Below are 72,089 nucleotides of genomic sequence, written 5' to 3'. Positions count from 1 at the left end.
ATGTATTCACTGCGCATGACCCACTGCGGCACTACTTTGTATATATATCCCGTTCATTCTTGCAATAAAGTTGTTCATTGCCTGACCCCGACTCGCCTACATGGTGGCAGCGGTTCACTATCGCTATGTCGGCCCCGTCAACGCTGCTTCCCCCGCCGAAACCATTGGACCCGTCAGCAGACGCATAGCTTGGATGGAAAACTTGGAAATGTGAGATCACATTGTTCTCCACGGCTACCCAGTTAAGCGAGCAGCCCAAAGAAGTCCAAGCAGCAACGTTACTTGTTACAGTTGGAGATGAGGGCAGAAAAGCTTACAATTCCTTCAAATTCGAAAATGAAGCGGATAGGAACAACGTCGACATTTTGCTTCAGAAATTTGAAGAATTCTACAAACCAGTGACAAATTTGACGTTTAATGAAATTCGTTTCGGATCAAGAGACCAAAAGCAAGGGGAGTGTTTCAATGACTGGCTAACCGACCTCAGACTTTTAGCAAAAAACTGTGAGTTCGGGGACCTAGAAGACCGTTTGCTCCGTAGCCGAATCATTCTGGGACTGCGAAACAAAAGCTTGCAGGAAAGGCTTATTTCCGAGAACCCGTCATACAGTAAGACCGTTGAAATTTGCCGGGCCCAGGAACTGGGAAAAGAGCAATTTAAAGAGATCAGTGAAGGTGCAGAAGCAGCACGTGCCACAGTAATTCAAGCAGTCACCAAAGAAAGGCAACCGTGTGGTCATTGTGGCTATACCACTCACCGTGGCGAAATATGCCCGGCGGAAGGGAAAACATGCAAGAAATGTGGTGGGCGTAATCACTTTGCTCAAGCATGTAGATCCTCAGTGCGACGACAAACCAGAGGCGCTAAAAACGTGCTGCGCGAGGTACAAGCGGAAGAAGTCTATTTCTTTTTACAAGCCCTGACTGTCAGTGCAGTCGAAGCGGCAGATCATTGGAGTGCAGCAGTTGACATTGAAGGCCGTAAGTTTACGCGCAAGCTAGACACAGGTGCTAACTGCTGCGTCATTTCAAACAAGGATGCTAAACTGCTGCCGAACAAGCCACAGCAAACTTGCCACGCCACATTGACCGCTTTTTTCGGTCATAAGACTACAGCGAGAGGAAGAATTCGGCTGCGACTGTCAGCTAACAGCATAGTGCACGAAGAGTCGTTTTTCGTGGTCGAACAAAATGTGCCCGTGACTCTGAGCGGATCGGTGGCGGAACGCCTCGGGTTTCTTTGTCGCGTGCAAAACGTTCACGTTGAAGAGTTATACCCGGCAGCACAACCTTTCGCAGACGTTTTCAGTGGACTGGGACAGCTTAAAGGCGTGGAGTATACAATGCAGCTAAAGCCTGGAGCCGTAGGAGTCGTCGTGCCAGCCAGGAGAGTTCCAGTGGCCCTTAAGTCAAGGAAGAGCTTCTGCGCATGGAAGAACAAGGCGTGATAGCAAAGGTAAAGGGCCCGACGGAATGGTCGAGTTACATGGTCACAGTCATTAAGAAAGATAAAGTGCGGATCTGCCTAGACCCCATAGCGCTGAACAAGGCGTTGTTACGGGAAAGCTATCCTATGCCTACTCTCGAAGACGTTCTGCCAAAGCTTGCGGGTGCCAACGTTTTTTCAACCTTAGATGCAGCATCGGGGTATTGGCAGATAAAGCTAGACGACTCAAGTTCTTAACTTTGTACAATGAGTACACCGTACGGACGCTACAGGTTCTTGCGCATGCCTTTTGGCATTGCCTCTGCTCCGGAGATATTTCAGGCAGTGATGCACCGCGTCCTAGAAGGTCTGCCAAATGTCGCAGTAGTGATGGATGACATTCTTCTCTGGGGCAAGACTAAGAAAGAGCACGACGACAATCTACAGCTTCTTCTAACGCGCTGCCGAGAACAGAATCTTCGACTAAACTTGAAGAAATGCTTCTTTCTGCAGCGAGAGGTGCGCTACCTGGGACACGCGCTCAGCGCCGAAGGCCTGCGTGTGGACGCCCAACGTGTTCAAGACATTCTGGAAATGCCGACACCAAGAAACTGTAAGGAACTTCAAGTGTTTTTGGGCACTATGAATTTTGTGCAGCGCTTTATCCCAAACATGTCTGTAGTAACAGCACCACTAAGAACTTTGTTGCGAAAAGACATTGCATGGGTTTGGACGGAAAAACAGCAAGAAAGCTTTCTGAGATTGCGTGAGGCTCTTATTCAAGCACCTGTGCTCAGATATTTTGATCCAAGCAAACCCGTGACGCTATCAGTAGATGCAAGCCAGCTGGGGGTAGGCGCTGTGCTTATACAGGATGCGCAGCCTGTTGCTTTTTCCTCACGGACACTCACAGAGGCACATACCAGATACGCTCAAATCGAAAAAGAAACTTTAGCTATTGTTCATGGATGCGCCAAATTTCATGACTACATATTTGGACAGCATGCTGTAACAGTTGAAACTGACCACCGCCCCTTAGTGGCGATATTCAGTAAGCCGCTATACCAGTGCCCGCTACGTCTGCAACGCATGCGCCTAACTCTTCAGCGTTATCCTATCATTGTGACTTACAAGCCTGGCAAAGAGCTGTTCCTCGCTGACGCCTTATCAAGGTTTCCTAGTAGAAGATTCTTGGACGAAAACGAGCAGTTTCAAGTAAATGTTGTTGAATGTGTTTCAGCCTCTCAACGCTCCCTGCAAGATTTACTAGCAGCAACCAATGATGACGACACCCTCGTAAAGCTACGGGAGCACGCGAATACAACGTGGCCGCTTCACAAGCAAGAAGTCCCGGAGCCACTTAGGTCGTATTCGGCGTACCGGGATGAGATACATGCACAGGACGGCCTCGTGTTTCGAAGCAACAAGGTAATTGTACCACAATCAAAGATATGGGAAATGATGAGTCTTCTTCACGCGGCGCACGTGGGAGCGGATAAGATGAAGGCGAGAGCAAGGACCGTGATGTTTTGGCCCAATATTTCCAGCAACATTGAGCAGTTCTGTAAAGCCTGTAAAGTGTGCCAAAAGCATCAGCCTCGACACCCTAAAATGCCACTCCTGAGTCATGATGTGCCCTCACTACCATGGGAACTTGTCGGCATGGACTTGTTCTCCTTTGAAGGCCGCGAGTTCGCCCTTATTGTCGACTTCTACTCCTTCTTCTTCGAAATTCGAGAGTTTCGTACAACAACGGCAAGCTCTCTTAACACGTGGTGTTCTCAAATTTTCTCGGTCCATGGCTTGCCCAGGAAGTTGTGCACTGACAATGGTCCGCCTTTTAACAGCAGTGAGTTTAAGGACTTTCTCAACACCTTGGCTGTTGATCACATCACCTCAAGTCCCTATCATCCGCGTTCCAATGGCATGACGGAGAGAGCGGTTCAGGAAGCAAAATAGCTGTTAAAGAAGTGTTCCTTTAAAATGCCTTTGTTTTAAATGGCATTGCTTGAATGGCGCAATACCCCACGTGATGATGTGCTCCAGTCCCCCGTGCAGAGGCTGATGGGACGCCAGACTAGGACGCTTCTACCAGTACCTACCAGCCACTTGGAACCACGGACAATTCCCCCCGACGTGGTCAAGGGCCGCCTTCAAGAAATACGCCAACGACAGAGGACCTACTACAATCGTGGCAGCAGGAACTTGCCGCCTGTGATGCCAGGTCAGCAGGTCACAGTGTACGATACAAACCAGCGGACCTGGTCTCCCGCCGCTTTACCCGCCGTGGTTGCTCAGTGGCTATGGTGTTGGGCAGCTGAGCACGAGGTCGCGGGATCGAATCCCGGCCACGGCGGCCGCATTTCGATGGGGGCGGAATGCGAAAACACCCGTGTGCTTAGATTTAGGTGCACGTTAAAGAACCCCAGGTGGTCAAAATTTCCGGAGTCCTCCACTACGGCGTGCCTCATAATCAGAAAGTGGTTTTGGCACGTAAAACCCCAAATATTATTATTATTATTATGGTCTCCCGCCGTCTTTCTCCGACCAGCCGATGAACACCGCTCAACGATCGTCATGACTGAAGACGGCCGGGAACTTCGGCGCACACGAGAGCACCTCCGCCTGGTAGACCCACAGCCGGAAGCGAGCCTCCTGCCCGAAGATGTATCTTCCACAGAGCCCCCTCAAGAACTTCGGCGAAGCACAAGACTTCGACGCGAGCCCTATCGGTACCCTCAACAAGAGACACGGTAACCACGTCATAAGTTCCCCTGTAAAAGGGAAGATGTAGCAAGGCTGAATATGTGCTACGTCACGCTTATATGTATGCACTGCGCATGACCCACTGCGGCACTACTTTGTATATATATCCCGTTCATTCTTGCAATAAAGTTGTTCATTGCCTGACCCCGACTCGCCTACAATCACTATCCAATTTTAGTGTTTACTGCCGAATTCCATATGCTCGGCGCTAAAATGAGCCATGTTGTTAACTGGGACAAATACAGGGAGCAACTTGCAAGTGTTTCTGGAGATGTGATAGACAGAATGATTTATGGTAAGATGGCTGCTACCACGGCGGTCAAGTTGCCTAATCATTTTTCGACTCCGTATTTAAAACTCAGGAACCTTTGTGCAGCGCGCAGAAGGGCGGAGCGACAACTGATGCGGAAAAAGGACGACAGATCCTTGAATCCGACCTTCAACATGCTTAACACTGCCATTCGACGCCATACGAACGAGCTCTGTAGGTGGCAGTGGGCATCCTTCTGCGCTAGCTTGTCTGTTTTTTCACCGATGACGAAAATTTGACGAGTCATTGGTAGCCTTGCTGGTGATTCTCGTCCTAGTAAGCCTTTCGAAGCGCTTGTACTGCTCAAGCAGAAACCTCTCGCGTGCTTGGCAGGGGAATTTGCAGTTGCATTTGTACGTGCAAGCTCAGGAATTCATCACTGCGCTCTGCCTGCAACATCTACGTCTTTTATGGTTATGCTGCTATTATGGTGTTATGGAGGTGTTCACACCTCGAGAGCAACAGACAGCACTCAGCAGCCTGCGGCGTCGATGTGCACCAGGTCCTGACGGCATTATCAACCAGATGATGCAGAACCTACCTGCGGAACACCGGAAGATGCTCCTAAGCTATCTCAATCGAGTGTGGGAGAGTGGCGACGTTCCTGCTTCATGGAAGGTGGCTTTTGTTGTCCCAGTGCTGAAGCCCGGCAAAGAAATGGCAGACTTGGCCTCGTATCGTCCTGTATCACTGACGTCGTGTGTGACTAAGCTCATGGAGAAGCTGGCAAGTAAGCGTTTATCATGGTGGCTCGAAGAACAATAATCGTCATCTGTCTTGCCCGCATTTCCTTTCTTGAAAACGCTGTGCTCGTTACTTTCCTGTTGGGAATGCTATGCCATGCTGATAACGCGCATGCCGTTCGTTACTGGAATGTACCGGGCTTGCCGCGTTAAAAAAAGGAAATGCGGACAAGACACATGACGAGTATCGTTGTGTGGCAAATATACACCCCAAAGGGCGCAACTGTTTTTAGAGTGTACGGCCTCCCTTCTTGGCTGAAAACGCCAACCAACATGGACGAAATTTGACAAACTGTAGAAGAGCAACTGAAGATGTCTCCTGCGAGAGCAGTCCTGATTCATTTTTTTTAGTAGGGGAAGCGGTTATGGTTACAAATGTGTTGAACTATTTGTTTCCTTTTCGACCTTCTTCAGTGGTACAAGCGGTGGATGATAACAGAGGAATAGAATAGAGTGAAAGGCATCGGTAGATTATAAAAGCTATGCTGATTTTTAGTGACGTCTCCAGAAGTATATCTTTACACGAAAAATAATATAGCCTGTCCAGAAAAGGTAAAATGGAAAAAATAACTCTTCCGCGAGCAAATCGTACACAACTCTAGAAGCACGTGAGGGACTTAAGCAGCGTCACTGCCTTGCCTCCTATGTACACTCCCGCGTTGGCAATCGCCTAGGCACGTTTTCATTTTTTTTCTCTTTTGATTGCGGACCAGCTCGCGCCAACCATGCTTCCTCACTTCCCTGATTCCACCGCATGAAACGTACCGCTGGGCGTGGCCAGTGCAGCTAGAACCATGTGTGGTCGCCCTCGTCAAGTCGTGCTTGCGACAGTGCGCCATTTGCATGCGCCGACAGCGTGCCACTTTCGCGACGTGAAATGTTGTGCGCTGCAACAACAAACAGTCCGCGCGTGCGCTGTCCACAACCGGCTGTCACTCGCTTCCTGCCGCATGAATTTCATGAGCCCTCATGCTGTCGCGCAGAGTAGGAAGACAAAAGTTCCGCCATCGCAGCACTTTCCTGCGGTCTGTTTATATTTTTCCAAGTTTGAGCTCATATTTCCGTCGGAGCGTTAATTCTCTCGTGCTTCCTTCCCGTTTCGTGTTGGGAGGTCTACGTGCGACCTCCGCAGCACAGTACACGTGACCATCAACCATGGAGAATGTCCGCATTCATCGACCAGCAGTGCGCATAGGACGCTTCCTGGGGGCGCTTCCAAGTGCTTTCCCAAACTGCCGAGGCATTGCCTTGTCGGAATGCTCAATGTGAAGTAGTTATCGTTCGCAAGTAGAGTCATTGCGCGTCAAGGGACAGGTTGTGTACCTTTTATATTTTCGTAAAAAAAGAACAACGCCGCATCGCATGACTGCAATGAAAAAAATTCGACAGTCCGGCCTGTTTGGTGCGTACGACCGTTCTTCCAAGGTCAGAATTCAGTTACATCTTTGCTTCATATAACTGTCCGCCAAATATAGGCTCTGCAACGGGGGTGTTCACCTAGCAGAAGGGTCACTAGTTATAGGTTGGAGCGCTATAGGCTTAAACAGGTCGGCGCTAGATCGTAACGGGCAAGCAACCACTTGTCGTCGTCTTCTTCTCTTGCACCAGCACACCAGCACGATATTGCGAGACCAAACATAATTGTTAGAGCTGTATTCAATATTCGTAGATGATACTTCGACACTGTACGTCACAACACAGTGCTCAATCGAAATCTTCGAGCCACCTTCGAAAAGGCGCGATTTATAGCTTAGTGAAATAAAACGTACACTCTGCTGTCTCCGGCAAAAGCTGCCCTCAACAAATATGGGGAGTCGGCTAGGCTGCAACCACCTGGGTTTTATGCCCTACGTCCGGCTTGTTCCCGGCGTCCGCCCGTGCTCAGGACACTGTGGATCTGCCGTTACATTGTCGATGCCTGGGACCTGGCTATCCGGACACTAGGAAACAGCGCAACGTCTGCTCCGAGGAAAATGGTCTCTCTGCCACCGAACATCGACTATGGCAAGGCTATGCCGCACTAGCCGACCCTTTAATGCGTTAGCTTTCTTGGGGCTTCACCGGATGTTAACGTATTGCAGTGACAATACGCTGTATAGCTATGTTGATTCAATGATGAACGCGTTACCGTAGACAGTCATCGCGAGATGCGTTCTGTCGAGTGTCGTATTTATTAAGGCTAAAGCCTTCGACGGTTCACGGGACGAAAAATCCAACTTCGGGCTTTATGCCACCAAAATTTATAGGGATTCGAACCCTTACACTATAGTGCGAGTCGAACCCAACCAGTGGTGTTATTTAAGGCAAATTAGGGCCCACGAGCTTTGGAGGTGGTTGAACCGCCGGCCTTTGGTGGGAGTCTAACACATGACCTTTGGTGTTAATTAGGGCGAACTAGCCAGGTCATCAATTTCTTTATATGAAAGCGTGAAGCCAAGGCGAAGAAGCGTCAGCATTACCTGTGGTGTTAATAGATGCAAAGATAATTAAGGCACATCTAATTAACATATAATTAGTTAGGGCACTCGAGCACACGACTTTTGATGGGAGTCGAACCCACTTATAGATGTGGCCGAACCGGCCATGTCCCCAGGTTGGGTTCCAGTGGACATTGTGAAGGTCGAGAGCCGAATTCACGACCTCTGATGGGAGTCGAACCCACGACCTTTGGTGTTAATTATGGCGAAGTTACTTAGGGCACGGTTAATTAAGATAGAGTTAATTAAGGCAGCCGAACCCACGACCTTTGGTAGGAGAAAACAAGTAACAGGGAGTAATAACGGATTATAACGTAAATGTCAAGTCATATCTAATTAATATCTCGTGAACTTTTGACTTCATCCTCTTCGGCGTATGCTAATGTGACTGTCCATTTTCTAAAATTTATATTGAAGTTAACAATACAGTTTAATGTCGGGTGCCGGGAATAAATTTGCTCGCAGTAAACTTGAGTCACCCAAAACCTTAGAAGCAGCGGCAATCACGGGCAACAAGAGATAAGAATGAACAAAGTTTGAATGCCATACATAGTTACAAACACAAAAATTTACTTGTAAAAAGGACGTCAAGGCAATATATAATAATTATGCGCAAGGCAAGGTGTCTTGTTTTCTTTTCAATTTCTTTCATGATGCTAGATTCTGAGGACGAAGAAATTAGTTACACTGTTCGGCTACTAAATTTAGAATGCAAGCTGCACATGTACAGCTACAACCAGCGGTGCAGTGACTCAAATACTCGGTTAATTGAACACGTAAAAAAAGGAGCACTGAACGGAATGCTCGTACATAGACGCGCTACTTGGACGTGCCGTGTCATATGTAGGGATACCAAGATTTTTTTTAACTTACCCTAGCAGTATTGATTTCCTGAACATTAGGGAATATGAGCACTCACTGTCATCGTCAGTGTGCGCGTACTTAGTCATCGGCACGTAAAAGTGCCACTAACGTAAGCTTTCTTCGCTAGCTATTAGCGATCACTGTGTGCGACCTGACGCAGCTCTCCACTGCTAAGCGATTTCGATGTTGGCATCGGAAATGCCACATTCGGTCTTGTAATACCATTGAATATCTACTATCAGCATTATTTCAGACGCGAACAAGTAGAAAACGAGAGGAATGCATTAATATGTTTTCACTGTCACTTGAATTTGGAGCTGTGGCTCAATTCGAACTCCAAGGCCTCCGTTCTCAACTCTTCCATGTGTAGATACCGACTACAGAAAGATTAAACGTCACACTTACATGTGAACAAACGTAACTGGCGTTGGGATCAGTTTCGTAGTGCAATTTATGCTGAGGCTACCTATATGTACCCACCGTGGTTGCTCAGTGGCTATGATGTTGGGCTGTTGAGCACGAGGTCGCGGGATCAAATCCCGGCCACGACGGCAGCACTGTGGTGGGGCGAAATGCGAAAAAACCCGTGGTACTTAGATTTAGGTGCACGTCAAAGAACCCCAGGTGGTCAAAAGTTACGGAGTCCTCCACTACGGCGTCCCTCATAATCAGAAAGTGGTTTTGGCACGTAAAACCCCATAATTAATTAAATAACCTATATGTCAAGTGCTCCAGTGACAATCGCTAAGCATGTCATAGTGCTAGCTCGTGTGCTTTCGTCTAACATCTGCAGCTGGACGCACCGACATCATACCTAATGATTACGACCCACGAAGGAAGCAGACATAGTTAAGGCGCTCTGCACACATCTTGAGGTTCCGATTCGGCTTGATCCACATGATCAATAGTACGTAGTACGCATGGCGTATTACGTACTATCGAGCTCAGTATGAGCTACAACGCGTTACAGCTTTGCCACGCGCTTGTGCTTTGTAGCTCGCATACTGTGCGCGAAAGTACTACACAACGTGCGTCATGCTGCACGTGTACAAACGGCGCAGTCGGCATGACTGAGGTCTGGTTAGTGGATGACATCGATGGCAAGAGGTAATATAAATATTTCAACGCGAATGCATTATATGCCCCACTACGCGAAAATCCATCGGCGTAGTCGCTGTGACCGATCGATGGTACCAAAAATGTCCGACGGCGTGCAGAATAAAAAATAATGGCAGAGGCTTAGCTTGGCTAAGCCTAGTGTATTGCGAAAGCAATCTTCTGTTCAGGTTGTAGAGTTCCATACTGCTCATCGAACGTGTAGATGCAGTCTCGTCGCCATTTAAAGCATCCATAAGGCTTGCTGTCGAACGATCAGGTGTCGCCAAAGTCGCGTCAGCATTGAGAGCATGCATGATACTTGTAGATGCACCTAGATCAAGAGATGTTGAACGCATTCGCCTGGCTGCATAATATGCACGCCGTTTAGCTAAACGTTGTTCCCGCTCTTCATCCGTTTCTTCCGCACGCCGCCGCTTCTTAGCTGCAGCACATCGTTGCAGCTTCACCTTATACACATCATCCGACATACTGTGGAGGATTCGCTGGGACGACTGCGACGAGCAGAGTTGGGGGGGGGGGCCGCTTTTCTACAGCTGCCATGACGTCACACATAGGTCACGCTAAAGGTCCATGGTGTATTCTCCGGGACGACGGCCAAGAGCGGAAACCTCGAGCAGTATTGCTTTCGCAATAAAACACGTCAAAATGCTCGGATTGTCGTGAGATTTCTCAGGAAGGTCCCCGTAAACAATGTAAATTATTGCCTTTTAATGGAATGTTAGGTAGATTTCGGAGTGGTTGGGAATCGAACCCGGACATCCGGGGGTGCGAGACGTGCACGCTTCCCCGAATACTCCACGGTGGTTCCGCGGTTGTGACTCACCAAAGAGCGCGCCTAGTGCGTGCCTCATTGGGCACGTGACAGCGCAGCCATTGGGGAGGAGGTGGCGCCATGTTCCGAGTGTATAAAGCGAGCGCGCTGGCTCCTGCTCCTCACTTGCTCTTCGAATTTCGTCGGGGCTGTGTCTACTGCGATGGGCTTTCAACACCTCGTCATGAGTGTATAAAATGAGCAGCTTTGTGGTGAAGATAAACGCAAACACACACACACCGAATCAGCAGAAAGAACTTTAATGCATGTAGAAAAGATCAGTCGAAAACATTTCATCAAAGAGGCTCAAATGGTTTCGCATTCCCACGTGTATAGGCAGTCTTAAGTGTCTCTGCCCAATTTTTCTTCGTTTTTGATGTTCTCGTTCCTTGTTTTCATTTCAGTAATAAATTATATGAGGTCATGTTCTGAAATGCCCTCGTGTCACCTGACTACTTCGCATTTTCCCCACTTATTTTGTTCGTGTACGTCAATTTAGTAGGATTTCAGGCTTATAACGTACAGTCAGTGCGAGTAAATGAAAACACACATTTTCTACCCGCATTCTACAACACCCACTTCTCAAGAGACCGATGATTTCAGAAACGTGTTAAGAACAAACTGTGCAGAGGCAGCATCGATTCGTATCTTGTTTAGCTATGGGATGGCGTCTACATATGTTTATTAGGATATACACGCATGCGTTGTTTATTCCGACATATTACTCAGCCTGTTTTCTCAAATCCGTAACTAAGTCAACGTAGGCTACAGGAGACGTTGGCAGCGGCGACCACGATGTTTAGTTTCACGATACGGTGTGGAGCGTTGCCATGGATACTGCAACTTACTGCGACTGCCCGCGGGTCACCACGAGCGCGTTCCGATGCTGATGCGCCCTCGATGTGCAGTGTTGCGTTTCGCCTGCGACACGTGGTTTTGCCGGCGCAACGGCGGCGGGGCGGCGGACATTTTTGCCCGATCGTCGTCACCGCAACACTCATCGCCAGGTGTTTCCAGGCGCGTCTGCGGCGATGCGACCGCCTAGGGATTTCGTTCCAGTCATTGTGCCCGAAACAGGCGATGCCAAAGCAGGGATCTCATTCCAGTTATTGTGCCCGAAACAGGCGATGCCAAAGCAGGGACCATCTTCTCGTTACAGTCATTGTGTCCGACCGGCAGCGCCACGACAGTGTGCTGCGCAGCGCCACGACAGTATGCTGCGCAGCGCCACGACAGTGTGCTGCGCAGCGCCACGACCAGGTGCTACGAGATCGTGCGCAGCGCCACGACATGGTGCTACGGCATCGCTACGACAGTGTGCGTCACCATTAGCCCATTGTACATTCACGTGCTCGTCTTTTGAGGGGTTCCTTCTTGCCCTCAACTGCGAGAGTATAAAAACAGCTGCCCCCGGACGCCAGGGGAGGGCTCCGATTTCTTCTGCTGAGTGAAGTGCTCTCCCGTCTCTCTACTTCGGTCAACCTGACCGCCAACTCTTTGCGATGTTAAAATAAACCAGTTGTATCGTTGTTACCAGTCGACTCATGCTTTGCCGGGACCTTCGGATGCTTGCAGTTGTACCCCAGGCCGCCAGGCCAACGCTACCCTTGGGGCTTGCGACCCAGGTACAACCACGGGCGTCAGCGCCGAGTTCCCAACAGATCGTACCAGCAGTCGGATCCAAATATCTGGTGGCAGCGGTGGGATCGCCTACGACTTCAAACAACTGTCTGCCAGCGGCGAGATCACGACAACGGAGGCCAGCAGCAAAGAGATGCAGTTGACAGTATGCTGAGCAGCTCAACGACGATCCGGGAGCAGTGCAACGAGCCCTGTGGGACGACTGGTTGCCTGCAGCGGAACGACTGCGCGGAATTCCTGCCTGCGAGGTTTGGTGAGTGCGGGACTTTCTTCTTCTGAGCGTTGCCAGGCTTTTTGTTAGTGTTAGAAACAGAGCTGGTAATTGTGGTTGTCGTTGCTGCCGGGTTAGTTGCGGCAAGACAATAGTAAGCAGTAGAGAAAGCAGCATTCAGAGCAGCCATGGATTTGAAGTCGTTGCGCAAACCGAAATTGTTGGAGCTTGCAAGAGAGTTGGGTCTGGATGTCTCGGACAAACTCAGAAAACCAGAACTGATAAAGGCTATTCTTGAGTTAGAGGCTGAGGATGACGAGCTGTCGGAATGCCTTGAGACCATGGAGGAGAGGGAGACTGCAAAAAGACAGGAGCGCGAACTTAAAGAGCAAAAAGAAAAAGAAGAGCGCGAACTTAAAGAACAGAAAGAAAAACAAGAGCGTGACCGTCAACACGCTTTGGAAATGAAGCGTCTTGAGGTAGAGATGGAACGCGCTCGTAATGGAAGTCAGGCACACGGTGCAGGAGAACGCGTATTGTTCAAAATGACTGACCTGATGCGGCCGTTTAAGCTTGGAGAGGACATTGGTTTGTTCCTGGTTAACTTTGAGCGAACGTGCGAGAAGCAGGGGTTCTCTCGGGAAACGTGGCCACAGCGCTTGCTCACTTTGTTACCCGGCGAGGCGGCCGACGTAGTCGCTCGCTTGGATAGAGAGGAGGCAGAGGATTTCGACACAGTGAAATCGAGTCTTCTAAAAAAGTACCGGCTGTCTGCGGAGGCGTTCCGTCGGAAGTTTCGGGAAAATGAGAAAGGCAGAAGTGAGTCATATACAGAGTTTGCGTATAGGCTTATGTCGAACATGCAGGAGTGGCTCAAAGAAGAGAAAGCGTTTGGTGACCACGATAAAGTTCTGCAGTGTTTCGGGCTAGAACAGTTTTATAGTCGGTTACCGGAGAACGTGCGATACTGGGTCTTGGATAGGCCAGACGTTTGTACGGTGGCTAAAGCCGCTGAGCTAGCCGAGGAGTTTGTGACGCGTCGGGCTCGCGGAGCTAAGGATGGTCAAAAGGGTGAATTTGGCTCGAAGTTCGAGAGGCCGAAGTTCACGCCCATGAGATTAAAGGGGGACACGCGTAGTGCGGATGCGAGCGAAAGCAGTCCGACCAAACGTAAAGAGACGGCGGCAGCCAAACGCAGAAAGCGGTTCGAGATGAGGCGAGCGCGCTTGTGTTATACGTGCCAGAAGCCAGGTCACTTTTCGGCGCAGTGTCCGGAAACAACACCAAAAGTTGTGTTTTTTTCAATAGGCAGCACTGACGAGAACATGAAGCTTCTCGAGCCTTACATGCGAGACCTCCTCGTGAACGGGAAAGAGTGCCGAGTGCTTCGCGATTCCGCAGCTACGATGGATGTAGTTCACCCATCTTACGTAGAACCCCATATGTTCACGGGCGAGTGCGCATGGATCAAGCAAGCCGTGGAAGCTCATAGCGTGTGTCTGCCGGTAGCAAAGGTGCTTATTGAAGGACCTTTCGGAGCGCTTGAGACAGAGGCGGCAGTGTCATCTATGCTGCCACCCCAGTACCCGTACCTATTTTCAAACAGGTCCGATCACCTCCTGCGCGAGAAGGGGCTTTTGTTTGGTGAAGCTAGTGTTCAGGCCTTAACCAGATCGAAGGTTCGGGAGCTCGCTGCAAAGGCGGTAGTTGCGGGGCCGACGTTATCAAACAACGAAAAAGGGTCAGAGGCGCAGCAAGCTGATATTCCGAGCACGCCCGAACTGAATAAACTTGAGTCTGTAACGTTAAAGGCGCCAGATACTGGAGAGGAAAATCCCGATTCGGGAAAGTTAGAAGAGCTATCTACTGATTTGCTCATCGCGCCTACGTCAGACGGACTTGATAGGTTGCTAAAAGTCAGCCGGTCGGCTTTGATAGCCGAGCAAAAAAAGGATGGCAGCCTGGAAAACGTGCGCTGCAATGTCAAAGAAGGTATCGCCAGGAAAACTGCGCGTTTTGTGGAAAGAGGTGGAGTCCTGTACCGGAAGTATCTAGACCGAAGAGGAGTGGAGTTCGATCAGCTGATCGTGCCTCAATGCTATCGTCAGGATCTGTTGCGCTTGTCACACGGAGGTTCGTGGTCCGGACACCTAGGAGTTAAGAAAACTAAGGACCGTCTCTTGCAAGAGTACTATTGGCCAGGGTGTTTTCGGGACGCAGACCATTTCGTGAGGACATGTGACACTTGTCAGCGGGTGGGCAAACCAGGGGACAAATCGAGGGCGCCGTTGAAATTGGTACCTATCATTACGGAGCCTTTTAGACGGCTCGTTATTGATACTGTGGGACCTCTGCCGGTAACAGCCACGGGGTACAGACACATTTTGACTGTGATCTGCCCAGCGACAAAGTTCCCTGAAGCAGTGCCGCTTAAAGAACTCAGCTCAGTTGAGATAGTTAATGCACTACTGTCCATATTTGCGCGAGTTGGTTTCCCTGCGGAAATCCAGTCAGATCAGGGCACAGTGTTTACTAGCGCTTTGACGACAACTTTTCTCGAAAGGTGTGGGGTAAAGCTGTTACACAGCTCAGTGTACCACCCACAGTCGAATTCCGTTGAGAAGCTCCACTCCGTCATGAAGCGCGTGTTGAGAGCCTTGTGTTTTGAACATCAAACTGACTGGGAGCTGTGTCTGCCTGGGGTGATGTTTGCTTTAAGGACCGCGCCGCATGCGGCTACGGGGTTTTCGCCAGCTGAACTGGTGTACGGTCGCTCGCTTCGATCTCCGCTTCGCATGCTTCGAGAATCATGGGAAGGTAGGGGCGACGACCCAGTCGTGGTGGAGTACGTGCTTAAGCTCCTCGAACGCTTAAGAAGGGCACAGGAGTTGTCAGGTGAAGCAATGGCAAAGGCCCAGCAGAGGGCCAAGGTTTATTATGATCGGACAGCCAGGGCCCGTCGTTTTGAGGTTGGCGATGAGGTCATGATATTGCGCACATCGCTAAACAACAAACTAGACGTGCAGTGGGAGGGCCCAGCGCGAATTGTTCAGAAACTGTCGGACGTTAACTACGTGGTAAGTCTGCCAGGAAAGCGGAAAGCACAGCAAGTTTACCACTGTAATCTGCTCAAACCTTATAGACAAAGGGAAGCAGTGGTGTGCATGATGGTAAACGTTCCTGAAGAGCTTCCGGTCGAGCTTCCGGGACTAGGCTCAGTGACGAACAGGGAAGACACCGGTCAAGTCATTAGTGACCTTATCAGTAAAGCACCGCTGTCGCCCGAGCAGAAAACCGAACTACACCAGCTATTACAAGAGTTTCAAGGTCTGTTCTCTGAGAGGCCTGGTAGGACTTCGGTACTTACTCATGATATAGAACTTACCTCCCCAGAGCCAGTACGATCCAAGGCGTATCGGGTGTCACCCCGCCAGAGCGATATTATGGAGGCTGAGGTAAAGAAAATGCTACAGCTCGGTGTTATTGAGGCAGGTGAGAGTGATTATACCTCCCCTTTGATTTTAGTTGAGGTACCGGGCAAGGAACCTCGTCCTTGCGTCGACTACCGCAGGCTTAATTCCATCACTAAGGATCAAATTTATCCGATCCCTAACATCGAGGAGCGCCTTGAGAAAGTTAGTAGCGCTCAGTTTATTTCCACCCTAGATCTTGTCAGGGGTTATTGGCAGGTTCCACTTACAGAAGAGGCTAGTAGGTATGCGGCGTTCATTTCACCAATGGGAACATTCCGTCCTAAAGTGTTGAGTTTTGGTTTGAAGAACGCGCCATACTGTTTTTCAAGTCTCATGGATAAAGTGTTGCGGGGACAGCAAGAATTCGCTTTACCGTATCTAGACGACGTAGCGATATTCTCCGCATCCTGGTCTGAGCATATGACACACTTGCGGGCAGTGCTAACCCGCCTGCGCGAAGCAGGCTTGACCGTAAAGGCTCCTAAGTGCCAGTTAGCACAGGCCGAGGTTGTCTACCTCGGTCACGTGATTGGTCAGGGTCGTCGCCGCCCCTCTGAAATAAAAGTGGCCGCTGTGCGAGACTTTCCGCAACCGCGCACCAAGACCGATATTCGGTCGTTCTTGGGTGTCGCCGGCTACTATCAGAGGTACATCCCTAGGTACTCTGATATCGCGGCTCCCCTGACGGATGCTCTAAGAAAGACAGAGCCTCAAACAGTCGTCTGGGACGAGACAAAGGAAAGAGCTTTTAGCGCCCTAAAGAGTGCCCTAACAAGCCAGCCTGTGCTACGATCGCCAGACTATACAAAGGGGTTCATTGTTCAGTGCGATGCTAGTGAGCGAGGCATGGGCGTTGTACTGTGCCAACGGGAAAATGGAGAAGTAGAACACCCCGTCCTGTATGCTAGTCGTAAGCTGACCAGTCGTGAGCAGGCGTATAGCGCCACCGAGAAAGAGTGTGCATGTCTCGTGTGGGCCGTTCAGAAATTGTCATGCTATCTAGCCGGCTCGAGGTTTATCATTGAGACAGATCACTGCCCTCTCCAATGGCTGCAGACCATCTCTCCCAAAAATGGCCGCCTCCTGCGCTGGAGCCTCGCTTTACAACAATATTCCTTTGAGGTGCGTTACAAAAAGGGGAGTCTCAACGGTAACGCCGATGGCTTAAGTCGAAGCCCCTAACGTAGGAATCAGCCTCAAAATTGTTTGTTACTGATGTTTTTCTTCCTGAGGCAGGATTTTTTTTAACATATTGCTTTTGTTTAGTGTTTCAAAGTGATGATATGCTTTCTAGTGCAATTTTTCAATTTGTGGACGCGTTCTGAGTGATGCTAGACTACTGTAAGGAACTAGGCAGTGGTATAAAAAGGGGAAAGAGCCTGGCAGGGCTTAGTGAGGGTTGTGCCGTGCTTGCTGACTGAGCGGTTGAGTTTTCAGCGTAGTTCTAACGCTTGCCGGGAACGAGAACAAAAATGTGAACTCTCCCGAAGTCACTTTGCAGTGTCCCGTGCGAACCTGAACGAGAGAACGAGGCCTTCTCTGTGCGCTGCGCTCAAGAAACGTCAAGGGACGCCCGACTTCGGTTATGAGCATCATCGAGCGACATCCCTCCGGACAGCGGATGCAGTCCCCTGTCCATCGGGATCTCCTTTCCCCGGCGGGGCGGTCTGTTGCGTTTCGCCTGCGACACGTGGTTTTGCCGGCGCAACGGCGGCGGGGCGGCGGACATTTTTGCCCGATCGTCGTCACCGCAACACTCATCGCCAGGTGTTTCCAGGCGCGTCTGCGGCGATGCGACCGCCTAGGGATTTCGTTCCAGTCATTGTGCCCGAAACAGGCGATGCCAAAGCAGGGATCTCATTCCAGTTATTGTGCCCGAAACAGGCGATGCCAAAGCAGGGACCATCTTCTCGTTACAGTCATTGTGTCCGACCGGCAGCGCCACGACAGTGTGCTGCGCAGCGCCACGACAGTATGCTGCGCAGCGCCACGACAGTGTGCTGCGCAGCGCCACGACCAGGTGCTACGAGATCGTGCGCAGCGCCACGACATGGTGCTACGGCATCGCTACGACAGTGTGCGTCACCATTAGCCCATTGTACATTCACGTGCTCGTCTTTTGAGGGGTTCCTTCTTGCCCTCAACTGCGAGAGTATAAAAACAGCTGCCCCCGGACGCCAGGGGAGGGCTCCGATTTCTTCTGCTGAGTGAAGTGCTCTCCCGTCTCTCTACTTCGGTCAACCTGACCGCCAACTCTTTGCGATGTTAAAATAAACCAGTTGTATCGTTGTTACCAGTCGACTCATGCTTTGCCGGGACCTTCGGATGCTTGCAGTTGTACCCCAGGCCGCCAGGCCAACGCTACCCTTGGGGCTTGCGACCCAGGTACAACCACGGGCGTCAGCGCCGAGTTCCCAACAGATCGTACCAGCAGTCGGATCCAAATAGCAGGTTCATCTCGAGCTGCGATAAGCGCCAGGAGGTCCTCGTCTTCGTCGGTGGACCGCAGTTTCGCCTCCATAAGTGGATTCGACCTAGCCGCGGTAACAAATTGAACGAAATATAACGACCGTTGCGCTTTATAGATATAGCTGCAAAGCAGAGCGTCTTGCTGCCTGCACTTCGGATAAACCCGAGGTCGCATCGCATATGCAGAGCGTTGCGGCGTTTTCAAAGAGCCACTGAATGATGACCTTCTATGCGTGCGATCCGGTCCAAGGACGCGACCCGCGCTGTGCAGCGGATGTCAAATGCGCCCGTTGCGTGGTGTCAGTGTACCGTACTTTCATTTTGTTTATTGACTTATTTACTTTTGTACACCCGAAGCTCTGCACCGTTTACCTCTTCCCACAGACAGCCACGAAAAAATGTGGGACCTTTTAAAGCTCGAGAAGCTCTCTATATATATTTGTCAGAAACGTGTAATCTGACACGTCGTTAATCTTTAAGAGACGTGGTAGAGACGTGTTCCTCTCGCAAAAACCGCGAACTCGACCTTTCAAAGGGATTAGCATTCTTAAGAGACTTTGCGACCATTCCAATGCCTATTTATATCCGGATCTGACCGTTTTGGGTCACTGGGTATGTACCACTGGGATATGTGTCGGTGTTCGATGAACCCCCTTTGATACCAACTTGGGTCGCTGTGTGTGTATGCTCTTCATAATTATCATCACAAAGCATAAAACATATAATCACTGTGTATATTGTACGGCGCGCGATGATTTCCAAGTTTTATGGAATCTTTAAAAATCGCCTCTGGCACCATCGCACAATTCATGTCCTTAAGCTGAATTACTTAAACAGACGGACGTTACCTGCACGATAAATCAAAACACATCCGAATACGTAACCAAAATTCCCTAATTTATTTCTTAACTAATTTACAGGGCATATTGCAATTTAAGCCTTTTATACGGTGAGTTTGCAAGGCGTATGCAATTGAAATGAATTTCCAGGATGACACCAGTTTCGATATATGTCCCGAAGTGTGGGACAAACACGTGGGCATTCTAGTTACTTTTGTGCTTCGATGCATAAACGAGCGTTTTGGTAAAAGTGGGTAAGAGGAACAACAGTGCATTTTTTACGGCGAGTCCGACAGCGCATATCGCCAAACCTGTGTCATTCTGCAAATTCCTTCCAAGAGGATACGCCTAGCTAACTCGCTGGCTACAATTCGTAAATTGTCAATTCTGCCGTAATACGCTTAACAAAGAGCTTAATTGATGAATTAAATTATTAGTTTAATATATGGTAGAATTTCTTGTACAAGAAATATTCGCCTCTCTGAACAATCCGGCTCAAGGACTATAATTATGCGCAACAGGCTATTTTTAAAATGTAATTCCGTAAATCTTGCACATGATCTCCCCGTATATTATTAATTTTCACGTTCGCCAGTGTTAAATTATGGGGTTTTACGTGCCAAAACCACTTTCTGATTATGAGGCACGCCGTAGTGGAGGACTCCGGAAATATCGACCACCTGGGGTTCTTTAACGTGCACCTAAATCTAAGTACACGGGTGTTTTCGCATTTCGCCCCCATCGAAATACGGCCGCCGTGGCCGGGATTCGATCCCGCGACCTCGCGCTGAGCAGCCCAACACCATAGCCACTGAGCAACCACGGCGGGTCATGCGCCAGTGTCAAGAGATGCAAGTTGTTCCTGGGCTTATTATTAAACTTGATTGATTGATAGATTGGTAAAGAGGTGGTATATGAGTTCACGAATACGCAGTGCTTCTATGAAAGTTCCGCTCCCCATGAGCCAACAAGGTGCTACCTCTGCCTGGAAAAACAAGAATTACACCAGGTTGCTTGATCTCCTGCTGATCATTGGCTCTGAAAGCACAAATGTTGGCCGAACCTTCTGCATATTCCACCAATATATTAAAGAAAACAAGAAACTAATACTAGGAATGAGTAAATTAATCCGCCAATAATTCACCGCAGACAGACAGACAGACAGACAGACAGACAGACAGACAGACAGACAGACAGACAGACAGACAGACAGACAGACAGACAGACGCACGGACAGACGGACACACGGACGGACACACAGACGGACGGACAGACAAACAGACACACGCACGGACAGACGGACGGACAGACAGATAGACAGACGGACACACGTACGGACAGACGGACACACGGACGAACACACAGACGGACGGACGGATGGACAGACAAACAGACAGACAGATAGACAGACAGATAGACGGACGGAGGGACGGATGGATGGACACACGGACGGACAGACAGACACACTCACGGACACACAGACGGACCCACAGACAGACAGACAGAGAGACAGACACACACACACAGACGGACAGACGGACAGACAGACTGACAGACAGACAGACTCACGCACGGACAGACGGACACACGGACGGACACACAGACGGACGGACAGACAGACAGACAGAGAGACAGACAGACACACACACAGACGGACAGACGGACAGACAGAATCACGCACGGACAGACGGACACACGAACGGACACACAGACGGACGGACGGATGGACAGACAAACAGACAGACAGACTAACAAACAGACAGATAGACATACAGATAGATAGACAGACGGACGGACGGACGGACGGACGGACGGACGGATTGACAGACAGACAGACAGACAGACAGGCAGACAGACAGACAGACAGACAGACAGACAGACAGACACACACACACACACACACACACACAGACGGACAGACGGACTGACAGACAGACTCACGCACGGACAGACGGACACACGGACGGATACACGGACGGACACACAGACGGACGGACGGACGGACACACAGACTGACAGACAGACTCGCGCACGGACAGACGGACACACGGACGGACAGACAGACAGACAGACAGACAGACAGACAGACAGACAGACAGACAGACAGACAGACAGACAGACAGACATACGGACGGACGGACGGACGGACGGACGGACTGTCAACCTGGTTTTAAAAATCTTCCTCACCCGAAAGGAGAAAAGATGGTAAATAAAATTCGTATTTTTCGTTTTGGACTGATTCAATCAAGAAAGACGGAAGCTGCTTTTCACATTTCAACGAGAAAGGAGCTGTCCTCGTATCCGTACCCGCATCACCGAACCAGTTACTTGCTGTTATCAGCGTGGACTGCAACCATTTCCAATTCTCGGAAAGTTGCAGCAGCGCCAGCTCCCAAGGCCACGATCTCCTGGTATCAGGGGCGCATGCCGCCGCACGACCTAGCCGCGTGTACACTTACCGCGTATTTCGCGCGCGTATGTCGTGACTGGAATCAGTGCCTTCTGAAGATTATGGTAATATCGCAGAGGCGATGACGCAATAATACGGCCGAGTTCCGCGTGCCACTGGCAGCCGAAGCTGAAGAATCAAACGGTAGTCGACTACTGCCAAATGTTTTTACCGCTCTGGTCTTCCTGGTAGATCTATCGCTAGATTACGTTACTAGTTTCTCACAACATTCCTGACAAGTTTCATTATACCTCGCAGTAGAAAAGCGGACAACACTTCGGCAAGTAGCGGCCACGAGCATAGTGATCATTAATATCCTGGGCCCCTTCACAGACGTACGTCGGTACGTATGTGGTCACGTTCTCAAAATTTCACCAATTAAATATCCGCGCAATTTTCTGTCCCTCAAAATAAATACAAAGAGAACGTTAATTTGAGACCCGTGTTCTAGTGTGGGAATCTAGAAAGACTAAATCAGCCTGAGAAGGAGCCTGTGACACTGTGCTTACACGAAAATTTACCTGAGTAGGAGACAGAGACTAGATATTGACCTCAGATTAGAGACTAAGACATGTCACTCTAACTATAGCTAAAGCTTAGTCTGTTCGTTACTTGCATCACGAAACGTGGTTACAGCGCTACCGTAGATGAAAAGCAGACGCGATATACATGTACACGACGGACCTTTAATCTCAAGCATCGCCACTGCACGAAAACATACATTAACACAGCAATATCACAAAACAAATGAAAGGAAGTGTATGCACGCGTTAACAGCGAGTTGTGGGGCCATTTCGTACGCTATATATGTAATAACCATGTAAACCCGAGGCAAACACCAATATGTCTTATTATAGACACGTATCCAAATGAAAATCTGCCCAGATATCTACAGATAAATGGCAAAAGGTTTTCTTACCATCTATGGGAGACATTTTGCCACTGCCTTAGCAAGATGAAAACATTACATACTTTACAAAGTGTCTCGTACTCGTCTGTCGCAAGAGATTTTCCAAACGTGTACAAAAATACCTTTAGTGGACGTCCTGAATACGAGCAGACGTTTTACTCCATTTTGCTCGGTCACAGACGTCTACACACGTCTAAAGACATCCGGCAAGGTTCCAGGTTACATCACACATCGCTTATAACCTCCATCACGTGTGGGCACCACGCATTCTTTTGTGTAAATAATCGATTTGTTGGTTGTAAATAAAGATCGAAGGTGTGCTAAAATAGTAACTGCCTTATTCTATGCAAGTAACTCGTGTATTAGTCTCCTCTTTGGCACCTTATGTTTTCCGAAGTCTACGGCCACAGCCAAACATCGAGGCTGTATTGGAGTGTTTTACAATGCTCTAGCCATCCTGATCCTGATAACGTCTGAACGCTGCACTTTCCGGGTTTGTGTTTTGCTGCGTGCATTATCGGGGGTTTACATTCCGCACTAAGAAATCGTACGTTGGAGGTAAGTAAAACCGCACCGATAAAAACGTGTTTCTCAGATACACTTCTCAACGGTGGCAGAAGGCAAGGCAGTCAAACGAATGCAGCCCTTTCACAGAACAGCCTTTTGTCTCGTCGGTTGCCTTGTTCGGCCTTACACGAAGGGTGCCTTCGCCAGGCGACAAGGTCTCGCGTGCTACACACAGAGACCGCGCCGGTGAAAAGGCGTCGAACACAACAGCAGCCGCCCGCCCGACCGCTCCGACTGCAAGGCAAACGAAGCGCGTTTGGCATTCGCCGCACGCGCCACCTCACCGGGTCTGCGTGGAAAACAGTGCCGTCCTACGCCGGCGTCGGCGACAGCGCACTGCGCAATCGAACGCGTGGTGACCCGAGACCCGCTCGGGTGACCCCCGCGTTTCCCGCGGCGAGATCCACGGATGCATCTTTTACGTGCGCGCGATTCTGTGAGGCGTTACGGCAAATGAGGGGCCAAGCGCCGAGCTTTGCGCCACCCTCCTCGAGCGGGAATCGGCGACCTGCGATCAGTATTCTAGAGCGATCGCCATCGCCCGCTTAGCCGCGTTAGTACGGCGTCATTTTCAGTAAAGGCGGCAGCGAGCGACTGCTCTTCGAGAGAAACGTTCACCGACTCGTGTCAGTGAACTGGAAAACTTTGAGTCGATAAAGCGACGTTGCAGCAAAGCCTCCGGAACCGCATGTTGTAACGATCCATTATTTTTTTTTCGTTTCTCGATGTGCGTGAGTGGAATCATGCACTCCTTCCGCGTCAACGCACAAATAGGCAGCTCGCCATCCTGGTGGTGAGTGGCTACATACGTCGTTGCGCTTCTGAGCACGAGGTCACGAGTTCGGTCCCCTGCCGCGGCGACGGTATCCTGATCGGTGCAACGTGAAAAAACGGCTGTGTATCATAAACATTAAAGAAACTCGGTTTGTCGAAATTAGGCATTTCTACTGCTTCTCACATAGCCCACTATACCAACTGAAGGACCTTGAAGTCCTTAATTAAATTTATATTGTTGACTCGCCGCAACCGACAATTAGAACAATGAAATATTAAATGCAACGATGCAAATTAGGCTGCGTGCCTCCTTGTCGAATTCACTTCCGTTCTCACTACTGCCACTGCTTTTGCGGAGCGCCCTGGAAGCTCGGTTTCTTTTTTCTTTCATTTGTATTTTTTTTTAAATCTGGGACCCATAATACGGCACCTGCTCCTGATACCCGCTGTTGCAATGGCAAATGAAGAAAGTTTTCTCTACAGACAAGATATAGGCTGGCCAGGTCGAAAGGAATCGAACAACACGAAAGACGGGACGACATTCCATAGACGACATACACACTGTCGTTTATACCACGTGGTCTACGCAATACGTCCGATATTTTGGGCTGCCCGATTCCCTTCATTACGCAACAACACGCTCCTGTAGGCTGAGCTAGGTGCGTAGACTGCAGGAATTGGAGCGGTCAATACACATGACAGCACGTTGTCGTTGACCGATATCTTTAAACTGGTGCTAGTTTCTGAGGTTCCCCCTGCAGGCCCGGTTGGTTTTCAATACTGCGCGGAAACAAACCCGCAATTTCACTGTTCCCTTAAACAAACAGGAACTTTCTTTTTCATTAGAGCAAGTTTTTCCATTAGCTACATGAACATTCGGCTTTGTAGTACAAGTAACGCCCGCTTCATCAAATAATTCGTTGGATGAACTTATCCTGTATCCAGCTCAGCCGGCATATCCTGTACGCTGCAGGCGACTTCGGAAAACCAAAATTTCCGAGAAAAAAAATCATGCGCAGCGCCGAGGCCGGCAGCAGAACTGTATCGTCTCGGTGACGTTGCACGTTCTGCAGCACGTCCGCATGTTCTCAGCCCTCAGGTACGAAGTTGCTCTCACAGTCCGCAAGCGTTGCCTCGCCCCATGGTGGCGCTTCTGTTCTGCGTTAGGAATCGAGAACTATAGAGAGAAGAGGCGAGCGTTTGGATGCGACGTGTGCGTAAACGAGTTACTGCGCGCCAGGGTTCCAGCCGTAGCGCTGGCATGGTGTCCACATGTGGTCTTGCTGCTCAGCTGGAGGTCGCGGGTTCGATCCAGGCCGTGGCAGCCGCATTTCACTATAAGACAGGAATGCAAACATGCTCGTTTACTTAGATTTAAACGAACGTCGAGAACGGCACGGGGTCAAAATTCTTCCAAAGTAAGCCGCTACGGCGTGCTTCATATTGTGTATTGATTTCAGCACGGAAAACCACAGATTTTTTATTTAATATCGCACCAAGCTGCCGTTCGTAGAAGACAGCTTTCATATGAGCGATTCTGGCCCTGACTTACCATGAACGACAGAGAACGTCATCAGTCTTATGATGAACTTGAAGACAGTAAAGCTAGTCAAGTATATTGCTGTGAATTCCACTGGGGCAACTGTAGAAAGTTAATTTGGTCAGATATATTTATTTATGGAATTATACAGAAGACATTGAAATTAACTAGCTCAAGTAATACAAGTCAGTACTACTGACTAGCTAATGCGAAAGAGGACGTCCTACAGTCTGTGGTGAAGATAATGTAGCCCTGAGGTGCAAGGTGGTTCTTCATGCTGAAATCATTACACGTTTGCGTTGGAAGCCACTTGGAAACAAAACAAGGCTTTTTATTAATTTTTTTTGCAAACATCGCCGGAAACAAAAGATGCCCGTGCGTGAATCGTTCAAATAGGTCAAACTAAAGCGAATAATTAGGCACCAGGATTAGCTAGTCACCGCAGTTTTAGATTCCACGCCGCCCTTTCTACCTGCGAGGGAATTGCGGCACGTAGTAAACAAATGGCCTTTCCTACCGTACGTATGTTCTCAATCACCGAGGGACATGCAGCCGTCCGACGGCTTCTCGTTGTCGCTTCCGCGCGTGCGTGGCACGAGAAACAGGGTTGACGCGTTCGTAATTGGGTGCACCCGTACGGTGGCGACAGCCTCCTTCGACGAAGTGCAAGCTTATAGATCGTACTCATTCGCTGGCAATCCGCGACCTGCAACAGAAGAGAGAGACAAGGCTCGGGGTACGTATCGCTTGAACGTCGACGCTCGCTCGCTTGTTTGACGAGCACGGGCCTTGCTTTCGTTTCCCCCCTTTTCGGCCGCCTTGTCAACCGCGCCACTCGAAGGGAACGCCTTAATTGTGGGCCTCGGCTCGTGGACCCCCCTACCCCCCCCCCCCCCCCCCGCTCCAGCTTCGCCGCGGAGCCGCAAGGGGCGACTCCCTCGCCCCCGCGCTGCTGCAGCCGAACGAGGAATGCACACCGGAATGTCCCGGGCCGAGCCGTTTGTGCACGCCTATTATAAATAGATAGATACGTGTGTACGCGGCGTATATAGAGTGAGGAGAAATAACGGCGCGCGTTCTCTGCTGGTGTGGTCCCAGCGTGAAATGCGTCCTTCCCTTGACCCGATAACGGCGCGCCGGACGGACGCGCGGCCGGGCCAGCGAGAGAGGTGGACAATGAGACACCCAAAAAAAGGGCCGACGAGAAAATATGCCGGCGCGGGCGGCCCAGCGCGGTCGCTGCGTTTCGGCGTCGCTGTACGGGTTGCCCAACCGGCGGTAACGCACCGGCTGGCTGGCTTATTCGCATTCGCTGTTCCGGTGATGCCTGGTTAGGCCGTGTTAGCGTGAAACAACCTCTCCCCCCCCCGCTTTCATTTTGGAAGGAGGGAGAGAGGTCGGTTGAATGACAGCCAGTCCCGAGCAGCAGGAAGCCTTAATCAATCCTTCACGAAGCCTGAGACAATTCCTTTGTCTCTGCAACGCCGCTGGAGGTCACGTTTCGGGGAAGTGTTTTCAGGGCGTGACTCCCTGTTCCACCTACTCCGGAATCAACGCGCCCATGGACCACTTTCCCACCGATGACGAAGAAAGGAGCTTCCGTCGCTACAGGAGTTTAAGGCACCTCTGAACCTTCCGGTCCTTCGTACGTGTTCTTTGGTAATTAGCGCGTCGCTTTTTTGCATTGCTACGCAGGCGTTGAGTTAAATAGGCGACCACTGTTCTTAGGAATTCGCGTCATAGCTCGTTGCACGAGGACACGACTCACTTACGGCTGATGTTATGAGACCAGGAATATTAGCAAGGTGCAGAGTGTTGCCCGTCTTCGCCAAGATTATTGCTTTTGAATGTGCCAACTCCTAGCTGCCCTTCGTTCCTCGTGGTACGGATGTTCATTCTGTACACGAGACGGTTGTTGCGACGACATGGATGGGTGGATGGATGGACGGACTGACGGACGGACGGACGGACGGACGGACGGACGGACGGACGGACGGACGGACGGACCTGCCACCAAGGTGATCCCTCTTACCTTTCTATTGCGCCTATTTTCGGTCTACAGGAGGCACGATTCGTTTTAACAAATGATTCATCCTCAAAGAAAGTCCCTGCTCCAAAATCTATTCTTTATGCTCCCTCCGTTTGTGCCACCAGTATTCCAGTCGTCTTTTACTATTCTCCCTCGTAGCTTCATTAGGCTTTCCCTTACTATCGCGAAATTCCAATGTTTAGGGCAGAGTTTCTATGTGATAACGAATAGGCTATGCTTCACGTGCCTGGCGATTTTAAATGAGCTTCGTGGTTCTCTGATTATCTCGTTCTGTTGTGCCCATGCTGACGCAGCGCTCCGGACGAAAACGCGAGAAGGAGCCGACAAGACAGGGTGCATATAAAAGGACAGGCTGTCGCTGCAACGTTGTGTGTCTATCGATCGTTGCAAGGCTTTTTGACGGCGCTACCTACAAGAGGGTCGTGGTTGAGCCCATATTCACTCCTGCGACCGGACAAAAGTCAAGAGACAGAATACCTCTTAAAGTATCCTCTTAATATCAACCAGTGGGTGGCGATTCTGTAAATACACTTGCTTGATCGAGTTGCACGGGCAGATGCTCGTACGAGCACCTCCATAAATCTGGATAGGGAGTTATCTTCGCCACATCGTTCATGAAAGCTCCTCTCGATCCCTAAACATATAGACGCAGATTTAACATCACACGGTGGTTTCTCGCCTTCCCTTTTCATCCTGTATTGCCACGTAAGCTGGTGGCATTTGAAATGTGCAACACATTTACGTTTCGTCATCGGTGACGATGCGGCAGTGCGTCTCACAGATAGTATGAATTTTTGACAAAATTAGTACACGCTTGACTTATGGTGTCACCTGTGTCTAAGTTTATGTTGCACCGCAATATTTTAGCTCATCATTCCTGATTTAACTACGGAAATGGTGAAAGCTGTTGCCCACAAATGTTACACATTACATTTATTAGTTCCCGTCGCACCTTGCTTCGCTTTATGACATTCCCGTCAATCCAAATGGATCGGCCAACAGCGTCGCCCGCGAACTTACAGACCGGGCTCCTTTTACATATGGCTTTGATTCTGCTGGATTCTGCTGGATGACATACGACGAAGTTACAAAACATTACTGCATGGGAAGGAGGGAGTTTGCACTCTCTCACTATAGGCTAGACAGAGCACAAACAGTTACACTTAGGCAATTACAAACACAGTCCTCTTATTCACCTGCACAAATGAAGGAATGTTATGACATTGCAGATATGAATATTATATGCAAAGCATGCAAAAAGAACATATGCACGCTTGAACATATGCTCAGGCAGTGTGGGTCGCTCAGCCCTGGCCTTTCCCGGAATCTGTTTTCAGGAATGATTTGATCCCACGATCACATCCCTCAAGTCCTGGCTGTCCAGTACGCCCGTGATAGGGCCAGGAGGCTTGACCTCCCGGTCACAACATGGGACTAGCCAGGCAAGTGTCAACACTTTGCACAGGGCCTCCAAAAGTTTTTCCTCCTCCTCCTCCTTTTCTCCACGAGTGGGCACCGACACGGGGTCTGGAGAAGTTATAGGACCTCTATATGTGTAGTATGCCGTAAACACCACTGCACCCTCTGTTACTGGCCATATGACGCCAGCAGGCGGTAAATACAGAAAGGCGTTTCTGGCATAGGAAACTGAGTTGTCAGGTAACATGGGCCGCAAACCAGTTTCTCGTTCTTTTGAAAGCTTCCTCTCGTTTCAGCTGCCCTCAAGACAGCAAATTGTATATTGCACTGAACGTGATAAATAGTCGCATAAAGCGAGAAAGAAAGAAGGGTCACTGAACCTAGAGAACAAATCGTGCGAACGAAGTAATATTTTTCAAAGAATTACAGTCTACTCAACAAATCTGGTTAGAGAAGAATACAGTGCTACCATGAGTCGGGACACCCGCCGCGGTGGTGACTTAGCGGCTACATATGGCGTTGCGCAGTTAAGCGCGAGGTCGCGGAAACGAATCCCGGCCGCGGCGGCCTCCTTACGATGGGGGAAAAGTGTGAAAAAATGTGCCCGTGTACCCTGCATTGGGGGCAAGTTAAAGATCCTTTGATCGACAAAATGAATCCGGAGTCCCCCACCACGGCGTGCATCATAATCAAATCGTGGTTTTGGCACGTAAAACCCCAGAACTGAATTCTGTGAGTGCGAACTATTAGGTACACATTGCAGACAGCTGCTGCTTCTTTCGTGGTTGCCTTTTCATGACGCGCCACTTTCTGTTAGCGTAGACAGAAAATAAACCGCAAAGCTTGACGCCTCTTTCGTTATTCTTATTTTTCGCGAGTCCACTGTTGAAAAGTGGCGTGCATGTTCTTTTTTTTTTGTTACGTTCTATCCCATGCCGACGCCTAATCCGAGACGGAGTGCGTTTTGAAAGCTCGAGACAATCACTTAGACCGCAGATTTATCTCAGCTGCCACTCTCAATCATCCTTTGTTTCCGCGCCTCCTACTCGCAAATCGTCGTCCTCGTGTCATGGATATTGAGCAGCTCGGTCGCGCCATGCGGCGTTCTTTTTGCCTTCAAAAAGAAAACGCCTTCAGCCCCCCAGTGACGCGTGATTTACATCGGATCTCCACGTGAGCGTGGGAGCCACCCCCACAACCCTTTATTTGTGTGTGTACACGCGAGTCCCACCCGGCAACGCGCGGGATCCTTGCGCCCCTCCCCCGAGCAAACAATGCCGCGGAACCGGAAAAGTTCCGCGAGCTCGAAGAAGCCGAGCAAGGTCAGCCGCGGAGCGTTTCTGCGCCGTTAATCAGCGGCGCGTACACCCATATATATCCACGCACGGTCGGGCAGCCACCCATACGTGTTCCGAATGACGCCAGTGTGGAGACCGGCGCTTTGCACTCGGAACATGCGAAATGCAGGGGGAGGGGGGGTCGGCCAATTAACGACTTCCGCCGGCGCAATACCAAGGCGAGCTAATGAAACGGGGCCGGTCTCGGCGAGGTTAACGCCGCTTTCGCGTCCGGCGATCGGCGGCCCGGCCGCTTTATTTCCTGTCCGAGCGCCTCGCGTTCGAAGATCGAGGCGTGAGTCGCGGAAGCCTACATGGCGTTTCCCGGAAACCTTAGCTTAAAGAGCTGTCTTACAGGGCCACAAGACGTCGTTTTGAGCGTCTGTCAGGGGAAATTGCCTAGCGTGTCACAGCTGCCCGGCACGGAGTTCTTTTGCCATACCCTTTCGGAAACTCCGCTTAGAACTCCGGGTATGATTGAGCGGTGATTTGATCGATTCAGGCTCCGATGAGCGACCAAATGAAAGAGCGCAAGTAATTTTATATTTGGAAATTTAGGGACCGAGAAAAGTTGCATAGAATGGTCGGAAGGTTAAGCAGAGATAGTTCTGCTTGGCTACCCTGCACGGGGGTTGGGATAAGCGAATACAAAAGTAAGAGAGTGGAGCCCAAACGGAATAAACCATACACACTATCCAATCGTAGCAGGCAGCGTTTTTAATCTCTTTAAGAAATCGTAATTAAAATAATAAATATAATATGTGTGACTGTTGAACTAATTACAATATTTCTTAAAATCTGAAAGTCGATAAAACGGAACATAGGTCGGCACTAGATTGTGCTCTCTTTTCTGCTACTCTGTACCAGAGAAGGCGGAAAGGGACACAGAAGAGGGATGTCTGGTGCTGCTGCTGCTGCTGGTGATGATGATGACAAGAGTAGTGGTGCTATAAATGCTGATTGTCAACACAGCAGCACATTTAATCTGGAGTCACAGTATTCTGCAGAAATGGTACAATGTCCCGTACCGCTATTGTAGCGTCCCTCCGACGAGGCCAAGAATTGTCTAGCATGATGGCATTCATGGAAACCAGACCGACCAAATTATCCTATGCCAGTACGTATAGTCGGCTGTTGCTAGACAAAAAGGTACGGTGAAATGACAAATCCGCATGAAAAAGCAAAAAAAAAAAGACATTCGACTTCACCAATTCCTTCGGCTCTGAACTCACTGCGACATCATTATCCTCTGCCATGCAGTGAAACCAGCATCTGCTTTGTATATTTTTATGGTGATAGCAATTATATGTACACTCCAGGCGTATTTCTGCCATCGGTGTCGCATCAGTGTCGCATACGTTAAGCCCAAGGGCTGTAACATCATCGCTGCGAGCCCTATGCTGAATGTGCGAGTGAAAACGTGCGAGGGTGAGCCGACGATGGCGGCCCAATCTTGGTTGCGCAAGGATGGAAAGCGGAGAGGAAGCGCACCGTCGGCCGTCGTGGTCAGAACGACGGGGGGGGGAGGGGGGAGAGAGAGAGAGTGGGCGTTCTACTTCAGCGGCTGGTGCGTATGGCGCGGCCGCGCGGGCCCTATGTTTAAAGGGCCCCTCAGCAGCTCTGGCCATTTTGAGCGTACAAGCGCAGAGCACACAATGCGCGCCAACGATCGTGTTTGCAAAGAAAATACATCGCTACGCGCCGCGGAAAGGTCTGAAATCTTAATCGGAACGCCGTTTTCCCTTTCTCTCGCGGCGAACCCGCTCCAAGCCGGACGATGACGTACTCGCGTCCCTCCGCATACGTACTCGGCTCCGCAGCGTGACGTCGCCCGTGGTGACACGCGACTTGGAGAATTATTCAAGGCATTATCTGTTATTTGTGTGATCTGTTGCTTGAATTGACGAATCGAAGTTTAGAGAAATAATAAAACACAAACGGAATGTCTGCGTGTGCGCTTCCACGGTCGTCCGGACACGTGCGCAAGTACCGAAACTATGCCATTTTCTACCGTGTTCCAGGGTGTGATCATGCGTTGCGATCCGCTTGTTGTGCCTCAGTATTCGTGCAGCACTGAATTATACCGCTAGTCATGTGTCCTTGCGCTCAGCGCGCAAAATCGTGCGCTGCGCGAACGAGACAACAGCTTGCGCGCGACGCTGTCAGCGGAAGTACGTAGCGGCAAAAAAAAAATAAATAAAGCGAGGAGAAAAAAATGAAGGCGGGGCCGGTGACGTATGCGTCACGCGATCCTCAATCTCCGGTATGGGAGTACGCAGGGAAGGAATTTCGCTTCCGTAGGCTAGACGGGGCGAGTGGAGAGAGTGCCTTGCTTGGCAGTGCAGCCCGCCTTCTGAAATCACGGGTTCGCGGCACTGAAATATCGCTAACTCGGCTATTAATGAGCCGATTGGAAAATTTCTTGCGGCAGAACGCTCCCTGGAGGACGTGTAAAAACATGTATTGTATGAGCAAACCTTGCTGTGGGGCCTGGTGAGGAGCCCTTTAAAGCGATCTGCGATGATGACGAGTACAGAGTCTAAGTGCGTCGGGGGCTCATAGCTTCATGTGCGCTGTGTTCTTGCCGCTTAGTTCGTGCTGAAGTGAGAGGCAGTACGAATGTGAATTCGCTCAGTGCTGCTGCCGCTCTTCCTCACGCCAGCGTTTCCACAGCGAGTATCTGCGCTCGTCGAGTGAGATGTGTTTATTGTTTGCCTGTGTGCGTCCGACACCATGCTTGTTAATTTAGTTAGTAAGCGAATGTTTACTAGATTATACGACCGATAAAGGTACTCCCCATGCTTCGTAAAGATGTCTACTAATTTGCTATCGCAATGGATGCTTCGCCTTTGGGGCGACACGGAGAGTTTTTTTTTTTTTCATTTTGTGTGCCTGATTATTCCTCAAATAATTGCGTTCCGCCCTTCCGGGCAACTGGACAGGAACGCAGTGGTTACAGGGCGATTTGATATCGGGGAAAGATGCAGTCGTATAAAAACTCAATTTAATGTAAGAATTGAATGTCTCTCTCTCTCTCTCTCTCTCTATATATATATATATATATATATATATATCAATATATATATATATAGATTGAAAGAAGTCCAGGCGCACGTAGGAAAGCAAAAACGCATATATATATATATATATATATATATATATATATATATATATATATATATATATATATATATAGATTGAAAGAAGTCCAGGCGCACGTAGGAAAGCAAAAACACACATTTAATTTTGACAGTCCAGCCGCGGTCCAGCCTTCATGAACAGTGCAATTAAATGCGAGCACACAGAGTTCCATTCATACCATTTCTCTGTACAAGTGACAAAAGAAATGTAGGTAACCTATGTCCACAAGCACGCATGTATATGATGAATACCAACACGCACATTCGCTCAAGTCAAAGTCAAACCCAATGGACAGAAAAAACGTGAATACAAGCTCGTGCGTTCTTACAGTGGCGTTATGAATGTGAAAAAAAATTAGAGGTACTTCACCAATAACGGAAACGTGCACATTCAGTCGCACCCACACGGGACTAAAGCCGCAGCCAGTGAAATGTAGGAGAGAGGAGCCACATGTTAATAAAGAGCATGCGAGGGGTCTGGTCTGCCAGGAGAGCGTTTCTTTGTTCTGTGTGAGAAGCTACTGGAACTTTTGTGCGACCACGAAGATGGTGAGTACACTCCTCCCCCCCCCCCCTGGTTATATGACACATGTGCTGTCACCTCTGAGTTCCACGAACTGCGTTCCATTGCATTCTTTGCACAAGCGATATCTCATTTATTTGCGGAGGAACAGCTTTTTTCTTTAAGCTCTATCCGTGTATGAAAAAGAAATTAAAAAATACATGTCAAATTATATGGCAAGGTGAAGTAATAAACTTCCACATCACAAAGTGGCGAGAATAATCTCTAATAAATGATGCGGAAGTATGCGTAACACTTCATAAACAAGCTATATACTACGACTTATATAACGGTTAGGAAATGCTTAAGGTAACAAGAAAAATATTGATTGGTGCGCCAAACAAGTTGGCAATCTTGAAAAAGTGTTTCTTGTTAGTTGGGCATACACGTCATGCCTTGGTAGCATGTATGGGTTTATTGACCAGTTGCCTTCACCCAAAAAGTTCACGCACACGTGACGGTTGTGGCAGCGAGGAAGTTCTACATCCACCGCCAAGGCTAGTGAGTGGTGGCGCTGGCTAACTCTCCCCGGGTTGGTTCGAGTAGTAAAACATGAATACCCCAAAGAGCGGACGGGAAATCGGCGCTGCGATAGCTAATTTGGTAAGAGCGTGTGTCCTGTGGCGATATTCCAAGGCGTGAGTTCGTATACCACCTGTGGCCAGTTGGTTTTTCTTCCACTTTCATTTTAATTAATTATTCATCTATTTAACTCAATTAATAAGTAATTTCCCTTATGCTGGCCTTGGTGTCCTTCTTGGCTTCTTATGATGTATATATTAAAGTGAACACATAATGTGTTAGAGCTCCTAATGAATTGTGTGGATAAGTTCTGACCGTTTCATCATTGTACTGCGCGCAACTTCCTGTCTGTATGAAACAGTGATGCATGTGGTGGGAATTCGAAATACGTACATTGACGAAATTTAATACACTGAGACCTCCCCTGTCTAAGCAGGCTCCATTTATTTAATTTAGATAAAATCATGGCTTTGTAAAACCTTCTATTCATATTGTGCGGCAAAATAATTTTGTTAATCTTTCTTTTTGTTTAATGAGGTTCAACATTTTACTATTTGAATATAATCGAGTGAGATTATCTTGGTGCATCGTGCTTAATTTCATTTACTTGGTGCGCTGTCAAGGTGAGGTGCCGATATGGCATTGTAACAAGTTTCGAGAACTTGCCCAAAATTGTCAAAACTTTCCCCATCATTCATTGGGACAATGTCCATCCACCTACCTGTCTGACGTGAATGCAACGTGAAATTTGAGGTGACCTTCGAAATCGTTGACTGATGCGCCATTTGGTGCATCATGTTGTGCCACTGAGCGGTATAAGGGCGGAAAGAAATCATGTGGACAGGACAGACGCTCACTTAAAACTGAATTTTAATTAGTGGTTTCTAACGAGGTGGAAGGGGGCGGGGGGCCATGTGCATTCAGAAGGTGGATACAAGGTTCATACAGATTGGCATGCGAAAGATCAAAAAAGGAAACGGCATGCCTGCTAGGATAACTTATTTCTTTATCCGTCAGTGCCACTGACGTGGGACGCTAACGCATTTGGCTGATTTTGCACATATCTTGCCCACCTCAATAACTTCCCTCCCCAGTCTGTCATTGTCCTTGCTTGCAATCGTTGCATTGTCAAAGAGCGAAGTGCAACCGCAACCTTTGATGTGCGCGGGTAAGTGCATACCACCCGCTACATCCTTCAAAGACGATCAGTGCTCCTTGAGGCGGTCGTTTATGTATCGACCTTTTTGGTCAATATAAACTACGCCGCAGCGTACCGAAATCTTGTAGACGAACTCGGTGGCACAAGCGACAAAGGGCTTTACATGCCTCTTCCCACATTCATGTTTTACGCTTTTTTTTTTCTCTGATCACGAAGTAGGAGCACAATGTGGAGATCTTACAAGAGGCTGTGAAAACAACGTTCACCCCATGCTTACGTTCGATTTTCTTCGGTTTGTGCGAAACTGAATTTATGTATGGCATTACCACAAGGTTTTTTCGGCTTGCGCTTTTCCTGCGTGGTTGTAGCTGGCGCCATTTTCAGCTTCCTTAACAGTGAACCTCCCACGGCTACTAACAGACTGGAAGGGATAACCAAGCTTTTCAGACACCTGACCCCTCCGCTTCCTTACAAACTATGCACCGGGCTCCAGCTGTAAGTGAGCGCCCGTTCTGTGCACTTGATTTCTTTGCGCCCTTATTCCGCTCAACGACACAACATTTCTGATGAGTTTCAAGTTTGAAGCCTCCTTACACCATTTATTTCAGTGTTTATGTAAACAAATATGTCGGCCAGATGTGAGGAGGCCGTCTTTTTAAAGGCTTCATGCTTTTATGGGTTGCTGACTGATATTCAAGGTTCTGCCTGACACCTTCGTATAGATTCACAGGCCAAAGCTTCTACTATGCAACTGATGTCCCGAAGAAAACGACGCAATGCCATCTATACGTAGCGTAGCGGCGATGTCCTTGTTGGCATAACGTTGTCGATGCTTTCGGCGTTGTTTTCAAACAACAACATTACTGTCAGTGCACCCTCTATTGTGGATATGGGCCTTCCAGGCTTTCAGGCTTTCCGTTATCAGTGTCACGTATGCCACCTTTTTCTTGCCGATGCTTTTTTTTTTTTTCACGAGCATGACAACCAACAATTGCACGCGAACGCGCCGCTATCTTGTCAAGAAGAATTTCTGCGTTGCACATGACGTAAGCATCGTCCACTACAGTATCGCTCGTTCAGGCCTCCGAAATAAATTCGCAGATGCTGCTACTTTAGGGTATGCTTGGAGAGCAAGACTGCTCACTGATTTCCCTGCGCTACATTTTTTCGCGACAGCATAGTGATTTAGCGGGCTCTATTCCAAATTCACATTGTTTCACTGGCATGGGTTGAAGTCCCCGTAGAAGTTGTTGTGGAGAAGTCTTATTTTTGTTCACGCTGTGACGAGGTGGTCTGACGACGCAAGATAAGCATCGTTCTATCGTCGGTGACGGTAACGGTTGTCGTTATGATAACAGGATAAGCGGACGGATAGGACCATTTATCGACGGTACGAAAGGATTTGCAGTTGCAAACCCAGTTTCCAGCAGTTTTGTGCTGTTGCAGTAAAAGTTGGCTTGTGTGAGATTGTTAATACATCTACTTTATTTTTGTCGCCGAAGTTCTAATAATGTGGCGCCTTATGGTTTGCTCTATCGTCCATAAGTCACGATACAATCAGCAGACCCCGCATTTTTCACCAGTGAACGTGTCCGCATTCAAAAACACGTTACTTACGGGAAATTCAGCAAATTGTGTAAGGAAGAAAGGCTCTGCTGAGGCGGATTTCCTTTATCTGTGTCAGCATGTGCTCGTGAGAAAACACTGCCGTCATCATCGCCAAGTCGTCGTGGCACAACACGCCTGGTGATCACGGCTGTACAGAAGTGTGCTCTCGAATGTATTGGTAGCGTCGTCATCATTGCCGGCAAAAAAGCGCGAGCTTAAACTCCTTGTTACTGTCATTATTGCATCGGCATTGTTAAGAGGAAGCTTTAGCTCGGGTGCTCCTATCTAAATACATGTAAAAGGAGAATTCGTTTTTCTCAGCAACCACTGCCTCAAATTTGACTCTTGCATTTAAAAGAAAAACTTAAAATCTAGTGACTGCTGGTTTCGAATTTTTTTATTCCGGTCGTCAAGCTCTTATTAAAAAATGGGAAAATCGAAAATTTTTCAGAAAACGAAACCATCAGGTTTACACCTCTGTAACTCATCAATGAAAAATGATATAAAATTCTGGCAATTGCATATAATAGTTCATCTAAGGCGGACAAAATTGATATCTCACACATAAATGTTGAAACATTTGGTGATATAGAATTACAGCTTTTGCAGAACCCTTCTACACAACCTAACGAATTCACGTAAGACATAGATTCACATTACAAATTTGTCCGCTTTAAATGGTCTAAGGGATGCCGTTTGCAAAACCGCGATATCTGCTTTTGATGGAGAGCTATTAATTTATAAATTCGTCCTTATATTTCTTTCGAACTTTGAAAGTTCTGAAAATTCTTTTAATAATATTCAGGCCCTAAATCGAAATTCTGCTTTCAATAGTCACTAAAATTTACCTTTCCCTCTCAAATGCAACAAATTTCATAAGAATCGGTGCAGGGGTTCTCTCAGGAAAGCGTTTTTGCGTTTTACATGTATTTGAATAGGCCGCGTCGGAGTTGGGCCTGAGATAAAGCTTCCTCTTAAGGGTGTCTGCTAAAGTGTTCTTTATTTCTTCTTTTTGAATTCCTACGTCCAGAATTTCTTCACTTGCTTTGGCTTTTACTCCCGTCGACCATTGCGGCATGAAGGTCGACGGATAGAACAATTACTATTAATATGAGCACAAATATTAAATAAATAAATAAATAAATAAATAAATAAATAAATAAATAAATAAATATCTACTATTGTTCCCTAGATTCTTCCCACCCTTCCGCAGTCCAACAAATATAGCACGCAGAGCAATATTTTCCAAATAAAACTTACTCGTTCTTTCTGATAATGTACCACCTTCTTTCTGTGTTTTAACGTATGCCTGAAAGCACCGAAAATTCCATTTAATTATGTGACTTTATTCTTGTTCGAAAAGTTTACTAAAGGAACATTGCATTTATTTTTTTGTCGCAGACAGTACTCGAAGCTCTTTGACCGGACTCGCTCCAGTGGCACGATGTAGTCCCAGCGAATCACAACGTTCAAGACTTGCTGAAGGCCTTGCGTTCTTGTCTTCCTTCCTCGCCACACGCGTCGTCTATTGATGGGCTAAACACCTCCGTCGACCGAATCTGTGCAGGAGTTTTCATAAGTTCCTTCCAGGCCAATTCTGCCATCTGCTGTGCCGCACAATGATGTCGTGGTGCGTGCCCCACATTTGGTCGCGCTCTCTCTCTCTTCGCCTCCATACCCCCGTCCCCCAGTGCAGGGTAGCAAACCGGACGTGCGTCTGGTTAACTTCCCTAACCTCCCTGCTTTTCCTCTCTCCTATTTCTCTCTCTCTCTCTCTTGTATGCATCCCGCTGGCACCAGGAGGGTTAAGCGCGGCGGCGTTCGTGTCTCCGATCACGCATTCGCCGGACCGCGCGGCGGGCCACACGCTCCTCACTTCAGCTGCGACTTGCGACACGCCGCTTTTCGAACGCCGTAGCAGGCTGGCCACGCGGCTATCTCTGCGAATGATCAGCAGCGCGTGTTCGATGCGACCGCAAAGAAAACGAACACAACCGCGGTGCGGTCAGGCTCATTGTAGATGCAAAGCTACGCCGCGTCTACCATTTTGGTTCTTTCTTTTTTCCTTCCAAACTCGTTCTCGGGCATCCTCCGCAAGAGAGCGCTCTGCTAAAATGTCACAGATGTCTGTAGTTCTTTTTTTTTCTGAGCCGAGCTCTATCTCGATTGGCAAAAGTTGTTCGCTTGGCAGCTCGAAGAAATACCGTACATAGACACGGCGTTTCTTCGGGAATCTCCCGTCTTATCGCGGACAATACAAGGTCGCTACTTTGTATTTTGTCTCGCTCCTAAAGCAGCTGTTAGGCTGTGCACCAGTGTCCCCGGCAGTATACCAACGGTAAAGCTATGCTCAATGGCATTTCTTTTTGTTACTGTATAGGCGACATAGGTGGTTGACGAGAAACAACCGTTATCGTCCTGGACCGACGGCAAGGAACGCCTGCCCCGTACTTACACCACAACGTTCGACTTCCTCGTTTCCTGTATAGCTGCAGGCTATCACCACACGGTTAAGAACAAGCCGCAACCAAAGGCGGGGGGGTGGGGGGGAGATTTTTGTGACTCGAAGACTGCGATCAGCGAGACGGCATGCGGAAATTTGTCGTTCCTCCTTTCGACAGCAAGAGAAGAGCAGGAGGGCACCAAAACGGTGCTCGAGGTCGCCGAACGTGTCATGGAATTCAGTGGCGGAGTGCGTGGGCTGCGTTAGAAAAAATACGGTGTGTTTTGTCAAGACTTGGAGAGCGCCTGGCGTTTGGCGAAGAAGCACGTCCGAAGTGAGCCAATATGGCGCAAGTCTGGAATGTGTAGTGGAGTGTGGAAGAGGAAGGAAGGAGCGGATAAGTTTGTTTTATAGGTGCCAACGAATCAATTTAAATTGCAAGTACGTTTAAAGCCAACGAGAGAGCGCAGAGTTTATTCGAGAAAAGGGAGAGAAATCGGTCCGACGTAAAGGTCCACATCTGGCTACTTTGGACAAAGGAAAGCTAAATAGAAAGAAAATAAGCGAGCGAAATCCTGTACTACCACCGTGGCCGCTGGTAGTACAGGACGTAAGCGCGCAGAAATTTGTGTCCGGGGGACTCGTCGATAGGCTCGAATCTAAGAGAGTAAAACTTTATTCAATGTAAATAAAATAAGGCACGATGGTTGGAGCCCCTATTCCAGGGCCCCACTGGCACGAGCGGCTCGCTGGGCTTGGTCCAGAAGAGCCAACTGGCTCTCCCGACCCTCGTCCGCAAGCCATGCCTCCCACTGCCTATTCCTCATTAGTGGATGTTGGTGTAATATGGGACTGTCTATGTGCGGAGGCCTCCTGGGGCACTCCCATGTGATGTGTTTGAGTGTGGGTGTGTCTGTGCACCACGGGCACTCGTCAGTGAACCTCGTGGGGTGTATTCTGTGTCGGTGGTGCAGGTTGGGGTATGTATTCGTCTGAATACGACGCCAGTCCCTCTCCTGTTCGCTGTTTAAATCGGAGTGAGGATATCCAAAACGTCTCCGCTCCTGCCTTTGCTGTAGGAGGATGTCACGAGAATTCGGTGGAAGGACGTCGCTAGGCCATGCCGTTGCTCGGACGTTCAAGCCTCGAGCAATACGGTCTGCCCTAGCGTTTCCTGCCAGTCGCTCGTGTGCCGGACACCAGACGATAGTGTGGTGCCCCTCTAGTTGAGTGCCTAAAATTTTGATTATTGATTTGGGTGCCGTTCCTTGTAAAAACAGGCGGCAAGCCGCTTGTGAGTCGGATAATATGACAGCCGAATTGGTTTGGCGCTCGGCGTCCTGAATGGCCAAGGCAATGGCTGCAGCCTCTGCCACGCATGCCGAGGCGGTTTTGAAGGATGCCGTTGTTACGTTGTTGTTGCCTGTAGAGACTATGGTGAAAGTGTCTGAGCTGGCTCGACTGGCATCCGTATAATACACCCCCGGTCCCATGCCGAAACGTTTGTGAAGGGTCTTTGCCCTTGCTCGGCGTCGTCCGGGATGGTACTTGGGGTGCATGTTTTTGGAAATTGGGGCCACCGCGATGTGCGATCGAACATTGCGGTCTATCTGTGCCGTTTCCTCTCCGCAATACTGGGGTCTCAGGGGAAAGCCTAACCTCGCCAATACTTCCCTGCCCTGAGTTGAAGAACAAAGTCGTTCTTTCTGGGAATATAACGTCGCGACTGCGTACTCGTCAAAAGTATTGTGCAGGCCCAGTCCCTCGAATCTCCCTGTGCTAGTGCATTCGGGAAGACCAAGGGCGGCTTTGAAGGCTTTTCTTATTATTGCGTTTGCCTGTTTAATCTCTTGGTTTGTCAAGGCCTGATACGGAAGGGCGTATGTGAGTCGGCTAATTACGAATGCGCTGTGAAACTAAAGAAAATTATAGGAGGGTAGGGATAAGTGGCTTCGGTGACATGATTTTCGGCCAAGGACCTCGGTGAAACTTCTTCAGCCAGTGGCGAAGCCCAGAACCGTGCTGCAGGGATAATTTGGACGTTCGGCGATTCTGGGTCTACTCAGCAATCGCAACTACCCGCGCCGTCAATGGCGGAGGCAACAAGCATGCCACAGTGGGAATTCGAGCAGCCGTGCATGCCCGCAATCATTCTGACATTCTGACATTCTCACTCGACCGGCAGCCCGTGTTTCTAGGAAAATAAGCAAGCATTGCTGACTGTTCACAGCTACTGATTCGTACTGAATCACGTTGCTGTGCTGTATAGTAGTCGGCAGTATGGCCATTATCTCGAACTCGTGAACTCGTATCTGTATCTCGTGAGCCTGTATCTCAAATTGGCCCAATCCTCTAGAAGTGTATGCGGTGGACTGGAAGGCAAGAAGCAGATAGCGACCAAACCGATTGAGGGAGAAAGTTTGAGTACCGCTGCCTACGATCAAACGAGTAAGGTCAGCAATTTCTGATTCATTAATTTCACGATTTATTAATGGATAGATTTGGCCTAAATGATCAAAATTACACGCGGCCATGATGCACGTATATTGGAGCATGCTGGGTTAACTTCGCCCGCTATTTGGGGTTTCTCAAGGCGTATAAAAATTTCGGCAATGAGCTTTCCTTGCTTCCTCTGCTCACCGGAATGTTGCCTCCGCAGGCGGTAATCAAGCTCGTCCTCAGCCGCTGAAATACATAGCATTTGCGTATTATTGTGTTTGCCCGTTACCAGGCCTTGAGACTACACAGAGAAACACATTTAAAGATTGCATACATGGTTCGTAGTTAGCTCAAACAATTCATAGCAGCCCTAACCATATGATTTCAACTCGTAATTTTGGTACAATTTGAAACGCGTGGCTACGCCAGCGTGATGTATTTATGCAACGGTAATGCAAGCTACACTGTCATTGTTTCACAAAATGTGCAATATTAAGCGCGTTTTTCTCCCCAAAAAAATTATTGTTTAAATCAGCAGACTCGTGTGCTTGTTTTGGCAGTGGTTTTGGCCCAAGTGCGTTTTGTGTGACTAGCCTCGCCACGCTCTAAGGCTTGACATAGCACAGCAGAGAGTCAACCACCGAAAATTTTTCACATTTTCTTTCATTCAGCAATTCCATCGATGACGGTGAGCACCGCAATTTTCAATACTACTAAGTTGTGGTTCCAAGCTTGAAATTCCTGCAGTGTCAAAGAGGTTGGTGTTGATTGTCCTCGACCATCGGTAAGCATGCCAATTACTGCCGGTAAATATCAAGTGTCGGGATGCAGACAACAATATTCAAGTTATGGCCTAAAAATGGCAATGTGTTGTAAGTAATGTGCTTGATAGACAAGCATTAATAGCACGGGCGTGCAAATTACTCCGGATTTCATTCTTATACGCTGCAACATGAAGTGAGGCGAAGTTGCAACACCTGAATTATGCATTCTGGACTTAATGGTAAAGTCCCAAGTTAAAGCTGAGTAGGGCAAATGATATGTGCTCCCCTTTGAGACACACCTTCACCTTCGAGCTGCCTGTGAGGATTGTTTGCCCGTATTTCAGGATCACTGGTGGTAGCAACCCCGCGCTCAGGACGGTAACTTGCCATGGGACATCCGGTGGCAGTGGATGATAGCTGTGGCAGCTCGCGCTTCCTTGTACTATGGCCCGGAAGATACTCATATGTGATATCCGGACCTACGAGTGATGCTGATAAGAGAGAACCGGTGATATGGACTGTCTCCCACGTTATGAGCTTTGTACAGGGATACTCTCTTACACTGCACGGTGTTTTGTGCGTGTGTTTTTCTTTTTTATTGAACCCCTTGAATCATCTGATAAGAAGGAAGTGCCTGGAGCTGAGGTTAATTGAACAGATACGTGCATAGCACTTTCCACGGGATTGAAGCGTCGATAAAATTTCTCGACATTAATTGACGACACGTCCACCAATTTTGTGAGCTCGGAAGGGAACCTGAACGAACAAAGCCTCTTGAGCTTTTCAAGCAGGGACCTGTGCCCAGTGCAGGAGCGGCGTCTTGTAGCGTCCTTCATTGAGTGTACTGTTACAAAACTCGTTCTCCCGGCTCTGCAGCTTCTATGCCGAAAATTCTCCAACATCCATGATGGCACACGAAAAATAATAAAAGCCACTTCAAAGGTCATCGGCCCTGCAGAATTATCATCTTGTCAGAGACGACAACAAAATGCGCAATCGAATGTGTCGAGGCCGTAGACCAGTCTGCGTGAAGAACGCGGAAGCGCGCGAAGGGACATCTCACGTTCTTTTCTTTTTTTTCTGTATAAAAGAGCGACACCACCGGCGACTGATAAAAGCCGTCCTCAGCGTTAGGCGCGGGAACCGCCGTCACGAGGCCGCGCATCGACAGTTATGAGCGTCCCGCTACAAATATCTTCTCTATGCACGGATGCAAGTTCAAAGGAAGGCCGCGCCCGTCTGCATCGAAACTTCGTCGGTGGCTCACCTTTCGAACAAGCACTACAGATCATTCCGTTGGGCTGGACATCTCTCCAATAGCGTACGCGATATGCCCTCCGATTGACAGGCAGTCGAGAACGGGCTGCTATAAGAAAACCTGTACAAACAAAAATAACAAAAGGTGATTGAAGAGGACCGCCAAAAGTCAAAAGCGGTTCCGTCGCCTCCGTGTACGGTTGGGGTATATTTGTGTGAATGGGGGTCCCGTTACGAGTTGCGTCCACTTCCTTCCCACAGCAGGGGTCGCGAAAGGGAAGGCAGGCAAGTTGCAACGCGTACGCGGCGTATCGGTTCGCAACGGTTCGACACACCGGCGTCCGTGACGGGCCGCCGCAACACGGTGTTTTGAAAGGCGATCATCAAAGGCGATTCTGCGCGCCCCGGCCGAGGCGCTAGCTGACAGCCGTGGGTGGTCCTGGCGTGGCGGCGGGCCGTTACCCAAACGGTCCAGCGGCGGTCCTCGACGTCGGGGCAAGCAGCAACACAACAACGGCAGGACGCCGCCTAGCGGGCGGACCACTTTCGCCCGCTCGACGCGACGGCGGAGAGAGTGCGGCCCTGAGAAATCCAGTTCCTCTCCTCGGACGAGAAAGAGCGCGCTCTCGCTCCTTCCATCGCCGCGCGGCGAAACCGCACTTCCCACGGTCGCCGCCACAGCGCCTGTAGCCGCCGTGCGCGCGAGTCGCTAGTGCGCTAGTGAGAGCGAACGCCAAGAGGTGGTGGACGACGGATATGCGACCACCATGACCGCGCGGCGTCGGCTTGGAACGGGCTCGACGCCGCTTCCGATACGCGCTCTTCCAGAGAAGTGGGAGACGGGACACTCCGCGACCTTGCTTGTGCGCAAGGGCTACACGCCGCTAATCGCCGCAGAAACGAGGATTACCGCCGTTGTGTGTCGCGACGCCGGCCCATCTTCTACTTCGTGGTCTGTGGCGCTCCTTCTGGGCCGTTGCTTGGTGGCCCTGAGAAGCGCGCGCGCTTCATGTGTGCTAGGTGGCCAGTGTTTTCAGTGCTACCTCAGTGCTGTGCGTTTGCCAGTGCCTTAAGGCGACGACACCGGCGGGACATGAAAGGGACTAGAGGATTAAGCACCAATGGTCGCGCACGCTCCGGATAGCGTGGCCGGGCCCAACTCGGAACTGACGATGTTCAAGCGGCGCGAGGAGGTCGTGTCCGCCGAGGACTCGAGCCGAAGCTTCTTCGTGCGCTACCTGGGATGCACCCGATTCCAGTCCAAGTCAAAGCAGCGAGGGCTCAAAGCCCTTCAGCAACCGCTGCTGGACCTGTACAGCGCCGCGAGACGCAAGGGCGAGAGCCAGCGGTCCGTGCACCCGCTGGCGCTAACGCAGCGCCTAGACGTCTCTCACTACGGCCTAGTGGTTGCCGAGGCCCTCGAGGATCCAGAGACGAGGCGAGCCGTGACGGCCGTCACGCGTGTGATTACGCCCGCTGCAAACATCGTGCTTTGGGCCGCCCTCCGTTTCAGCGCGCGGCTTGCCAAGAGGCGTTCCATTGGCGCCGCATTCGTGCCCTTGGCTTGCTCGGAGGACGTCGTCGACCGGTCCTGGTACCTAGGACTGTCGGCGAAGCGCAGGTTTCTCGTCGGATTGGCGCACCCTCCTGTGTTTGCCTGCCTCTTCCGACAGGTCGCGGCGCCGTCGACGTGGGAGTGCCATGGATTCATCTGTGCCTCAGCCGAAGACGCGCTAATGATATGCTCCTCATTGGGCGAGGCGAGGGACACTGTTGTAGTGTTGGACAGGCCACGGCCTACGCCCGTGGTCGTGGCCGGTGGTAAGCGACCTGACGACTACAGCGACCTCACGTCTATCACGGCGTCTTCGTACACTGTGCGAAACGCGAGCAGCCGAAAGCTGACATCGTCAATAGATGAACCGCAGTCGTCGGTCACGGCGTCGGCGAGCGGCTACTACCAAGAAGTGGTGGATCGGAGGTTCAAATCTCCCCGAAGGTCGTCCAAAAGAGTCTCCCGACGAACGGACACTGAATCCAAATCATCGGCAAGCGAAGAGAGGAAACGCCGTGTACGCCGGAAGTCTAACTCTTACAAGTACCGGGACCTCTCCAAGAAGTACGCCGGTGCTGCACTGCCGAGGCCTGTCACATCTGAGCTGTCGTACTCGTCCGCAGGAAATGTGACAGTCACGACAGAAGACACCCTTGTTAAGGATGTCATCCTGCAAACGACCGGCCACAAAGACGGCCTCATCTTTCAAAACGTCGTGCCTGCCTCGAACAGCGGCGGAGGCGGTCCCCAGGAGTCATTCGACGAGTCGTCGTCGTCGGCTCAAACACCGACCAACGACACTGGATACTTCTCCTCGAAATCGAAAAGTGCCAAGGCCTCCAAGGAGGACCTGACACACGAAGAAGCTCCAGCCGCTCCCGCCGCACCCCCTGAGCCTCCACCTCCACCGAGGCCACCGCAGTCGACGTACTACTTCGGTCAGAACGTGGCCCCTGCGGCAGTCACGATGCAAAAGACCAACGTTACCTCCTACACGTACTTTCTGAAAGACTCCGCCAGGATTCCCGTTAAGGAGCCAGTGATCATGCCGCAACAAGTGAAGGCTCGTGAAACGAATGCGACTTCGGCGGTTACGACCATCGTTCCGCCCAGTGGCACGTCGGACAGCTCGTTGTCAGGCTATCACTCGGACTCGTGCTGCCAGACGCGAGAGGCCGGCACGATGACCAAGGACGACGAGTGCTGCGACTCGGACTGTTGCTGCTCGTGCGACTTCTCGTCCGCCTGCTCCGAGTGCAGTTCGAGCCGAAGGACGCTGGTGCCCAGCGGCCGGTGCCAGAGCCGCGGCCAGATGACCATCTCGGAGACGATGAATTTCAGCAGCGAGTGCGACTCGGAGGCACACTGGCTGCGGCGCAGCTCCGTGGCGCACTCGTTCTCCACCGACGGACGCGTGAAGGGGCGCGCGGAGAACTGTCACGAACACGTGACGCGAGCACAGGTGCATCACCATCACCACGAGCGCAGCCAGCACGTACAACAGCAGCAGCAGCGCAACTTCACAGCCGTTAAGTACCACCTGGAAAAAAAGGAGCAAAAGCAGCAGCCGGACGCTCAGGGAAAAACGATGAAGAACGCGTTCACGTCCACGACCGCCTCTCTGTGCGGTGACAGTCCGCCGAACGGCAAGGTAGTAATCGACGTCGCGCAATGCGATGGAATCAGCCGCGGCGTCATGACCCCCGGAATAATCAGCTTTAACAAGCACGGCCACGTACGAGACTGGGCCTCCCTCAGCAACTGCTCGGGCTCATCGCGCGTCACCACTACCACTCTCCAGCCCGTGCAGCAAAGGCCGCAGCGGACAGCCAAGGTCATACGATGGGAGCAGCAGCCGCAGCTCAGCAAGCGCAAGTCCAAGCCTGGATTCTTGTCCAACCTGAAGACCTCCTTGACGCGCGCCCGGCTCAAGACGGGCAAGCTGTTCAGCCGCATGCGGTCGCACCGCAACGGAAAGGAGGTCGCTACCACGACGACGGTCCACGATCCGGACGCCGCGTCGCAAGACGAGGTCTGCCTCAGTCCTGACGGAAACGTGCGCCCCAAGCGGAAGCGGCGGCGACGGCTGTCCTGGAGCTTTCACGACCTCCGGTCCGCATTTCCCTCCAAGAATAATGGAGCCGCGGGGAATGCTCCGCAGAGGCCACGACGCAGGAAGAAGAAGAGCCGCAATGGCCGCGGCAACGGTGGTGCCGGTGGCAGTGACGTGTCCGACTCCTTCTTGGAGGAAGAAGAGGACAGGATTGCTGACGCTCCCAGGAGCCCACCCAGAAGGCCTCGGCGCAAGTCGGACTCTGAACTTGGAGCAGCTGCTGCTGGTGGTCAGCAGCAGCGCCGCGTCGCCGGTGATGTGACCACGATACGCGTGGAACACGGACTCACCAAGGAAGGCTTCACCCGCTGGTCCAACACGAACCTGCACTCAGAGCTCGGATATATTCCGTGAGGAAAAGTGTGTGCGCGCGCTTGGATTGCAACGAGCAGAGGTAACGAGGGCGTCCTCTCAGGTTAACCGTCGGTTGGATCGCAGCTGAAGCTAAGATGCTTAAAGCTAAAATGGGATCACAACACGCGGTATCACGCCTCCATTCCGATCCCGAATGACAGCACAGATTCCTCAATCGAAGCTAATACTATCGCTTTTAGGTTATGTCAGATATAAAATGACAGGCGTTATTGGCGCTTAAGGGCATCAAAAAGCGAAGTTCTTCAAATAGTACTCTTTAAATAGAGAAGCTTCCTTGAACGCCATAACGACAGACGCACTTTTCGAATCAGTGTAGATGGAAATATCGATTTAACTTCAAGTTCCTTACGAACCGGGAATACCGGGCGATACCGCAATGTGACTGAAAAACAATGGCTTGTCGCTGCTTTCTGGGAGCTTGGCATGGAAGCCAATAGCATGAAAGCAATGAACAAAGCTGAATTTCATGAAGCGCGGCTGCTGTCCACCCGAAGGTGAAGTTTGCCGCCCTGGTCACGTGAGCCGGCGAAGTTAGTGCAGCTTTGGAAGCGGACACGCGTACTGCGCTTCAACGCGTGTTTTTGCGATCATTACACGGCTTAGGATTGATTTGATTAGCTTCTCTTTGTTTTCATTTTTCACTATCAACGTGCGCAAAAATTTCCAGAGGAGATAAGTCTGTTGTCATAGCACAGCGCTCGAATAATGCGTGCCTCCAGATTTTTTAAACATCGTATATTGAATAGTTGAGGCATTGCTATGAATTCCACATTGATGACGTACAATGTTTTTCTGGCAATCGGCATCTACCGTGGTCTTAGCTATAGGCTGCAGTGTATTCCCCAAGTTCAGGATGGAAAACGTAGATATAAAACATTCACTTCAGCAGCTTCCCAAATAGCCTTTATCTGCTAGCTCGAATTCTGATGTGCAGGGGGTATATTCAACTTGTAGTGGCCGCCATACCTTGACGTGGTAGCGACCGCCAAAGAGCTTCGACTTACTTAATCGACTGGAACGTTGCCAAGCCCTGTCCCTACATATCTACCGTTCTTTATTAATTTTCCAATAGTTATTTCAGAAATGTTCTGCATACTCATGTGGTTCCACGCATTATTGGGATGCATCTCATCTATCTATACTTAAAGCTGAAGTTAAAATTCTACAAAATTTTCAATGCTCTTAAATGTTTTGGTCTGAACGTTTTAGTGGTGTATTAGAGCAGTGCCTTCCAGAACATGATAAACTATGACTTAATCTTGTTTAGAGTAAATCAGGATTGGGGGTAAAGTGAATTTCACGCTTTTTCCCACGGCACAAAATGGTCACTAGCGCATGACGGGATCAAGAGAGAGAGTGGGAGAGAAAGGCAAAGGAAAGACAGGGAGGTTAACCAGAGATTATCTCCGGTTGGCTACCCTGTAGTGGGGGAGGGGCAAGGGGATGCCATAGGGGAGAGAGAGAAGGATAAAAAAAATAAAATAAAAACCTGCACACACATGCACGTACGCACGAACTGTTTCTGTGGGCACTGTCACGCAGCCGGCAAAGGCATTCCTAGTGTTACGCAGTGTTGCCGTACAATCCTACGTCACACAGTGTAAAATCACAATTTGTCAGGCAAGGGCCATATGGCCAAAAACAAATATGATACTCAAGACAGTAATCCTCCAGATGGGAGGTTGTTGTTTTAGCCAACGACAACGAAGAACCCTTCATCAAATGTCTTACTAACAATGGAGCGCCAGAATTCATTCTCGCTCATATGTTAACGAGAGAACGAGAAAGGCAACAGACTTATCCCCATGTAGCACGCGTCCGAAATCGCTTGGCTGTGAACCCCGCCCTTCTTTACCGGTCTATCTGGGCGGTGATCTAGTTTACTTCCAAACTACCCGTTGATGAACACAATAAGTCTAGCTGACCCGCCGTGGTTGCTTTGTGGCTGTGGTGTTGGGCTGCTGAGCACGAGGTTGCGGGATCGAATCCAGGCCACGGCGGCCGCATTCCGATGGGGGCGAAATGCGAAGAACACCCGCGTACTTAGATTTAGGTGCACGTTAAAGAACCCCAGGTGGTCCAAATTATTCCGGAGTCCCCCACTACGGCGTGCCTCATAATGAGATAGTAGTGTTGGCACGTAAAACCCGAGAATTTAGTTTAATTTTTAGAAGCTTATCTGCTTTTAAACACATATTATCAGCCGTGTGTGTGTGCGTCACTGTGAAGACTCAGTGCAATGGTGCTACGAGCGCAATGACCGCTGTGCTGTGCTCGGAAATGTGTGTGACAAGTGATCGACCGTCAAGTGTGCCTTCCCCCACGGAAAGTGCTGCCGATGTGCGGGAAACAAGAAAAGTACCTTACTGAACTCCTAACCGCCTCCGGTTGCGATGTCCTAGTCCTCTATACATAAATCCTATACTATCCTTGACAGCTAAATAAAAAGGAGATTTAAGCGAGCTTGCATTCCTGGTGTCTGTGAACCGCGACAACTGCCTGCCAAAAAAGAAAAAGAAAAAGGCGCTTTGAATCTGTGTTTCGCATGGCGTTCAAATCAGCGAGACACAATACAGGCAGAGAATGCACCTACTCGCGGCGCATAAGCCGGAAGAAAGAAAACATATGCTAGGAATCGCCATGCAATACATTAGTACAACACGTGTCCCTATTGAAGCTCGCAAAAGGGGCTGCGAATAATGCTAATTGTTGTGTGAACATTGCATATAGAGTTTTGTGTTGATGAGCCTGCCGAGTGCGTCGACGCCGTCCATTTCCGAAGGTCTTCGAATTAGCGCAAAGACCACTTTGAAAGGTAAGAGGAAGGCTTATTGTGCCCATATTCTGACTGGCTGGTATCGCTTCGTTTATTCATTTAATTTTATTCATGCGAATCGCTTCGAGGCATATACAGAGAAAAACAAAAATAACTGTTCAGTTGGACGGTGGCACAAATTATATTTTGAAACACGTCTTTAAAGCCACACTATACCGATGTCTTCATCTTTCCTTACAACCATCCTGAAAGCCCTTTCTAATTTTTATTTTTTACGACGACAAGTTGCCTTGCTGTGAAGCCCTTTCTTTATATTTGCACAATCCAGTTCGTGCTTGTGAAAGCAAACTTACCGACGGGCAAGCAACTGTATGCCAGCTTGAGTTGAAGCATCTTCATTTTGTCTCTAAATCTCAGTCTTGTCCTCGCATCTTATGCATAGCGCAGAAGGAACGTCGTTCTGGCTCATCACAGTGTGTTGCTTAGCAAAAGAAACCAAGTTGCACAACACCTCTCAACAAGAGGCTTCCATACACGGTGCTCAAATCCGCTTCAACGATGGAAAAATTTCAACTGTCAGGCATAGGTTGCTGGAAGATCACGGCGCAGCGAAGTGGTCCAGCGAAGATCACGGGACAGCGAACGACAATTACGCAGTTCGTTTTGCTTTCTGCTTCAATCACGTAGTTGTGCCACCATGACGTGAATTTCCGCATATTGCGACCAGCACATAACGATGTTTCAGGTACGAATGTACATAAGGATGTACAATAAAAACGTGCGTGTTTCTCAAGCACAACTAATGTGCTGTTGGGTAGAAGGCGATTTCTTTAGGACGTACAGTAAACAGATGCGGCGTAAGCAAATGGGTTTCTAAAATCATGTACATAGGTTACCTATTTATTTTTAATGATACCATCAATATTGGTCAACTTTTTCACCGCCAAGTGTTGGCGACGCTGTTCAACATACCTAGTGTGTTTTGTAATCATACTGGTAATCCTATTATGTGCCTTATTTAACTCGAAGGTAAATGCGTTTTATCACGATGTCTTCTTGCACTGGCCTCTATAGATATGCAGTGATATGGACATTAGCATTTCCAAACATTCGACCTGTTATGGTCTTGGCACGAAGATTCAATGTGCTCACATTAGAAGTACTTTGAGGCGGGCAAGGTACAACTTAATTTTGTTCTAAAGCTAGGTGGCCTTGCACCTTTCTAATTCATATATTTTAAAAGTTGTGTTGGCGGTAATTACAAAAAATCTGCCTCATTTTCTTGGCCAAATTCTCTTACGTTGCGAAAATATCTCAAGCGAGGTTTCACTTGTTTGATATTTTTTTTTCTGGTTAGCGTCTTGATTGCGGACTTTGTGTTCCCAATTTTATATTTCTTACACGAAGAAAAGAAGGAACTATTGAATCCAGCGAATATTTTGCTGCACGTACGACAAGCATGAATTTTCAAACAGTAATATTGCTATTGGCAAGTACAGTAGTGATTGCTTGCCCATTACTGACAACTTTTTCTCGGTTAGTATGGGATAAGCACCTTAAAGATGAGAGGTGAAGCCGTTAGCTGAAGTTTAGGCGCTAGCAATAAAAAATATTCGAAAGGGTTTACAGGATGATGAAAAAGTTGTAGTGATCGAAGACGGCGCGAGAAAGGTATGTGTCAGCCTGGATGTAACGCTTTGACAAATGGACTTGTAGAAGACAAGCCCTGACAAGGACGAGTGTCTTGTCAAAATATTGGATCCAAGCTGTGGCTTCCGTGTTCACCCACCGTTCGATCACTAGTAATGGCATTCCACATTACCGCATCCAGCTTTAAAACCGCCTTAGTTAAACTTCGCATGTAGGCAGCCTCGACAACATCACCACTGCGCTAGCGGAGTGCACCGATTTCCCTCGTGGCAATGTTGACGTGATCGTATTGCAGCTAACCAAAACAAAGAGCAATATGACAGCTGTGAGCGTTTACGCAATTGACCATAGACGTTCCGGCAAGGCGCGTGACTTTTAGCTACGGACCTGTTCACTCTCGGCATAGCCGACGGTTAGAGGTACTTGAGCATTGGGAAAATCTGCCCGAGGGAGTTCGATGTTTATTTGACAATTCCTTCAGAATTAACTGTTACGGTCATTTCAATATTACAAGAAGAAACATGTTATCAGTAAATAGCCGTGTACTCGTGAAAACTTATGAATATTGAAATTAGTTTAGGAGAGTTAACTGCTGGGCTAGTTGGTGATCTTGCATACTGAAAAGATTTTGCGCCAAAAAACAACACACACAAGAAAGACAACGCGAAACAGCTGAAGTAGCGCTCGTGGTGTCGTTGTCTTTCTTGTGTGTGTTGTTTTCTGGCGCAAAATCTTTTCAGTATTCAAATTAGTACCGACCGTCATTTCTTTAAATTGTGATTCCTGCTTGAGAAATATGCTGCACAAATTATAAAATTCTACATGAGTAGTATAGTTATTGCGTTGGAAATAAACGCAATGGTTGCAGTGCTGCCGCAGTGGAGACAAGCGGCGCCATCCTCCTATTTGATGCAGAAAACAAAGGGTGTTGCGAAAGTGACGCCAACCTACAGTCGGCAGAGTACTCTTGTCTCGGGTCGGGATAGTTCAAATGAAGGTCGAAGTCGAAGACAGGGGTCCAGTCATTGCAGACGGGTGCGCTGGTAAACTAGGTATTCCACAAGGATTGTGTGACATCGTGGACTTGAAGTTTGGCTGCTCTTGCTGCATGAAAAATACAAGGATTATACCCAACTGCACATTTTTGGCTTAAGCAAATGAACGGGTCTGCGGGATCGGTGACTTTTCCTGTGAAAGTCACCATTGTTAAGTTTAATGTACCTTATCATGTCACATGCACAGCCTCCGAGGTTAGTGCTCTTCATAGCGCACTTCCCCTAATTCGCGAGGAACAACATCAAAAATGGAGCTTTTTAGTGACTCCAAGGCATCCCTACATCAGCATTGGCATTTGTTGGGCGTGTTGGTAAACTTAATTTTCTTTTCCTGCTCTTTAGCCCTCTTCGTCGTCCGAAGTCGCGCCGTGTGTTCACGTCCGCTTAAGCATGCAGGATCCCTAGCGGCTAGCGCGACATCAGGGTTACAAACACCCAAGTTTCGTGTAAGTAAATGTACATCTGATTGAGTGTGTTAGTGCCCCTTCGGTAGACTTGTCAGATCAGGAGACGGCTTTTTTAGATGGCTAAGATTTGGATGAGGTGGCGTCACTGTGCATGGGTTACATAGGTGTATTTCCCGAAAATCAAGCTGTTGAAGTTTGCACATTGTGGTGTCGTCTCCCTTCCGTCCTTGCTTGCTGGCGCTAAATATGCTTTCATCCCTACATCGCTTGCTGTCCGCCTTTCGCCGTAGACCCCACCAACAACTAGTTCTAGAAATCCAACAGCTCCTTCACAACCTCGTCGAGCCACGTCGACGACCTCGTCGACGTCACATCTCCGTGTTTCCCTAGCCACCCTGGCGTAATGGGCAATCAACGCGCCGATGAGTCTGTTCGATATACTCCTGAAGAGGGTGTGCTGGAACCAGCCCCGCTGTCAAAGGCAGATGTAAGCACTTGTACATTGCGCACTGCGCTGTTTGCTGTGTCTGTTCTTTCTGTTGCTTTTGCCTTCACCCGAAATCCTCAGCAGTAGACAAGCCTGCTGTTTGGTATGGCGGTGCACGCCGGCACTGGCCGCTCTAGCAGCAATTTCGAAAACTTTTGTCACACTCTGTATACAGAGTTCCCTGAGAATTTCGACCTGACCAACGACCGACCTTCTCATTTGGTCAATTTGCAATATGCACGCCTATTCTTTCACTTTGACTATGTTGTTAAAGCAGTTCTGTAACAGCATATGATACAATGAGCCGATGTCCAAACGTCCTTTTCATTAGCGTAAGATTAAAAATACAACGGTAATTGCAAGTGAAGTCCCATTGCGTCGCATGGAGCGGTGAGCTTGATTGTTTGATCCTAGACGCAAAATATTGTTGAGTGGCAGCACATCGCGTGTTGTCGTCGCCTATAACGGCTGGTTTGTTCGTGCAAAATAAGGAAATTCTTCAGAAACAGAAGGCACACAGCTGGGACGCAGTGATTGAAGGCCGCTTAGGTTGTCTTATCCGCATTCTGGGGTAGTGACGGCTTGTAGACTGTACCCGCGCAAACATGGAGCAAGCTGGGGAATCTGCTCGGCTAACCTCTCCCACAGTTTCAGTAACGCCGAAGATCGGAATAAACGGCCTGCACGATGCAAAAATGCAGCAGCGAGACATGGGACAACGTCGAACATCGAATAGTGGACAAGGACAGGCGTTTTTCTTTGCCTGCTCTCTAGCCCTCTTCCTCGTCCGAAGTCGCGCCGTTATGTTTTATACAGAAGGTTCAGATGTGTACAAGCTCTCCGCTTAAGCATGCAGGATCCCTAGCGGCTAGCGCGACATCAGGGTTACAAACACCCAAGTTTGGTGTAAGTAAATGTACATCTGATTGAGAAACTCGTGGATTCAGTGTCAAAAGAAGTAGCATAAATCTGCCTACGTCTATTGTTAAATACACCTAGGGAAAGAGGCCTCTGGTGCACGGTCACCGAGGACCTCTTGCGAGCTTGGAATGTTGCTCACTAAGGAGTCCAACCAATGCTTTCCGCACAGCGACCACAGCCACTTCTTTTTGTTAAGTGTGTGAAAAGAGATGTTGCGGGCAGCGGCTATCCTGTGCTCCGACGTGCAATCAAAAGAGAAACACTGTCAAAAGAATAAAGCCATCCTTCACAGAAACAAATTAGTCTATTAGGTTAGCCTGTCCTGCATATTAGGCGCTTTGTGTATGCAGTGCTTAGTCCTAATCTGCGTATTACTGTTTTTGTAGCTTAGCCGACGTCTTTGTGATGTGTGCTATTTATACCCAAGTTCACACGGACACGTGGAGCATGGCTAAGGTGAGTCTCTGCTACTGCCTACAGCAATTACGTAACGTTAAGCAAAAGTTTAACTATATAAGTATTTCGTTAGTCATGATAAATGTATGTGATAATGCTGGTAAATCTTCCTCATAACTGCGGCATAGCTGCCTGATTATGTACTTGAGGTGCTAATTAACAGCTGCTAATTGTGCTCGTATAAAGGAGCTACAACCTGTTGGCCGTTCAAGACGTCAGGGTCACCGCCCCAAAGGTGCTGTCCCTAAAAGGCCGTGCTGTCCGTAAAAGGACATAAGAAAAAAAAAAAACGTAGAGACAGTCATGACTGAAATAAGAAGCAGTATTAATACCATTCTGAATGGCAAAGGAGGTGTAATCAAATGACTGTAAAACACAAAAAGTAATAACCAGTGCACTAAAAAAAGTGTGATGTGGTAAAAATAAGTCAAATACGTTAAGCATCAATACTCACAAAGTTCGTTAGTATGTTTCGAAACTTGGTTGGGTTACGTTCGATTACTACGCGGTCCGGTAAACTACGTATTTCATTCTACAATAGCTACCGGCAAGAAAGAGCTGTTGAAGGATTTAGTAGAACCGTGCAGACGTTGAAGACTGAGGTTGTTCGAGAGACGGCGTGAAGTACGGTTGGGTGGCTAAAGAAGCGTGTCGCGTAAATGCGGGAAATTGTAATAGAGCTTTTGAAAGACGCATAAGCGTGATATTTTTCAGCGATGTGCTAATGATTGGATGTGGAGGGATGATTTGATGTTTATAACACTTAGCCGACAGTCGTACTGGGATGTAATAAACCGGGCTGCGCGGTTTTGGACAGCTTCCAGTAGCTCAACAAGGTACGCTTGATGGGGATTCCATATTGCCGAGCCGACGTGAATTCCAATTTAGTACGGATAAATGTTTCATATGCTACTTGACGGATCACAGCGGGTGATGAGGATAGTGACCGTCTTATGAATCCCAGGGATCGATTAGTGGAAGTAACCATATTTTGGATATGTTCTGACCATGTAAGCTTGCTAGTGAAGATGATACCAAGGTACCTGTATGAATTAACCAGCTCAATAGGAAGGGAATGCAAAGAGTAAGAGTATGACATGAGAGAGTGTTTCCGCGATACGCCCATAAACTTACATTTTTTGACGTTTAGCTGCATGAGCCGCTCTGTGCACCATTTTTCAATTGTAGTGAGGTCACGCTGTAAAAGCAACTGATCATTGTATGAGTTTATACGGCGGTATACAGCACGCAGTCATCGGCAAAGAGCCGGATGAATGACGAAATACCAGAAGGGAGGTCATTAATGAAAATTAAAAACAAAAGGGATCCAGGAACTGAACCTTGCGGTACTCCAGATAATACTTCGGTGACTGCGGAGTGACGGTGTCCAATCACTGTAAACTGTGATCGGCCAATTAGGAAGCACCGGATCCAGGACGTGATTAGAAGATGGAGACACAAGCTGTTCACTTTGATCATTAGTCGCTCGTGAGGTGCACGGTCAAAGGCTTTCGAAAAGTCTAGATAAATTATGTCTGTTTGGAAGAGAGAATCGTGGTTTAAATGGAGGTCAGTAGTGAATTCAAAGAGTTCAGTTTCACATGAGTGACCTGGTCGGAAGCCATGCTGGTTACAGAAAAGGAAAGAGTTAGCTTCAAGATGAGATGCAACATGAGAAAAGATTATGTGTTCAAGAAGTTTGCAGGCAATTCAGGTGAGTGATATCGGGCGATAATTCGATGGATCAGTTCTGTCGCCGCTCTTGAAAACCAGGACAACCTTGCTGAACTTCTAGTCGTTAGGAATAGTACTGGTAGTTATGGACTGCGTAAAGATAATTTGTAGAATTTTACTAGTAAGTACTTTAGTGCTTTTGACCACTTTAGCGGGAATGTTATCCGGGCCGGGAGCACTGGAGACCTTGATATTATCGATCAGGGCTGAAATGCCCTCAGATGTGACGTCAATTGAAGGCATGCGGGAAAAGTTGCAGTCAGGAAGGGTACTGCTACTTAAGGCGGGTTCTTGAGTCAAAACGGAAGAGAAATAAGAATTCATGTCATCGGATCGAGGATCAGTAGAGACAGGTAATCCATCAGGATATGACAAAGTTAAATTGTGAGAAGCACTGCGCTTAGTAGATAGAAGTCTTAGATAGGATACTAAGAAGGTCGATATGGAAAAATTTATTGTTTGATTGTCTTAACAAATTATTGTATTGGCGCAGGCATGCGAAATGCTTTTCCCATTTGGAATCGCAGTCCGAGAGTTTAGCCGCACGAAAAAGGCGCTCCTTTTTGTTTACCAGCTTCCTAAGGGAGTTGGTGAACCATGGTTTTTCGACATCGCCCAAACACGTACAAGTGGCGCATATTTCTCGAAAGGAGACAAGATCTTCCGTTTATAAAGTAGCCAATTGCTCTCTACACTTCACGAGGAAGTGGACTGCTCAAAAGACATAAAAAAAGCACCTAACTCCTGATTTTATTTTCGAGAAGTCTGCTTTGTTGTAATCACGGATATATTTTGTTGAAGGCTGACTGGTTGGTATGACTGATTGGTCCCCCACCTTGGCAGCCAGTTGTGGAGCGAGCGTGAGTCGCACAAGTCAAGCAGCGTGTCTCTTCTTCCGTGAGTGATGCGCGTTTCTATGCAACGCACTTGCAGACGTATCTGCGACCACTTTCACTGGTCATAAGGCACTCAATGGTTTCAACTTCCGCAGTAACCTAAAGTTAGGTAAAAATAAACGCGTGGTCCATTTGGAAGTTTACGCAATCAACCTCACAGTTTTTTTCTTGTTCTTAGCTGCTTCGGAATAATTGTCAATTTGTTTTTCTTTACAGAGAATATTCTGGAACACAATCCTTGCCATTCACGATCACAGAAGACTCCGAAGGCCGCAGGCTATAGCACTTATTAAGATCAACGGGTATAGTGTGGTCGCCTCTGACCACTTTGCATTTTGCTCGTGCGCCCGTGTGTTCAGGAAATATTGTGTATTTGCATTCCTCTTTGTCTTAGAGAGTCCATACGGGAGGCGTTTTTCATTTTTTATCGGGAACGCCAGATATGAGAACATCGACAATTTCGTATCTAGCAAACTTGGAAAGCATGCACCCGGACATTTAAGAAGTAGTCCTACTGTAGAACACTGCCAAAAACAATGAAAGATGTCCATCCGCTACATGGCTACGTACTGACAAGACGAACGAACACCTACCCTTCTACCTTCCAATCCGGTTTGCTAAATCACTTCACATATATCATCCAATATTGTTACAGGCGTCCAATCATAAGTGTTCCGAGATGCATGCACCACGTTTTTAATTATGATTTTCATCAATGTCTTTACTTTCGGTACTTTATGTTGGCTTACCCGATTGTGCACAAAGCGTCTGAAGGGGTTACACCTGAACACGGAAGCGCTTGCACTTCTCGCAACAGCAAAGCCCCTTTCTTTGTTTTTCTTTCTTTCTCTCTTTCTTTCTTTCTTTCTTTATTTCTTTTTTTGCTATCTGACGTGATCCGGAATGTCACATCTTCGTGAGACATTGATGATGATGAAAAACTTTATTTATCCCTCTTTAAAGGGAAGGGGGCAATGGAATAGAGGGTGGGGGGACGAACAACTTGAAGTAGGCCTCCTTTATCCTCTCAGCCCACTCCAGGATGGCCTCCTGAAGATCGGGCCTGGAGCTGCGCAAGGCAGCCTCCAGCTGCTTCTCACTAGATATTAACTGCTTGCTTGACATTGAAGATCCCCCACAAAACCACGAAGGTTCCTTCAACTCACACTCGTAGCGGAAAGTAGAGGCAAGGCGGAAGCCCGAGGCGTTAATGCACTGCGGCCGGTAGGCCGTGCAAGCGTGTCTGCCCTTCCCCTCCCTAAAGACACCCCCCCCCACCCCCCTAGGGCCCGCAGCACTCGTTCCGACAGCGAGAGCTTAACGAGGCGACGAGGTTCGCGGCCGAACAACGAATGCGGACACGCCTGGTTGGCTACGAACGGGGCAATGGCGGCGGCAGTGCCGCTGTATATACGCACGTCGGTCTATTTGCGGAAACCAACAAAGAGGGGCAGCCGGGAAATACCGACGCAAATGCTTGTTTAGAATCTGTTAAATGGACTAATCCTGGCTAGGCTTCACACAGGCGCCGTCGCTAACGGTCACTATGAGGAAAAAGGTGTTCGCTGCTGTGCACACTTATTCACAGTCGCGCGCTCTTTTCTACGGTGACCTGGTAGTGGAGGGGAGGGCTGTGAGGTCTGCAGTGGCTCCTGAGACTGCGCTCCAGACCTTTCTCTCGAGTGAGCAGACGACGATCTCCAACACACATTAGACAACAATAAGACTGAAAGCGGGCTAGTTGGTTTAACTTCATTGTGAAAAATTTTGCGCACACTAAAGGACGTCGAGTAGAGGAGACAAAGGCCAGCGCAGTCTATCACCAGATAGTTATATCAAGCAATGTTGTACTTGCAAATTGCTAGGAAATAACGCGAATAAAACAAGGACTGAGCACAGGACATGGAACATGCGCAAGATTTTCGCACTAGCAAGGCCATATACCTCCTATTCTCGCGTGTACTAGCAAATTACATTTGCGGAGTACCGACGAGTTACTCTTATTGTCAACGCACACGACCCGTTCTATGTTTCTTTTTTTTTTTCAATTTCGCCCTCAGCGAAATGCGGCGGGCGTTAAAGTCAGCGATGAGAGCGCTCAATTACGGTGCGCGCCTGTATTTTAGAGTCTCGTCAGACGTGGTTTCCCGTGAAAATCTAACACCTAGGTTATCGCTCCATTCTACGGTGCTTTGGCTGCAAGTACGCCCCAGGACCTGCTCGCAGTGCGTCACTTTGCCGTCAACTTGTGGGCGGTGACCAACGTAAACGGTGGTATTTGCTTCGTATGTTGTTTCGTACGACGGTTGACGTAGGCGGGAACAATAAACACAGTTAGTTTTGGTATGGGACGAACGCGCGCACTTCCCCCAACAGGTCCAAACAGACCATCAGTGTACGAAAAGCGAGATCACCTGCTACAGTATTTCCAACACTTGACGCTGGAACGCAGGTACCTCTAGTGCTTCTTGCCACTCATTAGCAGATCGCCAATCTCCTTTCAGGACAGCACCGACAGCCTTTCACAAGCATACTCGCAGAGATTAACACGCCACACCTGCCCTCTGCAAAAAAAAAAAAAAAGAGAACAGTACTGCGTGAAAGTGTGTTTGCGAATTTTGCTGTATCACCAATCAATCAATCAATTTTTATTCTTATGCATAGATGTTATTTTTAGGCAGCCAGGACCACAAACCCTTCCGAAAGTTGTAGTAGTATGTTTCTTAGCCTAAGAGATTATAAGTTAATTACAAAGCAGAAATGATAAATAGATACTACAATAGCTTTGTTAAAAATGCGTGGAAAATGTTTTCTCTCCGTTAACATGGTCACTATCGTAAGTTTAGTGCATGAACACGAACAGTATGTTTGTATAAATAAAGTTATGTGGATGATATGACGCTATAGAGTCGAGTGTTCCACAGTTTCACGACAATATAAGAAAATCAATATAATCTATAGTTAGTGTTTATGTAGGCTATGCATAACGGTACAATTAAGGGAGAGCATAGTGAGTATTGCGGTTTTTTTATGTTAAGGATATTGACGGGCATAGAATGGCTTTCAGTAAAATTCTGTACCCAAGTTGTAAAACAGGATAATTGACGCAAACTGTTATGGGTTGTATGTTTAGTAATCCATAGAAAATATGAAAGTGAGTCCTTTTTTATACAAGGAAGAGCACGTAGCACCAGTATGTCTAAACAAAACGGAAACGTACCCGAAACGTTATTTATTATTTTGTTTCGGAGCGAAACCGGACCATTTTTATCGATTTTCGGCTCAAAGGCAAAGTCTGCAATCCTAAGCAGCCGCCGTCAGGCAACATCACCATTCGCACGTATCTCAGGCAGGGATTCCTTACAAACATTTTTATAGAAAGTCTATAGACAGTCTATAGATGTCTACTGGCTGTCTATAGACTTTCTATAAAAAATTTTGTAAGCGATAGCCAGTCGAGCGCTCCACTATTCTAAGCCTGCCGCTCGGTGCAATAGCAGATCGGCATCGTAGCAAAACCCAGGGCTTCCACGCTGAAGAGCTTATCGTTTCGTTTTAATTGCACGGGTACAACACTTTGTTATCGAAGTTTGATGGTTCGTTTATGTTCGTTTAAGTACGTTTTATATCGGAACAGCGGTCTTGCATTTCGCCGAGTACACTCGTTGACGTGCTGATTGCTTAGTGCCTCTTACTCAAGGCAGTGAGCATGGTCTCATAATTCATAATTCACTTATTTAGAAATATCAGGACTATATTTTGGTCGTTGCTTCGCGTCGAAAATTTCTGCATGCATACAAAATCAGTTATGAACCATTACGGATCTTTCTTTTTCCTTTTTTTTTCGTTCTGGAGTAGAACCTGTACGGAACTTTTTTCAGCGGAACGAAACTAAAGCCAGAAAGAAAAACATTTCGTTCCGACACCCAGTTTAGTATTGTGCTCTGTGCTACTTCAAGGGGATTCAGCGTTCTCTGGTAGGTTAATCAGTACGTTGCTATAGCATATGTAATTTGTAAATGTATGAAATAATATAGGGTTAACAATGTCAAGCGGTAAAATGCACCGTAGCCTGTAAAGAAGAGGTGTTCGCCTGTAAATGTTGAGTGGTTTCATGTGCATGCTTGTGCCATGAAAACTGTGGGTCCCAGTAGAGACCGAGAAATATTATACTGCTACTTTTCCTAGTGGTGTGTTATTCATTACAAGCGAGTGATCAGACGTAAAATGAAAGTTTTTCGGGGGCAAAGATAACATGATTACTTTTAGCGGCGTTAGGGAGAAGTTTATTTGCTTGAAGCCTGAATTATATTCTTTAGGGCTGTTGTAGCTTTGTCGTATACTTCATTTTCGCTTCTTGCTGTTATGAATATGCCATTATCGTCTGCGCAAACGGTATGCGTCTTGTGCTTATAGAACGGATGGTAGATCAATAACCTAAGTAAAAAGGAAATGGCTCTAGAATTTAACTTTTTGGCACATCGCCATTCATTGTACATCGTGATGATGACGCACAATTTACATGTAAACGTTGCTCTCAATTAGTTATATACTTAAACAAGATCGTTAGCTCACTCCCGCGCATTGCGTAGTCTTCTGATTTGGTTAGCAATATGTCTACATCTACTTAGGGCAGGTTAGCAATACATCTACTTAGGGCAGGTAGTGACGGCGGATCCGGATCATGAGACGGAAATAATCAGAAGAATAAGAATGGGCTGGAGTGCGTTTGGCAGGCATTCCCAAATCATGAACAGCGGGTTGCCGTTATCCCTCAAGAGAAAAGTATATAATAGCTGTGTCTTACCAGTACTCACCTACGGGGCAGAAACCTGGAGGCTTACGAAAAGGGTTCTACTCAAATTGAGGACGACACAACGAGCTATGGAAAGAAGAATGATAGGTGTAACGTTAAGGGATAAGAAAAGAGCAGATTGGGTGAGGGAACAAACGCGAGCTAATGACATCTTAGTTGAAATCAAGAAAAAGAAATGGGCATGGGCAGGACATGTAATGAGGAGGGAAGATAACCGATGGTCATTAAGGGTTACGGACAGGATCCCAAGGGAAGGGAAGCATAGCAGGGGGCGGCAGAAAGTTAGGTGGGCGGATGAGATTAAGAAGTTTGCAGGGACGGCATGGCCACAATTAGTACATGACCGGGGTTGTTGGAGAAGTATGGGAGAGGCCTTTGCCCTGCAGTGGGCGTAACCAGGCTGATGATGATGATGATGATGATGATGATGATGATGATGATGATGATGATGATGATGGTGATGATGATGATGATGATGTCATGGCTAAGCATGTCAAGCGCCGTCTTGAGGTCAACAAAAATGTACATAGTAAGTAATTTTTTTTTCTACATTTAATTCCGTTTTGTTTTTTAAGCAATATTAAGCAAAGCATGTTTCGTTGGCTTTCCCGTTCTATAGCCGTATTACTCAGGTGTACGTAAACTGTCTCTCAAAAACATTATTGAGTCTGCGATTCAGTGCCTTTTCGAAAAGTTTGGCGAATGCTCGCAGAGCGGCGATCGGTCGGTAATTCGCGAATTTCATCGTGCTACCTTCTTCATAGAATCGAATTATTTTGGCGACCTTTAACTGCGAAGGAAATCAATCAGTTTCAAAAATATTGTTACGGGAAGGAAGAAGCGTTCGTCTATTTACAAGTGGCTTTTAATGGCTGAGCCAACAAGCGTAGAGCAGCGATGATGCTAAACTCTTCTTCGTCGTCTCTAAGACCACCATCAGCGTCGTCTTCTTTCCACATTACCGACTGTGACATCACCCCCGTCGGAAAAAGCACCTGATTGGTGCGGCTCAGCTGTCCGAGAAAGGTAAGGTTTGAGACGGCTGACGTGGATGATGTCAGAGAGAGGTGAAGGCATCGTGGCATCCAACGGAGACACTTCATACGTGACAGGGGTCACCTGGCGAAGGATGCGGTAAGGGCCATGGTATCGCGAGAGGAATTTCTCCGAAAGACCAACATGCCGAGTTGGATACCAGACTAGCACAAGGGCACCTGGTTCATAATGCACGTCGTGATGGCGCTGGTCGTAACGGCACTTCTGGCGTGTCTGTGAAGCAGAAAGACGAATGCGGGCAATCTGGCGTGCTTGGGTCGCTGTGGTTAGGACATCCCGAGTGTACTCTGTCGGCGAATCGAGCGTGGTCGAGAGGAGGGTCTCGAAAGGCAAAGTTGGCTCACGGCCGAAGAGGAGATAGAAGGGGGAATAGCCAGCTGTGTCGTGGCGCGAGGAATTGTAGGCGAACGTGACAAATGGTAGAGCAATGTCCCAGTCGCTATGATCGGAGGAAACATACATTGCGAGCATGTCAGTTAATGTGCGGTTCAGGCGTTCGGTAAGACCGTTAGTTTGAGGATGGTAAGCGGTAGTAAGTTTGTGTTTAGTAGCACATGATCGAAGTAGCTCGTCTATGACTTTGGAAAGAAAGTATCTGCCGCGATCGGTGAGAAGTGGACGAGGTGCACCGTGGTGCAAGATGACGTCGTGAAGCAAGAAATCAGCGACGTCTGTAGCGCAGCTGGTCGGTAGGGCTCTAGTAATGGCATAGCGAGTTGTATAGTCCGTAGCGACGGCAATCCACCTATTTCCGGCAGTCGACATAGGGAATGGTCCGAGAAGATCAACGCCAACGCGAAAAAAAGGGTCGGCCGGTATATCCAAAGGCTGCAGCAGTCCGGCAGGAGGCACAGCTGGTCTTTTCCGGCGTTGACACGACTCACACGCGGCAACATAGCGGCGAACGGAGCGGTTGAGACGGGGCCAGAAGAACCGTCGCCGAATTCGGTCATAGGTGCGCGTAACGCCAAGGTGTCCAGCGGTGGGAACGTCGTGCAGCTGCAGCAGTACAGTCTGTCGCAGATGAGACGGAATGACGGTCAGGAGCTCGGGCCCGTCGGGGTGCATGTTGCGGCGATACAGGATGCCATTTTGTAGCAGGAACATGTGGAGGGATGGGTCAGACGGATCAGAGAGCAGGCGTTCGATAATTGGGTGTAACGACTCATCTCGTCGTTGTTCAGCGCCAATGTCTTGCAAGGCAGAGAGCGAAAGAACGCAGATCGGTGCGACATCCACTAAGCCGTCCGGTACATCGACGGGATTTCGAGACAGGCAGTCGGCGTCCTGATGTAGACGACCCGACTTGTAGACCACAGTGTATGTGTATTCCTGCAGCCGTAGGGCCCAGCGACCGAGGCGTCCGGTGGGATCCTTAAGGGAGGAAAGCCAACAAAGGGCGTGGTGGTCGGTGGTAACTGTAAATGGCCGACCATATATATAGGGTCTGAACTTGCCCACCGCCCAAATGAGGGCGAGACACTCGCGCTCAGTAATCGAGTAATTGCGCTCTGCGGGAGAGAGGAGGCGGCTGGCGTAGGCGATGACGCGGTCGTGCCCACATTGGCGTTGAGCTAAAACTGCGCCGATGCCGTAGCCACTAGCGTCAGTGCGGATTTCTGTCGGAGCGGAGGCGTCAAAATGGGCGAGAACAGGAGGTGTGGTGAGCAGCGTGATGAGCTGCGAGAAAGCAGACGCTTGTTGAGAGCCCCAAGAGAAAGGAACGTCTTTCTTCAGGAGGTCAGTCAGGGGACGGGCAACATGGGCGAAATTTTCCACAAACCTGCGGAAGTACGAGCATAGGCCAATAAAGCTGCGAACATCTTTGGCACAAGTTGGTACGGGGAAATTCTGCACAGCGTGAACTTTAGCGGGGTCGGGGCGAATGCCTGATGAATCGACGAGGTGTCCAAGCATAGTTATTTGGCGGTGACCGAAGTGACACTTGGACGAGTTGAGCTGCAAGCCAGCGGTGCGAAAAACAGAAAGAACAGATGAAAGTCTTTCAAGATGAGTCGCAAAAGTCGAAGAGAATACGATGACGTCATCCAGGTAGCACAAACAGATGGACCATTTCAAACCACGCAAGAGCATGTCCATCATCCGTTCAAAGGTCGCCGGGGCATTGCACAAGCCAAAAGGCATTACCCGGAACTGATATAGGCCGTCTGGTGTGACGAATGCGGTCTTTTCACGGTCCATTTCGTCCACGGCAATTTGCCAATATCCAGAGCGAAGGTCTATAGATGAAAAATAAGTGGCACCATGGAGACAATCCAGAGCATCGTCAATGCGGGGAAGTGGATACACATATTTCTTGGTGATCGTGTTTAGATGACGATAGTCAACGCAGAATCGCCAGCTGTTATCCTTCTTTTTGACGAGAACAACAGGGGACGCCCACGGGCTGGAAGAGTTTTCAATAATCCCTTTGGCAAGCATCTTGTCAACCTCGCTCTGGATAACTTGTCGCTCAGAGGGCGACACCCGGTATGGGCGTCTGCGAACAGGTGCTGCATCGCCGGTATTTATCCGATGTGTCACGACCGTAGTTTGACGCAAAGGGCGATCGTTCAGATCGAAAATGTCGGAGTAGGACTCGAGGAGGCCACGGAACTGTGCGTCTTCTTGGGTTGAGAGGTCCGGTGCAATCATCTTTGTGAAGTCGTCGGACGGTACTGATGCAGAAGGCGCAGAATGAGCAGTGGTCGAAGACGGCGCAACAGATAGAGCAGAAATGTGGCACTCGTGCGTTGGAGACAACGTGGCAAGAGACATGCCTCGAGGAACTACTTGTGGGCTCTGTCCGAAATTTAGGATGGGAAGACATGTCTGATTGGCCGCAACAGAAACGATGGTGTGTGGGAAGGAGACATTGTAAGAAAGCAGGACTGACGTCGAGGGAGTAAGGACATAGTCTCCGTCAGGTACAGGTGGGCTGGCTAAAACAGGGATGAAGGTTGCTGCAAGAGATGGCAGGCGTATAAAATCCGCGGAACAAAGTTGAGCTGGAGCTTGAGCCGGAAGGTCAATGGGAACAGGTAGGGGTAGGTCAAGTTGTACAACACCGGCGGAACAGTCAATCAGAGCAGAATGGGCAGACAAAAAGTCGAGTCCGAGGATCACATTATGAGGGCAATGTTCAAGCACACTAAACAAAACGGACGTGTGGCGACCGGCGACACTGACACGAGCAGTACACATTCCAAGCACAGCCGGAGTACCACCATCGGCGACCTGGAGCAGTCGAGTCGGAGCAGGGGTAAGTACTTTTTTCAAGCGCGTTCGAAGCTCCGCACTCATGATGGAAATTTGGGCTCCAGTGTCGATGAGTGCTGTAACGGGCAAACCATCCACGTCCACGTCCAGAAGGTTCCGATTAGTAGGCAGGGTCAGCAGAGGAATTTCAGGCCGGTGTTCTAGAGCAGCGTCACCTCCAGGAGCTGCCCCAGTTAGTTTCCCGTCGGAGAGCGGCGACGGTAAGCTGGGGATGGAGAGCGACGCAGCTGGGGCGAACGGGAGCGGCGACTATGTGGTGATGGCGATCGGCTGGTCGCGGTGGCTCGAGCGTTGTCAGGTGCGTCTTCAACCTCGGTGGAGAGTGATGGCGGGCGAGGATTCAGTGGGGAGCGGCGGTAGGCGGGAAAGCTTGGTCGTGAGTGGGCTGGCCAGGAACTTCGACAGTGGCGAGAGATGTGGCCCACACGTCCACAGGAAAAGCAGATGGGTCTATCGTCATGGGTGCGCCATTCGGCCGGGTTGCGATAGCTCGGATATGGACAGTATTGGTTCCGGTGAACAGGGGCAGAGGCAGTAGACGAAGCAAAGTCAGGACGGCTGGCGGAGCAGATGGATGGAAGACCTACATTGGCAAGTTCTTGGCGAATGACCGACTGAATGAGGGACACAAGCGGCCGGGAATCGTCAAAGCACTGCGTGACTGGCGTGGAAGGAGACGCTGCTTCGATTTCTCGCCGAACGATACGTACGACGTTCTCGCTGGAGGTGGACTCACGCGGTGGACCAATGTCTTCGCACGTCGACGAAGCTGCGGTATTAGGTAGACGAGTAAACTGTCGAACTATGCGGCGACTCTTCGCGTCTTCAAAGCGGCGACATTCGTGAATTATCTCATTGACCGTTGTGATGTTCTTATAAACAAGCAGGTTAAACGCGTCGTCCGCGATGCCCTTTAAGACGTGGCTGACCTTGTCTGCCTCTGCCATATTGTTATCTACTTTGCGGCAAAGAGCGAGGACGTCCTGGATATACGCCACGTAAGATTCAGTGGACGTCTGTACACGGGTCCCAAGGTCCTTCTTCGCAGCACGTTGGCGGCCGACGGGTTTGCCGAACAAATCTCTAAGCTTCTGTTTACACTGGTCCCAACTCGTAATCTCTTCTTCATGTGTTTCGAACCAGACCCGTGCTGTTTTCTTGAGGTAGAATATTATATTAGCCAGCATGAGCGTGTGATCCCACCTGTTGTGTGCGCTGACCCGTTCATAATTCTGCAACCAGTCGTCAACGTCAACGTTGTCAATCCCGGAAAACATGCCTGGGTCGCGAGGCTGAGCCAGGATGACCGTCGGTGGCGACGCCGGGGCCGCGGTGGAACTCTCTCCTTCGGATGACATGGCGGCCAGGTTACGTCCGCTGCGGAGCTCCGTCTTGCTCAAGTGATTACCCCGCACGTCCACCAATGATGTTACGGGAAGGAAGAAGCGTTCGTCTATTTACAAGTGGCTTTTAATGGCTGAGCCAACAAGCGTAGAGCAGCGATGATGCTAAACTCTTCTTCGTCGTCTCTAAGACCACCATCAGCGTCGTCTTCTTTCCACATTACCGACTGTGACAATATCATTGATGACATGTGTTAAGGGTTGAGTTAAAAGTGTAAAGAAGTTCTTTGTAACTGACACATGCCGTCGTCACCTTCTGACTTCTTGTTTTTGAATTCATGAATTAGTTCTTGTATTTATAATTTCGTCGTTGGTTGCAGGGTGAAGGAACAATAAATTCAGATTTTTAACACGTTTACAGCTGCGCTAATTTCACATTTACGAGTATCGTAACCGTCGGACAATTCTTTTATTGAATTCGTCATCAATAAATTTACACGTTGCCTTACTGTCGTGATTTCCCTGTGTTAATTTTGAATTGAAGTAGTTATGTATCTGAATTATGATTAATGGAGCGCCAAGGGCCAGTACTTATCCATGGTTTGCATTTGTAATTAGTTCTTGTAACTGTCATAGTGGGCTCTCCAACCGTCATGTGAGATCATACAATGTTTATAAAAGCATTATATTTATCATCACTTGATCCTGCAGATGCTAATGGAGAATACTTTCGTAACTTGCAATTCTCTGATGATATTCCCTTCCTTAGTTACTCAGGGGACCGATTGCAATGCATGCTCGCTGACCTGGAGAGGCAGAGCAGAAGGGTGGGTCTAAAAATTAATCTGCAGACAACTAAAGTAAAGTTTAACAGTCTCGGAAGAGAACAACAGTTTACGATAGGTAGCGAGGCACTGGAAATGGTAAGGGAATACATCTACTTAGGGCAGGTAGTGACGGCGGATCCGGATCATGAGACGGAAATAATCAGAATAATAAGAATGGGCTGGTCTGCGTTTGGCAGGAATTCTCAGATCATGAACAGTAGGTTGCCATTATCCCTCAAGAGAAAAGTGTATAACAGCTGTGTCTTACCAGTACTCACGTACGGGGCAGAAACCTGGAGGCTTACGAAAAGGGTCCTACTTAAACTGAGGACGACGCAACGAGCTATGGAAAGAAGAATGATGGGTGTAACGTTAAGGGATAAGAAAAGAGCAGATTGGGTCAGGGAACAAACGCGATTTAATGACATCTTAGTTGAAATCAATAAAAAGAAATGGGCATGGGCAGGACATGTAATGAGGAGGGAAGATAACCGATGGTCATTAAGGGTTACGGACTGGATTCCAAGGGAAGGGAAGCGTAGCAGGGGGCGGCAGAAAGTTAGGTGGGCGGATGAGATTAAGGCGTTTGCAGGGACAACATGGCCACAATGAGTACATGACCGAGGTAGTTGGAGAAGTATGGGAGAGGCCTTTGCCCTGCAGTGGGCGTAACCATGATGATGATGATGATCCTGCACAGTACATTTCTTGCCAATTTTCGCTTGGTATAGAGTGGAAAATATTTTTCTGAATTGTACACGTGACTTCATATTTGTTGTTTCATTAGTTGGATTTGATACTGCAAAAACTCGCAAATGTTCAGTAATGTCACATGAGATGGTGCCTGTTACACGCATTGGTGAGGGATGACTAATTATAATGCAGTCAAGTATACATTGTCGCGAGCTTGATATACGAGTGGTGAGGGATGACTAAATATAATTTAGTCAAGTATACATTGTTAGGGCTTGATATACGAGTGGCAGATGTTATTAGTTGAAATGGGCCTCGGCGAGCGAGTAAATCAGTACAAAAATAATTAGAAGAATTGTTTTATGCGACTTCAATATTGATATCGCCCAATAAAATTACATGAGTGTTAGGCTCATTGTAGGTCTCGAGTAGCTTTCCAGTCCTTGAAAAAAATGTACTGTTTCGTTAAGCGGTGGCCTATATATGACTCCTATCGGCGTTTCTTTTTTGTCGTTTTTTTAATGTCCTGTGTGGCAACAAGCCTTCAGTCGTAGGATCAGGTTGAATTTCCATAAACAAGAGAGAGAGAGAGAGAGAGAGAGAGAGAGAGAAGGATGGATAGAAAGGCAGGGAGGTTAACCAAAGGCAGTTCCGGTTGGCGACCCTGCACGGGGGGAAGGGTGAAGGGGATAAAACGAGAAAGAGAGCGGAAGGGGGAGAAATAGAGAAGAGCACGACCATACCGCGTACACTACAGAGCAGTAGGGGACGGCCTTCTTACAGTCTGTCGTGAAGCTCCGCAGACCGCAGGAACCTTAATAACGCGAGCAAGGCCTTCAGCGCGGATGCTCTGTGACACTACTGACCTAAAGCTTTAAGAGGAAGCTTTAGCTCTGGCCCAACTTCGACGCGGCCTATTCAAATACATGTAAAACGGAAAAACGTTTTTCTGAGATAACCCCTGGACCGATTTTAATCAAATTTGTTGCACTTGGGAGAAAAAGTTAAATTTTAGTGACTGTTGAAGCAGAATTTCGATTTAGTTCCTGGATTTTGTTAAAAGAATTTTCAAAAATTCTGATGTTCGAAAAAAATAGAAGAACGAAGTTTACAAATTCATAACTCTGCATCAAAAACAGATATCGCAGTTCTGTAAACGGCATCCATTAGACCATTCAAAGCGAACAAATTTGATTTGTCATTTTATAACTTACGTGAATTTGTTACGTTGTTTACAAAGGTTCTGCAGAAGCTGCATTTACATATTGCTAAATTTTTTGAGATACATGTATAGCTAATCAATTTTGTCCACTTTAGGTGTACTATTACATGCAATTCACATAATTGTATTATCGTTTTTCGTTCCTGAGTTACGGAGTTGTAAACTTGATAGTTTCTTTTTTTGAAAGTTTGCGATTTTTGCCAATTTTTAATAAAAAACTAAGGACCTAACTCAAAAATTGGAAACCAACATTCACTAGATTTTAAGTTTTTCTTTTAAAGGCAACAAACCTCGTCAAGTTTGGTGCAGTGGTTGCCGAGAAGAACGAGTTCTCCTTTT

The 72,089-nt window shown here is 48.6% G+C and overlaps 1 protein-coding gene across 1 annotated transcript; it reads left to right on the top strand.

The window, feature by feature from the left end:
* Nucleotides 1-44,783: 44,783 nt before the first annotated feature.
* Nucleotides 44,784-50,595, top strand: LOC142576531 (uncharacterized). The gene has a single exon (XM_075686689.1). The coding sequence runs from the start codon at nucleotides 45,211-45,213 to the stop codon at nucleotides 48,109-48,111; it is 2,901 nt and encodes a 966-aa protein (XP_075542804.1). The 5' UTR covers nucleotides 44,784-45,210; the 3' UTR covers nucleotides 48,112-50,595.
* Nucleotides 50,596-72,089: the final 21,494 nt, after the last annotated feature.

This window comes from Dermacentor variabilis, chromosome 3 (assembly GCF_050947875.1).
Source record: "Dermacentor variabilis isolate Ectoservices chromosome 3, ASM5094787v1, whole genome shotgun sequence".
NCBI classification, from domain to species: domain Eukaryota; kingdom Metazoa; phylum Arthropoda; class Arachnida; order Ixodida; family Ixodidae; genus Dermacentor; species Dermacentor variabilis.
Note: the sequence above shows the minus strand (reverse complement) of the source record. Positions and strands in the feature narration are given on the sequence as shown.

Excerpts from the sequence above, each read along its gene's own strand:
- LOC142576531 (XM_075686689.1), top strand. The coding sequence starts at position 45,211 with ATGGTCGCGCACGCTCCGGATAGCGTGGCCGGGCCCAACTCGGAACTG.